The sequence below is a fragment of the Chenopodium quinoa genome, unplaced genomic scaffold, assembly GCF_001683475.1.
Source record: "Chenopodium quinoa cultivar QQ74 unplaced genomic scaffold, ASM168347v1, whole genome shotgun sequence".
NCBI classification, from domain to species: Eukaryota; Viridiplantae; Streptophyta; class Magnoliopsida; order Caryophyllales; family Amaranthaceae; genus Chenopodium; species Chenopodium quinoa.
Genome location: NW_018745684.1, coordinates 2,956,711 through 3,010,696, shown reverse-complemented (window position 1 = coordinate 3,010,696; position 53,986 = coordinate 2,956,711). Strand labels below are relative to the sequence as shown.

Below are 53,986 nucleotides of genomic sequence, written 5' to 3'. Positions count from 1 at the left end.
CAGCCTTAGATGCGTTGAGGGTAGGACGGCCAAATATCATGTTGTAGGCGGACAACTCCTCCACAACCAAAAACCTGACTACCATGTGGCGTCCTTGCCCCTTTTCACCCAGCCGGATCGGAAGATCTATGCTTCCGACCGGATGCACTACTCCACCCCCAAAACCAACTAGTGGGTGAGGAGCCTGGTGCATGGTACCGGATGTGTACTTGAGCTTGGTCAAGCACTGATAACTGATCAAGTCAGACAAGCTCCCGGTGTCTATTAGGATCCGGCCAACCTTCTGGTTAGCAACCTTGCATTCGACGACGATGGGGTCATCATGAGGCCGCCTGACCTTGCCCCGGTCCTTTTCAGAAATAAGGACCTCAGGAAAGATGTCTTTCGACGCCTGGCCCTCATCCACTGAGTTGACCAGCTTCCTGATGTTGTCTTTGGTGCCCCGGATGGTAGGACCCCCTCCGACAAAACCGCCTGCTATTGTGAAGATGGTCTCTTCATCCGTCTCGGAGTTTACTGGGCCGGTTTTTGCCGCCTGCCCTTTCTTGGCCTGGGTATTACCCTTAGCCTTGGGTAGGTAGGATTTTAGGGCCCCCTCATCTGCCAGACGGTCCAATAGCCGCCTGAGGCTATAGCAGCCATTGGTGTCGTGGCCGACATCCTCGTGGTATTGGCAATACTTGCTCTTGTCCCGTTTATTCACGGGGCTTTTCATTTCAGCCGGTTTGTCGAGAGACATCCGGTCTTTGATTTCCAGGAGGATGGTGGACCAATCTTTTGCGAACTCGTATTTGGGGACATACGGTTCTGACTTCCGCCTGATCTTCTGGGCCGGCTGTCCTGATCGGTCAGCTGCCCAGACCCCTTTTCTCTTCTCTTCCTTTCTTGCCGGCTGATGCTGTTGCCGGCTCTCTTTTTTGTCAGACTTTTTAGAATCTGACGGCTGCTTGACAGCACAAAGCTCCGTCGCCTGTATATAGGCTTCACTTTCAATTAACGCCTCTTGGAGGGTAGCAACCCTCTTCCGGACGAGGTCAAACTTAAAGGTCGACCCATCCTTCAGACCTCGAAAGAAGTCTGTATAGGCCACTTCGTCTGATAATCCTGGAATTTGAATTCTCATCAGATTGAACCGTCTGACGTATGACCGGAGGCCCTCCCGGTCGCCCTGCTGTATTGCCCCTAGGTCGAGGCTAGTCTTTTTGGCAGGAATATTCATTGAGAAATTTGACGTAAACAAGTACGCCAAAGTTCGAAAGCTGTTGATGCAACCGGCTGGTAGGTTACCAAACCACCGCTGGGCTATGCCCTTGAGGGTAGCCGGGAAGCATCGACACCAGACGACATCATCTAACCCCTGAAGGTACATGAGGTTAGAGTAGGCCATTAGATGGTCTTCTGGGTTGGTGGTGCCGTCATAGGCCCCCACCAAAACATTCTTGATCTTAGGCGGCTGTGCCGCCTGGGTTATCTCGGGTGAGAACGCCGTTGGCTGTTCCCCCAAATTTAGCAGGCGCAGCTGCCAGTCCGTGGGTTGGTACGGCTGCTGCGCTTGCCCACCGAAAAGACCCGGTGACATAAAAGGGGATCCACCCAACCCATTCGGTGTGCCGAATAGGCCAGGCTGGATCACTTTGGGTCCAGACCGGGCAGAAGCTTCGCCCGTCTGGCTCCCAGGATTCGTTCCCGTACGCCTGTGTGAGACGTCATGGAAACTGTCCGGGAAGGTCGACGTTGAGGCCGACGCAGACGCCTGACCTCGCTTCTCTTGGAGAAACGTGCGGGCGTCTGAGAATGTTTTCTTGGAGCCATCCGGCTGTACGTGCCGGATGGCCTTTCGCAGCTCCCCTTGAGGAAAACGGAGTCTGCTTGGGTCAAACCTTAAGCCCTCCCCCTCCTTTGGCTTTGGATGAGGGGTAGGAACTCGTTCTTTGACCGCCTTCTTCCCAGAAGGCTTCTTGGCCGTCTGACCCTTCTTTGGAGTAGCTGACCGGATGAGGCTCTTGATCTCACCCTTGAAACTATTCATGAAAGACATGAGTTCGTTTCTTGTAACGGGAGCTGAGCCCTCCACCGTCTGGGCAATTCCAGCCGGTTGCCCGGCTGGGTTGCTGGGAGCAGCTTGGCTGATTTCCCGTTCTCTTCTATCTTTAGCACGAGTGTGCTTCGTTCTGAAAGACCCATCCGGGGCCACATATGTTTCAATTTCATCTCCACTTTCATGGTCCGTCTGGACCTCAGGCTCGACCACAGGCCGTTTGCCCTGATTCGGTGACACAGTATCAGAAGTCATCTTAGAAGTACTCTCCCCACAGACGGCGCCAAATGTTTCGGGGTTTTTTGATGTGTTCTGCGGGAGAGTTACAATTCCAAGAATGCCCTTCGACGCCTGTGCCTGCAAAATCACGAAGACTCCTGGGGGTAGGAGCTCCGCCTCCGACGATCAAGTTAGTAAAGATACGGGAGGTAGGATGCACGTAATGTAGAAGTTACTTCTCGCGTAATGGGAGAATTCTGCAATTAATATTGCTCGGGGTAAGTGTTTGTCTTTTTGAGGAGTATTCAATGTGTGTAATAAATGTTCCAGATGCCCATTAATGAGGGTCCTTCCACTATTTATAGTGGGGAAGGGATGGTTCCCCTTTTAGGGTTTAGAGGACACGTGTCAGCAGAGGATTGGAGCCCTGCTGACCAACGGCTGGGTGCCACGTGTCACTAGGCCATTGGGCCACGTGTTTAGGGTATTTTTACCCCAAACACAACTTATTTGAAAAAATAAGTTCAAATCAAATCAGATCAGAAAAAATAAGTTCAGAACAGATCATCGCTTTATGTGCATTTTTTTTATCGCTAAATATCTTTACTTTTGTAATGAAAATAATTATAAAATTACATATTAATAAAATACACATTATTACGAATCTAACAAGATTCCACTTGATATATTTTTTCCTCACAAATTATCGTACACTTGAGATTAAAGTTTGGTCAAATCAGACAATCAGATCAGATTAGATAAGTTCAAATAAGTAATAATAAGACAAATTAAACAGGGCCTAAATACAGTACAAGAGTTAGGATGAATTAAGATGATTTTAGAGAAAAAATAATTAAATAAATCAAACTTCTATCGTCCACCCATCCAAGAAGAATAAAACTCTACAGAGTAGTATTCTATTCATGGATTACTTATTTCTTTATTCGAATCATCACAGGACGGAGTACTATGCTACAGTGTCATCCAAAACAAAATTGAATAAATAAAAATAAAGAAATTAAAAATCAATACCCACACATTTCACATTTTAGTGATTTTACAGAACCAGAAACAATGGCTTCCCTCCTCCCCTCTCCTGTTCATCATCAACCCCGTCTTTCCCTCTCATCTTCATCTATTTCTTCAAGAAAATTTCAAACTTTTGGTGTAAAAATCCAATCTTTAAATCTGGGTTTTACCCAAAATGGAAGAATTCTCTCTCCTAAACTTCAAGTCTCTGCAACTGACTATCCTCCTCCTCCTCCTCCTCCATTGCCATCTCCAGAGTTTAAGGAACTTGTTGCTTCTTTAAAGCTCAAATTGTTGGTAATTTCCTTAATTTTGCACTAGTTTTATGCTTTTCACTCGATTTAATTGGCTTTCCAACTTTATAATCTAGAAGTTCTGAGTCTGAATTTTTGGTGAATGATTATTGCTTGTGAAATAAGAATTGATTTTCTACATGATTAATAAATTCAATTAGCTTAGTTTGTTAAAGTATTAGGGAAACGGGTGGCACCCAAGACCCCAGATTGAATTTCGTCCACATAGTTGGTTTGTGCCCTTTATACATTTATGAAACAAATTCAATTGTTTAATTTTTGTATTGTTTGATCATGTTTTTGGGATCCTACCAATTGCCACACCTGGGTTAATTCAGGTTTATGTGTATATTGAATTCAAACATAGAAAAAGAAAATTCTGATGCCTTATGTTTCTTGTATGCTTGGTGAGGGTTTTGTAGATGCAATTGATTGTTGTTTGATTCTGAGATCATTTTACAGTATCCATTGCTTTGTGCAACTTATCAAAAACCCAATTATGTATACCTGATGTTTGCTATTGTTTTGCTGGTTTTACTTATATGAGACATCAATCAAAGACAAAGGTTTTTATGTCAATTTTCTCTGTATCCTTCACATCTTATGCCAACACGATTTGTCGAAGACAAATTGATTTGAAAGAACAGTGATTAAGCATGATGCGGGATAGACACTTCCAGAACTCTAGAAGCATATGTCAAAGATAGTAATTACACCTGTTACAGAGGCAGATAAACTCGCAGGAGTTCTATCTTCATGGTACAATGCTCGTCTGTGGAACAAACTCAAATAATATATCCAAGTTTCTCTTACTAGAACTTAGACCCAAATGTTTGAGTAACTTTTCCTTGATTCCTGATTTATGCTCCTAGAGTATGAACTAATCTATGCAATTTCGATAGATTATGAATTCATGATTAAAGAGTTAGGCAAGCCTCTGGGTTAAGCAAGCCTCTAGACAATGGTGTATGCTAAGACGTTGCTATTAAATCTAGTCATAATACCGTACAATAAGTTTGGGTACTAACTAATATAAGTAATAGTTAAGTAGTTGAATTTCCGACAGATCAAATGGTAGTCTATCCTTGAGCAATATTTTGTCACCTGACAAAATAGTACAGCCATGGGAGTTATGGCCTTATGGGATTATTACTGATATATACTTTGTATTATGGTATTTGTTAATAGTACAGCCATGGTTGTATTACTGATATATACTTCGTATCATGGTATTTGTTGAAACTTACTTGTTTAATATGATCTCAATTAAGTAAAAAAGCTATAATACAGTAATTTAGTTTCCAATTTCTTTTCGAGTTAGGTGGTCGTGACTCTTGATTTACGTTCACCGCCTTTTAGATCTCTGAAAGTGGCCTTTTGACCCATTATTCATAAGGTTCTTAACCTAGTGGCTTATTCTTTTGGAGCATCAAGTTTATTCTGTACAAGCTTGCATGATGACAGCATGACTGCTTCTTTCCTCTGGATTTACTGTCATCCTTTCCACCTCAGCAGTTGAGCTGCTAAATTCCGCAACGTCCAATGTATTGAGATTATTGACCATTAGCTAAGTACCTGTTTCAGCTGTAGATGTGACTAATATAGTGGTTTGAACTGCACCAATAATTGAGTCATTTTTATCAAAAAACTCTGAATACATTGCTGATAGAATGTCTAAGTAAATCTACAGAAGAGACAGAGACATTGGTCGATATGGCCTTATCCTATTGGACCTAGCGGAAGCCATGGTCTTTGGTTAGTAGACTATGTTAAAGAACCCATATGAAGATTGTGAACAGCCTCATATAATTGGAAAGAGGATCTTTGTAATTGACCATGAGTGATTAAATTTTTGTTGATGCAGCTGACCCTGTCCTTTTTTTGTTGTGAACCCTTCACACATCCTTTCTTATATTAATACATTATGTTTTATTGCATTATTTTCGTCTTTTCGTTTCCTTTCTTCCTAATTGTGTATGTGTGCATACTTGAATTTCGAAAGATAGACCCTATGTTTTGTTGGAGTCTTGTATGCTAGGTGGTTGTCAATAAGTATGTATTCAATTTCAGGGAAAAAAAAAAAAAAAAAAAAAAAAAAAAAAAGGTCTTAAGTGCATCATTGTTACTGTGCTTACTTTCCTATTCAATATGGATGATTTACCACAGAGTGCTGTCTCTGGACTAAACAGAGGTCTTGCGGCTAATGAAGATGATCTAAGGAGGGCAGATGATGCAGCACGGGAGCTTGAATCTGCCGGTGGACCTGTAGACCTCTCAAATGATCTTGATAAACTCCAAGGAAGATGGAAATTATTGTATAGCAGTGCCTTTTCATCACGCACTTTGGGAGGGAGTCGTCCTGGACCTCCCATAGGAAGGCTTCTGCCGATTACTCTTGGTCAGGTCTGCCAATCATTCTTTCAATTTATTATAAAATGTTTCTTCCAGTTGAATGGAAGAGCTCATCAATGATGATTAAGTTCTGCACTTTGCTAAAGATCTTCTGAATATTATTTTTGAATATCTGGTAGTTCTGTTCTAAGCTTTTATCTGTTGACTAGTGTTCGTTCCATCCATAACTGATAAGCCACCTTTCTAGTCGATCATCTAAAATAAGTCTGTGCTGTAGAGTTGTGCTTGGAGTCAAAAGTTTGCTTGTGCTGTGCATTTACTATTTGTTGTTTGGCTGTTCCAAGCAGGTGTATCAACGAATTGATGTTTTCAGCAAAGATTTTGACAACATCGTGGAGATTGAATTAGGTGCTCCATGGCCCTTACCACCTGTTGAAGTAACTGCAACGCTAGCGCACAAATTTGAGATTACAGGTTTGTCTCGTCAATAAGTAATTTTCTGTAGGTTTGATTTTCATATTCATGTCTAGAAGCTATCTCCTAAAATCACATTCTGTTTTCCATGTGAGCAGGATCTGCTACACTTAAGATCATATTCGAAAAAACAACAGTGAAGACGACTGGAAACTTGTCGCAGCTACCTCCTCTGGAAGTTCCTCGGATTCCAGATTCACTCAGGCCTTCATCAAATCCTGGAAGCGGTGATTTTGAGGTCACATATGTTGATGCTGACACCCGTATCACTAGAGGAGACAGAGGCGAGCTTAGAGTTTTTGTCATCTCTTAATCAGCTGTATGACAGATTTTTCAACACGGCTTGTATAAGTGAAATTATGAAGTGTGCTTCTTCTGACAGGGCATTTTGGACAATAGATCAACCTCTCCAAAGAGAAACTCTCATTTTCTGTCGATTCATTTGTATGATATAACACGAAGATACATGATATATGAACTACAATTGTACAGAGATTTTTATGATATGAGATCCAAACAAAATATTTTACAATGTTCTTAAATATGTTGTCCATCTTGGCAACCGATTTTACCCAACTTCGGGTGATTTTGCTTGTTTCCATCTCGTTCTATTCCTTCTTTTGACCGAAGCCACCTTAAGAAAGACAATATTTCAATCTTTATATTAAGTAGACCATGAGAGCTCTTGTGATTTTAAGGCTTAACAGTTACCATGATGGTTAAGCCATGTATACTGTGGAGGCGTGGAATCAGAAGAAATGGGTTTATGTGAAGCCATCCGGTGGCTCGGGTATCCTCCTGGCGGTTCGTTTTTTCAACTGCCTTAACGTTGAGTGATACTGTTAAGGACTTTCTGATATTAACTTTGGTCTCTACCTGACTACCTCGTTAGAATTGGTGGTTCCAAGTCTTCCGCTTGGAGCGTTGACTAGTTTAAATAAATTTCTTTAAGCATTTGTATCACAATACGCTGCAGTAGCACATTGGCATATCTTTATGTTTAGATACCAGGTTCAAATCCTGGCTGCAGCAATTTTTATTTTGTTTTTTTAAAAATTGATTTTCCACTCAATAGTTGTTAAACAACGCTCCTATTTACTAGGCATCGCTTGCTTTTTTAATATGAATTTCCATATTTATCCCTCGTAAATAAATACCCACGACACTAACAACACTCATTTCTAAAATGACATTTTACTCTCATACTTCACTCTCATTTTATCTAAAAATAAAAAAAAAGTAAACATCCACAACCCACCACCGACAGCCACCAATCCAAGGAGGCGAGCAGAAATCCGGCGATGGCGGACCAGCGGCGAATCCCGGTGACGTACGGTGGTCGAGGCGGCGGCACCGAAGGCGCCCAAGGTATGACTTTAAATCGGAAAAAAAAATCGCAATAGGTAGGATCCGCCTGAAAATTCCGGAAGAACCAAGGTAGATCCAAAATTTGTAGGCGGATCTACACATCCGCCTGAAATTTCCGGATGTCCGAGGAGAATCCGCCTGAAATTTTCGGATCCTCCTTGATTCATCCGGATATTTTAGGCGGATCTACCCATCCGCCTAAAAATTCCGGATGTCCGAGGTGGATCCGTCTGAAATTTCGGATCCTCCTTGGTTCATCCAAAAATCTTAGGCGGAAGTCCTTTTTTTTTTGTGATTAATTTTTATTTAAAAAACTGATTAATATTATTATTATTAGTAATGTTATTATTATTATTATTTTTTGTATTATTGTTATTAGTATGTTGCGAAATATGTGGTTTATAATTATTATTATTATTGTTATTATTATTATTATTATTATTATTATTATTATTATTATTATTATTGTTGTTATTATTATTATTATTATTATTATTATTATTATTATTATTATTATTATTATTATTAATAATGTTGTTGGTGATGGTGTTGTTCTGAAATTATTATTTTTGAATATTAATATTTGTTGTTCAACTTTAATCAAATAGTTATATTTGTAATTATTACTGATATTTGATGTACTTAGTTAATCTAGATTGAGGGTTCGGGTGCTCGTCATGCAATATCACGACGTTTGAATGCGTCTATTAGGAGGGAGTCATGTCGTTCAGTAATTACGGGGGTACCGCTTCGTCATGAGCAACAATATGGGTCTCCTAGTAGTTGGTCGGGAGAGCATTAGTCACAAGGGAGCCGCCCCATGTACTCGTCGGGTGGACTGTCTACATCTGACGATGAGGACGAAGAGCGGGCAAGTCATGATGATTGAGACGAATAGCCGGACCTTCAAGATTATCATACGGTATATAGGGGTCAGCATGGGAGATTTGTTAGTAGTCAAATGAGTCAACCTACTACCATGTCAGCAGAGACATGGTTAGTGCAGCAGCCGATGCCAGGTGGTTCTGAGGATGGGACTGTTATCCCTAGTTTTGGTGGTCACGTGGCGTCATATATATGGGGTGGGAAGGAGCGAAATGTTTTGCGCTGTTTGAGTAGGACACAGTTGTGTTCTGAATTGGTTAATTGGCGAGGTCGTCTTGCACAGGAGCACCTTGAATTGATTGATGGCAGTGGTCTGTCTCACTTACCCAGGATTATGTAAGCGTCTCGACTGGCCTTTGATTTCTGCTTTTGTTGAGAGATGGCAGCCAGATACGAACACATTTCATATGCCATTTGGGGAGATCACGATCATGCTGCACGATGTGTATCATATCTTGGGCTTCGTGTTGATGGTTCCATGGTTTCCACTGCTCCTAGCACGGACGCCATACGGGACACGTGCTCGGTTACCATGGATATGACTGCGGATGAGTTGAATGAGAAGTGCGATACTAAAACCATTTGGCAGGGTAGTGGGGTGCTGACTGAGAGGATTTTTGGTATGACTTTGGAGGCGCAGAGACCCTTTAGTGTCCATTATAATGCATACATGTGGTTAATACTAGGAGGATCACTGTTTTTAGACAAGAGTGGTAACCGCACTCATCCTTCCTTCATCCACAAGCTTGTTGTTGAAGGTGTTCCGATTAATGAGTACTCTTGGGGTTCAGCTACTCTAGCTTACCTGTATCGACAGTTGGGTACGACATCACGAAAAGATGTTGATTCGATCGCTGGTTGTCTCACGCTTTTGCAAGCGTGGATTTACTAGTACTTCCGTGCTTTCGGCCTCATCAGGGTACCTTGACGAGGGAGCTTAATATCCCTCGTGCGTCTGCTTGGGATGTTGGATTGGGATGCCCTAACAATAACATGGAGCGCCTCTTAGCTTTTCGTACTAGACCGAATGAGCTGACTAACCGTGAGGTTAACTGGCTCCCGTACAGAGTTGATCCTGCACGACACGTGCCACCCACTTTATTAATTGGCTGCATCCGATATCGTAGCATCATTGAGCCGTACATGCCTGATCGAGTGGTTCGACAACTTGGATTCGTGCAGGACATTCCAAGGAGCATTATCAGGCCTGAGAAGGCCAAGAGACCGACCAAGTTGAAGATGTATTAGGTAGAATTTTTGACCGAGATGACATCTGTGATGTGGACTAGGTTTGTCCCTGGTTTGTCTTTCAGTGTAGTTTTAGGTACCCACACCAGACTTGGTCGTCGAGCTCCTACGGTTGCTCCTGGTTATATGCAGTGGCTGTATAGATTTTCTCACCCTCGTGTATCTCCTAGGGGTTCATCAGTTGGGAGTAGCAGTTTACCTGAGAGGACTAACACAGATTACGTAAGTAGTTGTGTTTTATTATACTATTAATCCGACTTCCAGTAATTGTAATTTCTATAATATGTTGTTTTCTTATTTGCATTGGATGAATCGGTCCATGGAGATTCACCAAAGAGCACTGAATGAGTATCCCAAGATGTCGCGTGAATTAAGGGCAATGATTGAGCAACTAATAGTTGACTGGAAGGCGATGATGGGGTTGTAGATTACTCTTTATTCGTATTAGTAGTTGCATTTTTATTACTTGTCTTTATTATTTTATATTACTTTTTATTCGGTATGTAACGTAAGAACCGGACACTTTTATATTTGGCTTTGTTGGAACTTAGTTTAATTACTTTTATTAATCTATATTACATAGCTACAACTGTTCAACCTTAGTGAAAGTACATAGATAAGTTCACTACCTAATTAATGCATCCCACATGTTCCTTCTAACTTCATATTGCTGATCCCATCCATCAACACTTGGCTCGTGGTGCTCGATCCACCAACCTGCAATTGGGGGAAGAGGTGAATCTTGTGCAAGATCAAGACGGATGAAATATGACCCACCAACTGTAGCGATCACGAACTCTCGAGTGGGGGCCCTGACCGTGCTTCGTACCCGCAACGGTAACACCGTGATGCATGGGTAGTAGCAGGTTGGTACGCTGCCTATACCGAGATAAATCACCCTTGCGTTGAACTAAGTAGCAATAGGAAATAAATCTTGAATTGCTACCATCCAATGCCGCATATCTACTGCCCCACCATCCCATCGAATACGTTCTACATTCATCTAAACCCTTCCAATCCCGTAAATCCTTTCGTACAACATTGGATGAGCGGCGACCTCGTTTGCTATTGTTTCCTGAGCAGTAAACCATTGCGCTTGATCACCAAAGAAGAAGTCAGCCACTCAACGAAAGCCACAGTTTCCATCACCAATGGCATCCTTCCATGCCGTGATGTAAGGCAACATCGGTCCTGGAAGCAAGTGCAAATACCTGCATTGACTGATGTCACATTGATCTTCTGCACAGAATTAATGGTCATTTATTAGTACGCTACAAGATGAAATATGTGTAACTCACAATAGGCGTGTAATTCACAAGTGCAAATACGTGTAATTTCATGACTTACCTGAGGTCGTACCTGTTTGTTGTGTACTACGTTGAGTGTTTCGACGGTTTACATGTTCGAAATAACAAGGATCACGCCTGGTATCATTGTTCCTTCATCGACCTCGAACATTGTGGTTTACATGTGGTTCTTCAAGGTTTGTATGATCCGGATGCAGCTCATCTTTAATGATGCGAGATACATTTCGAAGTATAGTAGGATCACTACCAATGACCTCATCAACCAGGGAACGAAAAATGTGCAGCTTTCTCAGTTGAATCTGATTAGGGGATTTTTATCCTCCAATCACCGTCTGACAAGTGGACCAACCAGGTTCCGCCACGTGTCCTTCACGTAGGCCAATAGGAGCCTGCCACGTGTCAATTACAGACTCGTCCTCTGCGGACCAATCGAGACACGCCACGTGTCCACCCATGCCAAATGGGAAAACCGGCCACCAAGGCCCAATCCTGTTTAGAGGCCCGGTCAGCCCTAGGTTTACCCTAAACCTAGAGAGTGGCACGCTTCTCAAGACTATAAATACTCCTCTTAATCCTCATTAAGAGGAGGGAGAAAAAGAGAGAGAACTCTAATAGCACACGGATTATACTTTAAACACTCTCACCTAGAGAGACTAAACCATTTTAATTTCCGTATTAATTACTCCTTAATCAGGTACTAACTTGACCGTTGGAGGCGGAGCTCTCAGGAGTCTCCGTTATTTTGCAGGTACAGGCGGCCGGTTCCAGTCTCGGTGTTGTAACTCTCCCGCAGGACATCAGAAAACCCCGAAACATTTTGGCGCCGTCTGTGGGGAGAGTACTTCTGAGATGGCATCCAAGTCTGTACCGACTCCTGAAGAGAGGCGTCCCCTAAACGACCCTCAAGTTCAGTCGGACCATGACACTGAAAGTGAATTTGAAGTGGAAACTCATACAGCTCCAGACGGGACCCTAAGGGCCCGACGTACCCGTCATACCGAAAGGAGGGAACGGGAGCATCTTCAAACAGGAAGCGAGCCAGCAGGCGCACCGCCTGCTCGGCAACAGCCGACTGATGGGTCTGCTCCCATCACAAGGAACGAACTCATGACCTTCATGAGGGACTTCAAGGGAGAGATTCAAGAATTGATCAACAAAAAGCCGCCTGCTTCAGTCAGAGAGCAGTCGGCCAAAAAACCTTCCACTTCACTGAAGAGGAAGCCAGTTCAAGGGCGAGAGGCGACTCCTCATCCTAAATCCAAGAAGCGGGAGCCACTTGCTCTTGATTTCACAAAATTCCGTTATCCTACGGGAAATAGGAAACCTGTTCGTCACATTCAGGCGGACGGGTCGAAGAAAACATACACAGACGCTCGTCTGCTGTTAGAACAGAAGAAGAGTGACCGACTGTCAGAGTCGGCCTCTACTTCAAATTTTCAAGAAAGTTTACAAAATACCTCGATGAGGCATACTCAGTCGTACCATGAGAGTCAGTCAGGCGGTACCTCCCGTCAGTCCGGCTTTCATAGTGCCCAGGCGGTACCAAACTTACCATTTGTGCCGCAACAACAGTATTTTATGCAGCCACCTCCATTTGGTGGACCTGCAGCAAAAAACGTCCAACCTATGGACTGGCAGCTACGGTTGCTTAGACTTGGTGAACAGCCGTCGGCCTTCTCCAAGGAAATTACTGAAGCCGCTCAGCCGGCCAAAGTAAAAAATGTACTAGTAGGCGCCTATGACGGCACTACTAACCCAGAAGACCATCTGATGGCATTCACCAACCTGATGTACCTTCAAGGGTTGGATGATCCCACTTGGTGCAAGTGTTTCCCAGCGACTCTCAAGGGAATTGCACAGCAATGGTTCGGCAACCTGCCGACTGGTTGTGTAAACAGCTTCAGGACGCTTGCTTACTTATTTGCCTCCAACTTCGCCATGAACATCCCTGCGAAGAAAACGACCCTTGATTTGGGAACAATTCAGCAGGGCGAGAAGGAGGGGCTTCGTTCTTACATCAGGCGGTTCAACCTGATGAGAATACAGATTCAAGGGTTACCGGATGAGGTAGCTTATACTGACTTTTTTAGAGGTCTCAAAGACGGGTCTACCTTCAAATTTGACTTAGTTCGAAAAAGGGTGGCGACTCTTCAAGAGGCCTTGATTGAAGCAGAAGCCTATATACAGGCGACTGATCTGTGCACGATAAAACAGTCGGACGGGAAAAGGTTCGACAAAAGAGAAGGACGACAAGAACAGTCGTCTAACAAAGATAAGAAAAGAAAAGAGGTCTGGGCGGCCGATTCCTCTAAACAGCCGGCCCAGAAGAAGAAAAAAGAATTCAAACCATACTCCCCAAAGTATGTGTTTAACAAGGATAACCAGTTTATCCTAAAAGAAATAAAGGGACGGTTCTCAATTGAGAAGCCGGTCCCCATGAAGGGTTCTGCAAACAACCGGAACCAAGACAAAATCTGTGCTTATCATGATGACGTTGGTCAACACACCAATGACTGCATCAGTCTCATGCGGTACCTAGACCGCTTGGCTGAGCAAGGTGATCTTGACACTTATGTCAAGAAATCTACGGGGAACACTTCCTCCAAAAAGCAGTCGGCCAAAAAGAATCAACAGGCCGACAGCTCCGATACAGATGATGCAGTCGTCTACACCATTGCAGGCGGCTTCTCAGGAGGCGGCCCCTCTATTAGGGGCAACAAAGATAATATAAGGCGGTTAGATGTAAATTCCGTTCACCAAGAACGGCCGTCCAAATATACATTTCCTGAGATTGTCATCACTGAAGAGGATTTAGGAGGGGTAAGGGGGCCGCATGACGACCCTCTCGTTATTGAATGTAAAGTGGCCAACCAGAGAGTTGGCCGAATCCTCATAGATACCGGGAGCTCCTCAGATCTCATCAGCAGCAAATGTCTGTCAAAACTGAAATATCAGACGGACTGCATACATCCGGCCTCTCACCCTTTAATAGGGTTTGGAGGAGGAGTCGTCCACCCACTGGGACGAGTAGATTTACCCATTCGCCTGGGCGAAAAATGGGAAGGACGACACATGGTAGTCCGGTTCCTAGTAGTAGAGGAACTCTCGGCCTACAACATGATTCTGGGTCGACCAACCCTGAATAATTCCAAGGCTGTTATAATCCCGTCTCTTATGCTGCTTAAGTTTGAGAGGGATAATGGAACAGTCGGCTCCCTAAGGGGGGATCAGAGGATGGCCCGAGAGTGCTATCTCTCGGATGTCAAGCCCACTGTTATGGCCACTGGGTCAAGTGGAGAAAAAACAGACCTTGACAATGTCAAGGAGAGTGCGCCTGTTCAAGAAACAGGCGACAAAAAGAGAAAGGCGTCCCAGACAGAGTCCGCAAGAAAAGCAAGAAAATAGCAATCATTGGCAGAGGAGCGGCCGGATGAGTTCCGCCCTCAGCCGGCTGGTGAGCATGCGGACCTGATCTTAGACGACTCACGTCCTGACCGAACAGTCAAAGTTGGGACGACTGCTCTGAGCAACCTTGGTGACGACTTTCACAACCTATTGAAAGAATACAAGGACATCTTTGCATTTGAAGTCCATGAAATGCCAGGCATTAGTCCTGATCTGGCAGTACATAAACTCGCTGTGGATCCGAAAAAGAAGCCGGTACGGCAAAAGAAGCGGAACCATGGCGAAGAAAGAAGTCAGGCGGCAGCCGCCGAAGTTAAAAAATTACTTGATGCAGGGTTCATTCGGCAATGTTACTTCCCAGACTGGGTTTCAAATGTGGTTCTTGTTAAAAAGCCGAATGGTACCTGGCGAATGTGTGTAGACTACACAGACTTGAATAAGGCGTGCCCCAAAGACAGTTACCCTCTGCCTAAAATTGATAGCCTTGTCGACTCAACAGCCGGCCATGCTTTGATGAGCTTTATGGACGCCTACTCTGGTTTCCATCAAATTCCTTTGTGGAAGAAAGATCAGGAGAAGACGGCCTTCGTCACTGATCAGGGGTTATACTGTTACACGGTCATGCCGTTTGGTCTTAAGAATGCCCCGGCCACCTTCCAACGTATGATAAACACTGTGTTCTTTGATCAACTTGGGAGAAATGTCGAGGCATATATTGATGATATGATTGTCAAGTCTAAACTTCAGACAGATCATCTGTCGGACCTCCGAGAAACTTTCGCCACACTCAGGCGGCACCATGTCATGCTCAATCCCAAGAAATGTGTCTTTGGAGTTGAGTCTGGGAAATTTCTCGGATTTCTCATTAATCAGAGAGGAATAGAGGCGAACCCTGAGAAGGTGCAGGCGGTCATCGACATGCAGTCGCCACGTACCGTCCGAGAGGTTCAGAAGTTAACAGGTTGTCTGGCGGCCTTGGGAAGATTTCTAAGCCGATCAGGCGACAAATGCCTATACTTTTTCCAGGCAATTAAGAAAAAGGCAAGGTTTGAATGGGGGCCGGATGCTGAGGCCGCCTTCCAGAAATTAAAAGTTCACTTGCATTCCTTGCCGAGGCTGGTCAGCCCTTTGCCCAAAGAGGATCTCTACATGTACCTGGCCGTCTCTGATCATGCGTTAAGCGCTGTGCTCCTTGCTGAAAGGGACGGCTGTCAGCTCCCGGTCTACTTTGTCAGTCACGTACTGAAAAATGCCGAGTTGAGGTATCCCCTAGTGGAGAAATTTGGTCTTGCACTCTTCATGGCTGTTAAAAAATTGAAGCCCTACTTTTTGGCACATGCAGTCGTCGTGTATACCGACCAACCAATCAAGCGGCCCCTTACCATCATGGAGTCGTCAGGACGAATGATCAAATGGGCCATAGAAATTCAGAGCCTCGAAGTTACTTTCGAGCCTAGAAAAGCAGTGAAGGGGCAAGCCTTTGCTGACTTTATTGTAGAGATGACTCGTCCTCCTGACTCTCTAGTTCCAGACCAAGTCTGGAAGGTATATGTGGACGGAAGCTCTACTTCAAATGGTTGTGGAGCAGGCGTCGTATGTCAATCTCCAGAGGGCGACAGGTTCGAGTATGCTCTACGCTTCAGTTTTCAGGCTTCAAACAATGAGGCAGAATATGAAGCTTTACTAGCCGGGATCCGCATGTGCAAGGCGGCAGGGGCAAGAAAAATAGACGCCTGTTCTGATTCACAATTGATAGTGAGTCAGTACAATGGCGAATACGAAGCAACTCATCCGGCCATGATCAAGTATTTACAGGCGGTCCGACAAGCAGTCGGCTCCCATGAGGATTTCCATCTGATCCAAGTGCCGAGATCAGAAAACAACCAGGCAGATGCACTGTCAAAATTAGCATCATCCGCCTCCTCCGATACTCCCCGAACTGTTTTTTGGGAAGTAATGGAGAAGAGAAGCATCGAGGAAAACCCTATTGGAATCCTAGACAGAAGCTCAACCTGGATGGATTCAATCAGGGCATATCTGACAAACGGTACACTGCCGGATGATCATCAACAGGCGGCAGCACTGAAAAGACGAGCCACCAATTTTGAAATGATAAAGGGAGAACTTCACAAAAGGGGGTACTTACAACCCTTCTTAAAGTGCGTTACTCCAGAAAAGGGACGAGAGATACTAGACGATCTCCACTCTGGTTACTGTGCTTCACATATAGGTGGAAGGACGCTTGCTCAAAGGGCAAGGCGCCAGGGCTACTTCTGGCCTACCTTAGAAGCTGATGCTATGGAGATGGTGAAAAAATGTGACAAGTGCCAAAGGTTTGGCAAATTAATTCACCGTCCGGCTACTGACCTCACTACCATTCATAGCCCACTACCGTTTGCTAAGTGGGGCATGGACATTCTGGGTCCATATACGCCTGCTACAGGCGGCAGAAGGTATATACTTGTTGCCGTTGACTACTTCACTAAATGGGTAGAGGCGGAGGCTGTAAAGGGAATAAAGACGAAAGATGTAATTTCATTCATTTGGAAAAACGTCATCACTCGGTTTGGGGGTTCCCATGTCTATGGTTTTTGATAATGGTCCCCAATTTGAGATGCCTGTTCTCAAAAGCTGGTTGGGTGACCAAGGAATTGCAAACTACTTTGCATCTGTCGGCCGTCCACAAGCAAACGGCCAGGTAGAAGCCTTTAATAAAATCATCTCAGACGGTCTCAAGAAAAAGATTGAACGAGCAGGCGGCCTATGGGCGGATGAACTACCACATGTTCTCTGGGCCATTAGGACGACTGAAAAAGGGGCGACTGGAGAAACTCCATTCCTCCTAACTTATGGTGCGGAAGATGTCCTTCCAATAGAACACTACGAGCCGACTCTTCGAGTAATGCTATATGACGAAGAGGCAAACTGGGAAGCCATGCGCCTGGCATTAGACTCACTTCCTGAAAAGAGGGGCAATGCTGTTTTGCGCCATGAGATCTATCGCCTGAGAATGACTAGATCATACAACAAAAAAGTACACAGGCGTCCACTCAAAGTAGGGGACTTTGTACTTAGAAAAATGGAAGCAGTTGGTAGGGCTAATGAGTCTGGCAAACTAACTCCCAACTGGGAAGGACCCTACCGAATCTATGAGGAAGTCAGGGACGGTACCTACCGTCTGGAAACACCAGACGGACAACCGTTGCCTCGAACTTGGAATGTAGATAACCTTAAAAAATATTTCTTCTGAATGATGTAAAGTAAAGAGCTACTTAATAAAGTTTGCACTTACTATTCAATTTTGTATTACGAGGGGCATGCCGTCTGTACCTTTACAATCGGCTACTCTCCATTGAGTTTTTTCACTCTTTCAGAGGGGCATGCCGTCTGTACCTTTACAGTCGGCTACTCTCCATTGAGTTTTTCACTCTATCTTCCGAGGGGCATGCCGTCTGTTCCTTTACAGTCGGCTACTCTCCATTGAGTATTTTACTCACAATACTTAGCTAAAAAGATTAGGGCCTGGCCGACCCTGTGCCTACAGGCGGCTACCCATTCTTTTACTTAGCACCTACGTTCACCAAGAACTTACCAAGGCAACCGCCGAATGATCAAACCAGGCGCCAAGCCACCTGATCAATTTACAAAACTAATACGACCTGTCCCAACATCATAGCAGGCGTCCGACGGCATCCCTCCGGATGAAATTCGTCGCAGAGAGCAGCTCCCATTTGGGTGGAACATTGTTCTATAAACTAATTACACGGCACTTATACGACTGTCCCTAAGGGCAACCACGTAGCCGTTTTTGAGACAAGGATAACTCTATCACTAACCAAACCAGTGGTAGCAGTTGACATCTGAGTCAGATGACCGCCTGTATTACTTGGGATAAATGCAGGGGGTACCTATTGAGTTAATAGCCAACAAACATTGGCGAATCAAGGGGACTAGCCGGCCTACGTCGCCTGGTACCTCTACTACTCAATCTAGATTGTGACGAAGACTAAGTAACTCTTATGTTAACTTAATAGTCACTCAAACTTAGTATGGAGCTTAAAAGGTATGAGTCGTCCGCCTGCTTTTAACAAACAGGGGCTCTCAACCACTACTCTTGCTAGGTTAACAAATTACGAGTTGAAAGCCAACATTGGCAATAAAGGGAAACAACCGGTACCCGCCGCTTGTTATCCTACTTAATTCCTTGGCAACTAGGTAATACTATTTACTTGGTCAGATCGATTGAATACATGGCCGACTGATCGCCCAGCTTGGAAACGGACAACCAGTCGTCCAGGGGCATAGGCGGACCATCCGTACCTGTCTACAATCGGCCATGCAAAACAGTCGATATAGTGTACAATGCAATATCAAAAAATGATTTCATTAATGAAGATAAAAATATTCAGAACCCCGGCCCCCTGGCCGGGTAAATACAATCAAACGGCACGCAGGCCGTGGAAAGAATACATTAAGCTTAAGAAGGGGGCAGTTCAGTATTAGCAGTTGCCGCCTGGTCAGCACTCTTCTTGCTAGACTCGGCTTCAGCTGCATCCTCTTTTGATGCCTTACCCCCAAGTGGCACAAGCGCCACAACCGGCTCATCCTCAACCAAGGCTTCCTCCAACGCCTCGTCCTCAGCAGCCGCCAGGATCTCTTGATTATATATTTCAGAACACTGGCGGTACGTTTTTTCCCACGAGGCAAAGTCGGCACTGGGGAAGAGGCGGCTCCAGGTCATGCGCTGGATCTGGGAAGAGTCTTCAATCATCTCTCGGACGAGCTCTCTCTTCTCTTGCTCAGCCTTCTCCGTGAGCTCTCTCTTCTCTTGATCAGCCTTCTCCGAGAGCTCTTTGGTTAGACTCTTCTCCTGGGTCACCAGGCGTTCTTTTACGTTAGCCAAGGATTTTTCCATGGTATCGTAGGAGAGTATCTTTTGGCGGAGAGGTTTAAGCTCGGCCTTGAGGTTGGAGACGGTCGCCTCTAGCTCGCTGTTCCTCTTCTGGGCCGTCTCTAACTGGGCCCGGATAGCGGCGGTAGCCTGCGCCTGATAATAAAGAATATCAATTGTCAGAACTTCATTTTGGGCAATTTGAAACATTGCCTTGTCACAGTTAGAGGCGGCCATAGCTTTTGCAGCCTTTACCTCTTTGTTTTTCCGATCAAGCGGCTTGCGAAGGCCGTTCACTCGGAGCAGGGCCTAAGTAAAAAGGGAACATACGTCAGTTTCCAAACAAGATAACAGGCGTCCTGGAACTCAAATACAAAAAATGCTAAGTATACCTCAGCAAGGACCCCTGCAATCCCATCAAGGTCAAGGGTGCCGACACCCCTGACCGCCTCCCTTTCAGATGGAGGAACTGCTTTGATCATGGACTTGGCTACCTCTACCAAGTCAGGTTCCTGAGGGCCGGCTGCATCAAGCGTAAAAAAGCAAGTTAGACCTAGTCAAGAAGAAAGCAAGTGAAGGTTTTTACAAGTAATTGTCCATACTTCTAGGCGGCCCCGCCGGAGTTTTAGAAGAAGTGGCCGGCTGCTTTTCAGCCGCCACTGTTTTCCTGGAAGACCCAGGAGAGCTTGCAACAGTCGTCCTCCGGGCCTTGGGGTCCGGCTGTTGCGAGGAAGAAGCTCTTGGAGTGCCCGACTGAAAAAAAAAAAAAAAAAAAAAAGAAAAAAAGTTAGTATATGCATAAGACAACAACTCCTAAAAGAGGAAGAGTTTCGAGGCCTACCAAGGGTGCCCCCTTGTTGGGGGAGTCGGTACAGGAATGTTTCATGAGAGAGGCCCGCAACATGGCCGCTGCAGTCTTGGATGCTGTTATTTTGCTCATGGCGTCAGCTGCAAAAAATAAACAGCAGAGTTAGTAAAAATCTCAAGTAAACAAGGCGTGAAAAAACAGAGTATTTGTCAGGCCGGCTACCTCTAGAGCACCGACTGCTGAGGCCACAGGCGGCCAAAAAGTACTCGTCATAGAGCCACTTAAAGCTCGGGACGCAGTTCAGGGGTACTTGCTCTCGTACCCCTGAAGTAGAGTTCACCCTAGTCTCTACTTTGAAGAGTCCTTTGTCTAGGATCTCTTTTTTAGCCTTTGGGGGAACAGGCGGCATGCTGCGGCCGCCTGCGAGAAGAGGCGGATCCCTATTCCACTTGTTAAAGCGTTTGTTCAGCTCCGTGTCTGAACCCTCGATGATAAGGAAGGTGTTCCGCCAATCCTTCCATTTGTTCGCCTTACCTCTCGTCATGAGGTAGCCCCTGTGGCTTGTTAATTGATACCAGCCGGTACCGCCCGACTTAGGGGTCCGGCTGAGATAGTTCATGTGGGCGAAAGCCTCGAAGCTTGGCTCCACCCCGTACATTTCGCACCCGGCCACATAGCCGAGTACGTTTACCCAAGAGTTGGGGGCTAACTGCCATAACCCCAAATCATACCCATCTAAAATCCGTTGAACAACCGGATGTAATGGGAAGCGCAGTCCAGCTTTGATGGCCGCCACATAGCAGCCAAAGCAGCCGTCATCATAGCTGGTACCAGCCGGCCAGACGACAGTGTCTTCTGGATCCGGCACGAACAGTAAAAACTCCGGGCCCATTCTGTGGTTAGCAATAAAGCTCTCCACTTTGTCTTGCATGGTTGCGATCCGGCCCCGGGGTACCGTGCAGTAGTAGGGGGTGTTTTCCTCTCTGTGAGAGGCGGACGGCTCCGCCCAATTGTCCCCTTTCTCAACTGCATGAGAAAGCCTCGCCTCTTGTAGGCGACTGTTTCTTTCTTCTGAGCCTGGAGAACTGTGGCCAGAAGAGCTGGACTCGGACTCGTCCTCTGACGAGTCCGAAGAGGACGACTCCTCCCCTCTCCCAGAGGGGCCCGCCTCCTCTCCCTTAGAAGGAGCAGGAGGAAAATTAGACTTATCAACGGTAAGATGGGAAGGGACCACCTTGCCCCCTCTCTCAGAACTGTCGGCTTGGCAGCCGCCTCGTTTCAATTCTACATCTGGCGCCTGGTCAGATGTTTCACTAAGGAGCACCCTTTGGGAGGAGCCGTCTGAGTTTGACATCATGGCAGTCTTTTTTGTTCTGGCCATCACGTTCTGCATAGACACAGATACAGTCGGACTTTGTATAAAGGGCAAAGATGGGTCCAGAAAAGGGCAGGCGGCACTCCTAGTCCTAGATTCAGCCGTCCCCGGTGACCGGCTGATCACTAACTTAGGTCGTGTCGTGTGCTTCCGTGGTGCCATTTCAAAAAATAAAAAGAAAATTAAGAGTAAGAGAACTGAGTTACCTGAACGAGTGACGGTTGATGAAGTTCTGGAAATCCGGGTCAGTCGGCTTGTCAGAACAGGCGGTAGGCAGAAAAGGTCCGAAATGTCAGAGCAAGTTCAGGGGTCCGAATGTTCTCGCAAAGTTCTCAAATGTGAAAATGACCGAAGTCAGCACTTCCTTATATAGGCAAAGTGAGAAGGCGAAGGGTCGCTTCCAAATTCAAAATTTGGGCGGGAAAATCTCTCGGCCGTTTGCAAGGTGACACCTGTAGCAGGCCGTCGCCTATCACCGTGCGACACCTGTCACAGGCGACACGTGACCAGTCACGTGCCACCTGTGAGGGGCAAATGATTAGGGGATTTTTATCCTCCAATCACCGTCTGACAAGTGGACCAACCAGGTTCCGCCACGTGTCCTTCACGTAGGCCAATAGGAGCCTGCCACGTGTCAATTACAGACTCGTCCTCTGCGGACCAATCGAGACACGCCACGTGTCCACCCATGCCAAATGGGAAAACCGGCCACCAAGGCCCAATCCTGTTTAGAGGCCCGGTCAGCCCTAGGTTTACCCTAAACCTAGAGAGTGGCACGCTTCTCAAGACTATAAATACTCCTCTTAATCCTCATTAAGAGGAGGGAGAAAAAGAGAGAGAACTCTAATAGCACACGGATTATACTTTAAACACTCTCACCTAGAGAGACTAAACCACTTTAATTTCCGTATTAATTACTCCTTAATCAGGTACTAACTTGACCGTTGGAGGCGGAGCTCTCAGGAGTCTCCGTTATTTTGCAGGTACAGGCGGCCGGTTCCAGTCTCGGTGTTGTAACTCTCCCGCAGGACATCAGAAAACCCCGAAACAGAATCGTTAACGAACACAGGTATATCAACACCATCACCAATAACCAAGGTCTTCCAGAATGGATGAATTTGCCTGATATACAAGCCTGATTGCAACTAGCGAATCATGTATTTGGAAAGCACATGGTAAACCATGGGTCACAAGTATTGCACATCCACAACGCTCATACACCTGGTAACTCAACTCCCTCATCCTTCTCGCCTCATCATCGAGAATTTTCAAACGATGTTGAGATATTTTGCCATTTATACGTGATAGTGGCAATTGTCTGTACTTCTCACCAATTTTCGATCTTAATGCCTCCAAACCATTACGAATTACAATGATCTGATTACCAATATGACAATGTACTTGGGCCCATACGGTATCCAAAGAACCTGCCGTTGATTCAGATTATGAAAAAATATTATGATATTTAATTAAAATTACTAAAATGAAGTAAAGACAACAACTACAACATTATAACAACGAACCCGTCGATGATTCAAACCACGTCTTCACTGCCGAATGTTGGCTCTCAACTCTACAATTACTCGTGTTACCAAAGTGAAGAACTTGGTTCGTCCAAAATGTCACAAATTTGATTTTATGACAAAGCCGTATTCTCTCAACGTAAGTAATCACTGTCGGATAACTTGCCCACCTAGCTTTCATTGTATCTACAGCAACATTATAATCCGCCTCGGTTGTAGCATCCATGATACGTTTCCATTTGCCATTTTTAAAACTCGCACCGATCTTCTTATTTTTGAACATATCAGTCACCCTAGCCTCCACATCTTTGTTAATCTACCATCGACAAAGTAAATGCGACGTTTCTAGAAACACTTCTCTCAATGCTACACAGAGGCCAAGTTCACGGTCTGACAAAAATACCGATGGTTCTTTATCATACTCAATCAACTCCTTTAATATCTACAACACCCACAAATAGCTTGCCGTGCACTCGTTGCGCATGAACACATAACCAACGAGGAAATTCTGATTTGTTGGTGTTACACCTACTATCTCAAAGAACGACATCCCGTATCGGTTGGTCTTGTATGTTGAATCCATACCGATTACATGTGGGTATGTGCGTAGTATGTTTACCGTGATTGAGTGCACCATAATGCATGTTGTAGAATGCCGAGGTCATTGGCCATGACCCAGTAAATATACTGACTATGTCTCGCCAAATGAAGAAATTGCTGAACAACTCCTCTTCCTTTAGACATCTCCGTTCTCAAGTCATTCCGGAATTGTAAATGTGTCTGATGTTTGGATGATCATCTAGAAATTGCTCTGCAATAGTTGCCATGATGTTACGTGGTGCAACCTTGGACTTTGTCATGTTACGCACAACCTTTTTTTGCATCCGGGCTCAAGCCACTAATTTTACGATGACCCTTCTGATACACAATCATTGGATGGTTATGGGTCTTAGTTTCATCATTTTTTGCACGGATCTTCCAATTGTCTGTGATGAATTCATAATATATCTTGATGTAGAAAGGACAAGCATTAGCTTTGATTTTTGTGTCCTTTCGTATTGCATTCTCAAAATCTCTCGGCTTGCTCTTCCGTCCCCGATCACATTTCAAATATCGATACGGCCGACAATCTCTGATTTTGTTGTAAGACGATTTAACCAAAATAAATCCCAGATTTATGGAAACAACATCCGCCCATTTAACTGCATCATCAAACGTTGGAAATAACGTGTGTGTGACAAAATTCACAATATAATTCACACCATCACCGCCATCTTCAGACTCCAAATCCTATAAAAATAAAAGAAAACACACAAAATTCTCCAATTTTTTTTTTTATTATAATATTAATAACAATATTTATAAAACAATAATAATACTATAACATCACTAATTACAAGTTAAATAATAAGATTGATCACAATAACATATTTAAAACACTAATAATAAGCAAATAATAAATAAACCAACATTAGCTAATATCACAACATTAACTAATATTAACTAATAATACTAATACTAATTACTCAAATTATCACAAAAATAATAATAATCACAATAAAAATTATAATAATAATACAAAAATTACATTAATAAATTTGATTAATTGGTTTCAAAAAAAAAAAATGATTAATTAATCAATACAATACAAAAAAAAAAACAAAAAAATGACATCTGCCTAGAATTTCCGAATCCACCTAGGTGGATCCGCTTAAAATTTCCGGATCCACCTAGGAAGATCCGTAAATTCTGTGCGGATGTGTGCATCTACCTTAAATTTTCGGATCTACATTGGTGGATCCGGACCACCAAGGTGGTTCCGGATATTTTAGGCGGATGTTTTTATTTCAAAAAAAAAAAAAAGTACGAGGACTTACAGAATCTTCCGACGATGCCTCCGGTGTACGATCGTTGTTGCCGTCCATCGTCCTAAACCCGACGCTAAAGCTTATTAAATTTTTTTCTTAAAAAAAATCGGATTTTTGGTGGTGGATCGAATGTGGTGGGGTTGGATGCCGTGGGGTCGGATGTGGTGGGCTCGGGAATTTTTTTAACCACGTGGTCCTAAGTGGAGGGGTCGGAATAATATTATAATGCCCATATGTTTCATAATGGACCATTATATTGTCCAACTTACACAAAGGGCAATATCGTCCTCCCACGTCAAAAAGGGAGCGATGCCTTGTAAAATGGGAGCGTTGTTTAACAATTCACAAAAAAAAATGGAGAATTTAGAGATATATATAGCATTGGTATCAAGGATAATTGTGGTATTTTACTAATTTTTACTAAAATTCCTTTTAAAAACCTACAATAAGTGCAAATGTTTTTAAAATTCTTCCTTCCTAAGACCTAAATAATGTTATGCTCCCTCTTAGTCGTCCCAATATTTTAGTTTAACAAATATTACCTCCGTTTTATATTATGTACAACAAAAATTTTGATACAGACTCCTATTTGTGGGTGTTAAAGAAATGAAAACATTTTAGTAAATGTTGTACATAATATAAAACGAAATTGTATTTAAGGATCGAATTATATGATAAACAACATACTCCTTTGACTTAAGTAATCTTTATCACTTAAAAAATTAACACTTTCATTTATTTAAATATAATTAATATTTCCTTAAAAAATTGATCATACTTTTAAAATCAAAGCATTTACGTATCACAAATACAATGTTAAATATTTTCTCAAAAAAAAATATAATGTTAAATATGATCAGGTACAATAGTCGAGCCTAGTTGAGAAAGACAGAGAGTAGCCGGTCTAGCCACTCTTTTAATACGTGAACCACGGGATGGTGGCCTTGATTTTAATTTACTCGCCAGGGTGTCGTCTCATCACAACCAAAAAAAAAAAAAAAAAAAAAAATAGACGTTAGGGTTCCCTCTCTACAACGGCTAGTTCCAATTTCAAAATTCGCAAGAAAATCATTTTCCCCAAAACCCTCATTTCTTTCCACTATTGCAAAATTTCTTTCCGTTACAAGCACTTCTCAGCTTTCTCTCTCTTCACTCAGTAATCAATTCTCAATCTTTTATTCAAAGAAACAATCTTTTTCATTGAATTTTCAAGAAATCTCAATCAAATTAAGCAACATTTCAATAAAAAAATCTTGAATTTTCAAATCAAAAAAAGATATATCCCAACTTTAATTACTCTGTTTTTTTTGGATTGATTTTTGATCTGGGTTTCTGTAATTTGAACTTCAAAATCCATCAATGGCTCCAACCCCATCTTCATCTTCAAAATCAAATCATTCCCATTTCAATATAATCCGAACTCCACAATCTAAACAACGTCTTCACTTCAATTCTTCAAGAATTCCTCATCCTTCACCAAACCCTAACCAAAACCCTAATTCCCAACCTGCAGAACACCCAGTTGAAGTCATTGGAAGAATCAGGAATCTTCCAGAACCAACAAAAGATGATAAACCCATTACTAATCTCTTCCAAATCATCCCAGATCAGCAAACAATTAGGGTCAAGACTGAAATCGGATACCGCGATTTTACCCTTGATGGGGTATCTTCTTCTGAGGATGATGACCTTGATGGTTTTTACAAGAAGTTTATTGAAAGTAGGATACTTGGGGTTAAAATGGGGGCTAAATGTACTATCATGATGTACGGTCCGACGGGTTCGGGTAAGAGTCATACTATGTTTGGGTGTTTGAAGCAACCTGGGATTGTATACAAGAGTTTGAAGGATATTTTGGGAGATAAAGAAAATGGGGAAGAACAAGTTGGGATGTTTGTGCAAGTTTCTGTGCTGGAGATTTATAATGAAGAGATTTATGATCTATTGTCTTGTGATAAAAATGGTGGATCATTCAATCTTTGGTCCAAGGGCAGTGCTTCTAAGGTATAATCAATTAAATATTTTTGGTTAATTACCTTTGTTTTCTGTTGAATTATTGATTTGTGCTTTGTTTAGGTTGATAATAATATGTAAATTTAGCTTATACTTGAATGTTGTGTGAATTGTGATTGTGATCTATGTTACTCGGACTATTCATTTCACTAAATTTTGAGTTAAGTTTATGGAAAAGTTTTTATAAATTAGCCGAGTTGGACGCTTAGACATGGACTCGAGTCCGAGTAATAAAGGTTGTAATTTATGTTGTTTGTCTAATTTGTGTATTGTTCCACTTGATTCTATGCAGTTGGTGATTTAGCATTTACGTTTGATTAGTCAAGCTGTTGGGTTGTTCATCTTCCTAGTTTCTGTTTCAATTAGGTGTTAGTCTGTTACTGTGTTAGCTTCTCAGAATTGCCATTTTATAGATCAAACCCTAAATGAAGGTTCATCATATAGAAAATGCAGGTTCTTATTGATTTGAACTTAATTATGGTATAGTTATTATAAAATAAAGTTCATATCACTCATTCCAGGTAAAACTAGAAGTGATGGGGAAAAAGGCTAAAAATGCAACATTTATATCTGGAAATGAGGCTGGAAAAATTCTGAAGGAGATACAGAAAGTGGAGAAGAGAAGGATTGTTCGAAGCACGAATTGCAATGACAGAAGTTCCCGGAGCCATTGCATGGTATGGATGTTTTATATCTTACTATGATAAGGATTGACAACATCTATTATGTGATGTCTAGGCTTATGAAGTTTATGGCCTTTTACCTGTCTTATGGATTATGTTAGATAATTTTGGATGCTCCAACCGTTGGTGGAAGGCTGATGCTCGTCGACATGGCAGGATCAGAGAACATAGAACAAGCTGGTCAAGTTGGCTTTGAAGCCAAAATGCAGGTAATATAAAGCAAGGATTATAAAAGTCCTTCAATCACTCAGTTTAGGCCACATTTTATTTTGGAGTCATGTTTTATGAGTTAATATGTACTTAGAAAGTGACCAATTGTTTTGGGACGATAAAAATAAAAGCGGTTTATTATACTAGGATGAAAAATGTGGTAATGTGGTATGACAGTAGCAAGTAAATACCTGGCTTTGATCTAATTTACTGATTACTGTCCTCGTTACTCAGGAAGGTAATGCTTTGTATATACCTAGAAAGCTATTACTGTGTATTCACTTAGAAAATGCCAATTATTTTGGGACGATAAAGATAGATATTGGCTTTGATCTAAATTACTGATTACTGTCCTTGTTACTCAGGAAGGTAATGCTTCATTGCTTTGTATATACTTAGAAAGCTATTGCTGTGTATTCACTTAGAGAATGCCAATTATTTTGGGACGATTAAGATAGAAATGTACGACAATAACGAATAAATACCGGTTCTGACCTAATTTGACTGTCCTTGGTACTTTGCAGACTGCAAAGATTAATCAAGGTAATACAGCTTTGAAGAGAGTTGTTGAGTCTATTGCTAATGGTGATTCACATGTACCATTCAGAGACAGCAAGTTAACTATGCTTCTGCAGGTATACAAGAATTTCATGTTTTCTTGTATTCAATAGTATCAGGATCAAATTTTCTAAAAGAGCAGTTTCTACTGCTTTGTTGACTGTTTAAGAACATTGGTGCTTTTTCTTCCTGCTATGTCATCATAGGATTCTTTCGAGGATGACAAGTCCAAGATACTGATGATCTTGTGTGCAAGTCCAGACCCAAAAGAGACGCACAAAACAATCTCTACACTAGAGTATGGAGCAAAAGCGAAGTGCATTGTTCGTGGTCCACATACCCCTGTCAAAGAAAAGGTCGGTGAGGATTCAGCTTCTACTGTGATTCTAGGATCAAGGATCACAGCAATGGACCAGTTCATTCTGAAGTTACAAACAGAGAACAAGCAGAGAGAGAAAGAGTGCAGTGAGGCAAAGAAGTTGCTTCAGAAAAAGGAGGAAGAGGTTTCACAGTTGAGGGCAAAGCTTGGGCAAGTTGGAGGAGAACATGTGTCAGGTGCTAGTGAAGAGGAGATCAATGAGAAGGTCAATGAACGTATGCAGACGTTGAGGAAGGAACTCGACAAGCAGCTGGAAGAGTGCCAAAGAATGGCTAATGAGTATGTTGAGTTGGAGAAAAGGAGAATGGAAGAGAAGGTACAAAGACAACAACAAGAAGTTGAAATGCTGAGGCGAAAGTTAGAGGAAATGGAGATTGAACTATCTCGTTCAAGGGATGGAAGCAGTAGTGATGGAAGTGGAGTTGAATTAGATGGCATCGGTCTTGTGAAAAGGCTGAAGGAAGTGTATGCTGATGAAGATCCTGGAATGGAGAAGTCTATGGACTTAGACATGGGCGATCAAGACTCTTATGCTCGTGAAGTAATTGTAGGCCAGTATCCCACAAATCTGTTCAGTGGGATGCAGGGTTCTTTCACTCCGATACTTTCTGAAAAAACTTATTTGAGCACAGTTTTTGAGGAGGAAGAAGCAGAAGCCGAGGATGAGGATGAAAAGGCTAAGCTGGAGGATGATGAGGTTGAAAAGAAAGTTATAGAGGAGAAAAAAGTCTCTACATCGCCACTGTATGATGTTCAACTCACTCCGTCCTCCAGGAAAACAAGGATTCAGAACATATTCACCTTGTGTGGAAACCAAAGGGAGCTTTCGCAACGAACTCCACAATGTCCTGAAACTCCATGTGATCAATCAACAATTGAGCAAAGTCCTATGACACCACCTAATTGTTCTCAACCTTCTTTTGCTGCTACACCAGAATCCCTGAGGAAAAACTTCAATCCATCTCCAAATGTCACACCAGAGCCTATGAAGGAAAACTTCAATCCATCAGCAAACAATGAAGAAAAAGGTGTTCTGATTGAAGTATATGTTAAATGGGAGGCGACAAAGGAAAATCCAGGCAAGTTTATCAACAAACTTAAGGTTGTCAAAGATGCAACCTTGGCTGATTTGAGGAAACTCATCGAAATTCATCTTGGTGTCGATAAGCAGGATTTTACTTTCCTGTCACTAGGGGTATGTAAATAAAGTTATTGTTGATTTCTTTCACTACATAAGAACCAATCTCATGTTTATATATGTCTATGTATGACAGGATCCTACTGGAGCACCAATCTCGAAAGAAAAGGAAGATAGTTTGCTCGCGAGTAAACTACCAACATGCAACAACCAACTGGGAGGACACTTAGCATGCTTGAGGCCAGCCAAGGGAGCTCAAAGTCCTAATGTTGTTCCATTTACTCCACTGGAAAACAAGCTTTATACAACTCCAGTTTCTTGTGCAAAGAAGCTAGTTCATGACTCTTTATCACCTAGCCTAGACTCTAGTCTGGGTTCCACTCCCTATATTACTCTTCGTCGATTTTAAAAGGTACATAAGCCTATGTACTCGTGTGTTGTATGGACAGCTTTTGTATCACTGACTAATGTGAAGTGGAAGTGTAATGGTATATATATTCCTTTTGGCTAACCTTTAGATTACACGTTGTCTTCATTCATTTCATTTCATTTCTCTACTCTCTATACGGTTGCTGCATCAGCCTCTCATTCGCTACTCTCTAGTTAGTCTGCTGGGAAAATGTCAACATCTGTTATGTCTTGCACCATGTTTGGCTTAAAATATTGTCAACAAGGAAATAAAGCTAACTCAAAAAATGATAAGCATTTTCCCTTCTATGTGCTTTCGGAATTATAAGTTCATATAGAGAAACAAAGAGAAGGCATTTGATAGAGTATAATATCATAACAAAGGGCTGTTATTCCGAAATGAGAGGAAAAATCATGCCTAAGCTGTAAGTTGATGCTGCTAGAAAGTCATGATTATTGCCTCGAATAATGAAATATTGGTGGAAGAGAAGAACAATCCAATAATGTTGAAGTATACCTGCAAGAAAATTGTGATCTAAAGCAATACAGAAAGTCCATTCTTGTGAAAGATAATTAATCAGCTAGAACAGTTATATGTGAGTCACTGAAAATCACATTTTCCAGTAGTAAAATTGTTTATTATCCTTAAAACACTCCATAAATGAATATAATTTGTTCAATGTTAGACTGGTTGAAAGACAATTCAAGCCAAGGTGACATTTAGAGAGATCAAGAACCAATTTTGTTACATGACAAGTTTCAAATAGTTGATTACTTGTACTTCATTTGTTTGACTGCAAGCAAAGAGGGCAATGATAATTTAATAATATTCGATGTATGTAACGAACTCTACCCGTAAATTTTTATTTAATTTTATATAGAGTTACCAAATGCAAATACTCGTAATACATATAAAATTTTATCTCAAATCTTAAATTGTATTTCCAACCGTCGTCCAACACTTTAATCAATTAACTAGTTGAGTAAGTTGACAACCTTGACATCCATAGACTATAAGATCACAACGAGTGTATTTGAAGGTGGGTTATAAAGTATTCCCTCCGTCACTATTTGTTTGCCCATTGTCTGTTTTTGAATCAAACTTTAAAAAGTTTACCAATAATCCAACGCTCTAATCAAACTTTAAAGGATATTGTTAGAATTGTTATACTGTGTGCTTTAAGAGATTAATACTCCGTACTTTGTATTTTACAATTTTTGTGTGTATATAATTGGCGAAATTAATTGTTTAATTTACTCATATGACATATGTTAAAGACTATGCATAGTCAAATGAAATAAACAAATAGAGACAAAAAAAGTAACGACAATGTGGGCCATGAGGGTCTAGGGTAATTCGGAGTTTTAGGACCACACTAGATGCAGTGTTTTGAGTAACTTGATTTAATTTTGAGCATTATTTATCTATTACTCTGTAACCAACATTTTAATAAATTAGTTCATTATTCATCTTTTAACTTTGACTACATGACTACACTTTTTACATATATATAAAAAATAAATTTTTGTGTAAAATATTGTTGAATTAATATCTATGTATATTTTCAAAATATAATTTTTAATTTTTTTTTTGAAACAAATTTTTAATTTTTTTTATTAATTAATGTATATGAAAATTATTGTTAAATTACTAAAAAAAAAAAAAAATCTAATATATATATATATATAAAGTAGGCATTTTTGGAGAGCATTCGGAGCGCCACGTAAGAAATATACTTATTTCGACCAATAAGAAGAAAGATTTGTATTTTATTTTTGAATTAAAAAATTATGTCGCCACCTAGATAAATGTAACGAATTAGATTTGATATATCTAAAATTTTAATGCCACGTAGATTATAATCCACGAATTAAATTATTTTAATGAAAAAAAATAAAGTAAAAATATAGGAAAAGATGAATTTATTAATTCAATACTACGAGTATAAGAAATCCGAAAAAAAATATACTAAAAAATATTTAAATGATAAACGCTTATAATAAAGTTTGATACCTATCATTATAAGATAAATTTTGATAGTAATTATGATAATAAATACAAATTATTCGTTAATTATAATTAAATTAAAATTTGTGATACCTACCATTATAAATTGACACATCATACGACACAAACAAAATTTCTTATCAATAAAGAAAACCCCATCAAGCGAATTTTATGTTAGTAATTTTGTGTAAATTTTTGGTCATCAATGGCCGGGTAATTTTTAGCTTAATTTTTAAAATCCTATGTTTAAATTAGTATTTCTAATTATTACTTACATTGTATTAATTTGGGATAGTCAACGATTATATGTTTATGTTTTACTTACTAAATGTTTTTTTTACATGCAGATCTATCTAACACATCATACAACACAAATAAAATTTCTTATCAATACAAAACCTCATCAAGTGAATTTTGTGTTAGTAATTTTGTGTTAGTTTTAGGTCATCAATGTCCGGGTAATTTTCAAAATCTTATGTTTAAATTCATATTTGTACTTATTAGTTACATTGTATTGATTTAGGATACTTAACGATTATTTGTTTATGTAATGGCATACAATTAGATGTTGTATACTTAATATATGGATGGCTTTGGTTATTTTTGGAGATGATGAAAAAATTCCAATGCATAGATTTGATTTTATATCGCAATAATTTTTCATTTATTGGTAAATATATTGATTTATTTTATATAAATGTAAAGATTTAATTTATATCAATTTCAGTTTGGTTAACATTTCACGGTTCAATTTATCCATTGATGTAGTAGCTTGGTTGTGGACGAGCTTAGTGATTCTATCGAAATAAAAGATATGGTAAAACAATGAATACTGATTTAGGATTTTAATTATTAAAATTTTATCATTTCACATTAAAGATTTTATATAACGGAAAAAATATCATATTTACAATTTATTTATATTTAATAAATTCATTATAAATTATAGTAAAAAAAAATATTAAACTTTTGTAATTTTGTTTGAAATTATTAAATACAATAAATCAAATAATTAAAATCTTAGATGAAAAAACCTTAATATACTTATTTCGACCAATAAGAAGAAAGATTTGCATTTTATTTTTGAATTAAAAAATTATGTCGCCACCTAGATAAAAGTAACGAATTGGATTTGATATATCTAAAATTTTAATGCTAAGTAGATTATAATCCACGAATTAAATTATTTTAATGAAAAAAGTAAAGTAAAAATATAGGAAAAGATAAATTTATTAATTCAATACTACGAGTATAAGAAATCAAAAAAAAAATATACTAAGAAATATTTAAATGATAAACGCTTATAATAAAGTTTGATACCTATCATTATAAGAAAAATTTGGATAGTATTTATGATAAAAAATACAAATTTTTCGTTAATTATAATTAAATTAAAATTTGTGATACCTACCATTATAAATTGACACATCATACGACACAAACAAAATTTCTTATCAATAAAAAACCCCATCAAACGAAAGCGAATTTTGTGTTAGTAATTTTGTGTTAATTTTTTGTCATCAATGGCCGGGTTTTTTAGCTTAATTTCTAAAATTCTAAGTTTAAATTAGTATTTCTATGTTTAACAATATTTTTAAAACAATGAATAGTATTTCTATTTAAACATAAGATTTTAATTTATATCAAACGAGGTTGGTGATTCTATCAAAATAAAATATATGGTAAAACAATGAATAGTGATTTAGGATTTAAATTATTAAAAATTTATCATTTCACATTAAAGATTTTATATAACGGAAAAAAAATATCATATTTACAATTTATTTATATTTAATAAATTCATTATAAATTAATTATAGTAAAAAAAATATTAAACTTTTGTAATTTTGTCTGAAATTATTAAATACAATAAAATCAAATAATTAAAAATCTAAGATGAAAAAACCGTGCATTGCACGGGCTTCCATCTAGTAATTATTAAAGTAATGTGTTTAAAAAAAAAAAATCAAAACGTTGCGTCTATTGTAAAGCAAAGGTATTAAATAATTGTGTATATAAATCTAATTTACCTAAATGTTTGTGTGTTTTTGAGGACCCAAATCATCTAGCTAGTAAGATTGATTTTAATTTGATTGTGAAGCATTTCAAGCATTTAATTTCACATTCTATTCACCCTTTTCCTTTCATTGGGATTGTTAGAGAATTATTCATTTGAAGGGGAATGAAGTAGATCTAAATATTTGGAGAGATTTAGAACCCTACCTTCTATCAATTATCCCATAAAATTAATTGAAAAGATCAATTTATAAACTACATGCTTGATTGTGTGTCAATTGTTAGCTTCAATCCCTAAAATTGTCAATTGTTAACGATGCATAAAATTACATGATAGATCTATGTAATTCACGAGATTTCTAGATAATTGAATGTTTGATGTAGCTTAGGTTATCTATGTGCACAACTTTGCGTATTTATTAATTCCCTTTAATAAATAGCGAGATTATATTATGTTATTAACCGTCGTATTTCAGCTATTAAGATAGGTTGATCTTTTCTCTCACCGGAAATTTTTGGTAGATTATTAATTACATTATATTGTTTAGTTTCGTTAACTTTTCCTTATATATATTGCATGATTTATGATTTGTGGCCGTGTGTTATACATGTTTACCTCATTCTAGAATAGATATTTTTGGTTAGAGTAATAGTAACTCAAACAATAAAATTTTAACATTTTAAGCTTGAACTTGATGAGTTATACCATGTATCTTTCACTTTAATAGACTTCTCCATGTAAAATTTAATAAACTCTAGTAATTTTTTAGAGCTGCATCCAAATTCGCGGTATGTTTGCTAGTTCTATGATCATTGTTGTAGTACTACACACACTCTCAACTACGTCCACCATGTCCTCTTTCAATCTGCTGTCACTAATATCATATGTACACGAGAATATCAATGGTGATATATATATTTATATAGACTGATTTAATTCTGTTAATATGTTTAGATCATACTTACTTATTTTTATTTTAATTTCGCCTTTATTTTCCTTACAGATAAACATTAACTTGAAGATCAAAAACATAACACCATTCAAAGTGAAGAAATCTGACAAAATCAAGAAGCTGAAACAGATTTGCAGCAAGGAAGGTGTTGCTGAGAACCTCCTTGATTCCTGCAATCGAGATGAATCTCTGAATGAGGAACAGACAGTCGACGACTACAACATTAGGAAATTGCTCATCAAAATCCCTTCCAACCCTCAGCTGAACATGATGGTTGTTGCGACTGTCAATGACACCGTGTATTCTGTCAAAATCATGATAGCGAATAAGCTGGGGTGCAACCCAAACAACTACGATCTCATGTACAAGGGCAGGCTCCTTCCTCCTCGTGTAACCCTTGCTAGTCTCAACATGGTTACTCATTCGATCCTGTACTTGATCAAGATACCTCAAGATCTCGTGTGGATATCAATTTACACCCCTAATTGTGGGATGGTTAGCTTTCAGATCAAGAAGCTTCAGACTGTTGGGTATGCCAGGGCTGTGGTTGGGAGTATGATAAACTCGAGGGTTGATGAAGCTGGACTTTTGTTGGCTGGAAAGGCTCTCGAGGATTCGAGGACATTGGCTTCATACTGCATTGATGATCATACTGTTCTGCAGCTGATCTATCCTTTTCAGGTGTCTCTGAAGCTGTACAAGGCTAGGACTATCTGAATGTCCTGGCTTCAGATGACGTGCGTGTTATCCATAGAAGGATGTTTGATGAGCACGGAATTGTTCCTCCTTGCTACCACCCCATCAACTTCCAAGGGAGAAGGCTCGTTGTTGGTTACAGCCTTGCAAGCTATGGTGTCAAGAAGGACTCCTTGCTCAAAATGGGGCGTCCTCTCAAGCGCATAGTAGTACAAGAACTTGCTTAGCTTGATGAGGGTTTTATCGTCGTCTTTGTTTAAGTTTTCTGGTGTCATTGTTGCATGTCGTCGTTGTTGTCTTTGTTGTTGTTGTTGTTAGCAGTTCTTATTGCTGCTGTTCGTTGTTGTTTTTTTTTTCTTCTTGTTGTGTCGTCGCCGTCTGTTTTAGAGAAACACTCGGCAGATTTTACATGTAATATGCCAGAATCTCTCTGTTATTCTGGTAACTGCAGTAAGCTGTCTACTGCTGTCTGTTTGTTGTGTCAGTCCATGTTATAAGTTTTTATGTTGAATCAAACTCATCAAGCTTTTTATGATTTAAGAAATTTTGTGTTAAGGTATGATGGATATTGTTGTCTCATGTTGGTAATTTAAATGTTTGATTATATCATCTAGTTTTGTATTGATAGTTAAGTAATTATGGTAAATGATATGGGTTGTCTGGATCAGGTCATTCTGCTTTGGGAACGAGTTAGATCAGGTTTATTTAGATCAATTTTAACTGCACAATTTTTCAGAAAATATTTGGTCTAGTAGTTCATATTTGACTACCTACTACCCTGAATTGGATAAGTCTTGGCGGATTTACCTAATTTATTAATTTCACAAACTACGAACTAGGTATGGTATTACAAATACATACCAGTTTAACATATTTGGTAATGATTTGCGTTACCATATCCAATAGGGTATTATTAAAAGCGCACTGCGAATTAGGTAACACTATTGCTAACAGAAAAGTCAGGTTTTACATGTTATAAGCGAAGAATAGGACTTGGCTAAGAAGATTTTTGTTCTATTTACTTCCAATCAAAGAATACAACTATCAATCTGTTGCAACTTGCAAGGAATAGAAGAGATTCTAAACCAAAGTTTGCCAAAAAAGGGGAGGTAAAAAGATAAAATGTGTACAGAAAAATATACATTACACACGATGATGAGACTATTTTTATATTGCATGAATTCCTCTAGAAATATCATCCAATGCTTTCTGATCTTCTTGCTCTGATGCTTTTATAAGTGAACCTTGGCATGTATCTTTGCCTTTCGATCGACGTGGTGGTGTATGATCTGCACTGACTCCTGCAGTATTTCTGCTGCTGTTTCCTCCTCCTACACCAGGATCCGAGAAGTGTGAAAACTCGACGACTGGTGGGGCTGTGGACTTGGACTTGGTTGATGATCGAGATGAGCTGGTCTTGGTCTTTTTCCGGCGTGAGGAGGTTTTTTGGCTCACTGAGGTTGACTCACCTTCTGCTGTTCGGAGGCTCTGCTGCTGTTGTTGCTGCGGCTGCTGCTTTGTTAATGACCTTCTAGGGGATTCGACAGCAGAGGGAGTCGAGTTAGCACGCCTCGATCCCCTAGGCTTGTCGGACTTCTTTCGAGAGGGAGACTCAATGGGTGAGTCCGAACTTGTAGAGAACCGTTTTTCTTGGACCAGACCCCGTGTTCTAGGTCCATTTTGTTGATCAACTAGACAAAAACGAAACATAACATGTATCACATCCAATGTAATTATTATTTCCAGACGAAGAGGGTATTATACTTAAAATTGTGTATTGGTCATTTAATTTCTTACCATTCAAAGCTCCTCCTCCACCTCCTCCTCCTTCTCCGTCTTTGAATTGATTAATCTATGGAATACACAAAATATTCAAATTCGATCATAACTAATCTGATCATACTTTAACTGATACATATGAAATAAATTGTTACAATACCCAGCTCGGCGAATTCGCAGTTGGACCATCCCAACCAATATGAGCAACATGCTTTACATCAGTAGGAAACCCAATTTGCATTTCTGTCTCTTGTTCCTCATCTACATTATTACCAATAAATTTGCAAATATTAAGAATTATATTCCACATTAAACCAAAAAAAAAGTTTTATTTTTCTTTCAATAAAAAAAACTTACCAAATATTGTTGAAATGTATCTAAGACCTTTGAGAAGTCCCTTCATCTTCATTGACATCGTCGTTGGATGACACACGATAGAAAATTTCGACACAACGAACGTTCGTTAGCAAATTTCGATACAAGCTAACTGTTCATGTAATAATCTAATCTGCAAAAGGGTAGGAGAAATTCATGTTCATGTTTTTACATGTACATTTTTTGTTTCCCTTGATAAATAAATTAACATCTTATTCCTTCCAACTAACAAGATCTTGTAATAAAAGATAGTTTATCAAATACCGTTCTCAAAAATCTCCAATAATATGTATTGTCAAATATAATTTATTAATTGATTGATTCCTTTTTCTTGGAGTGGAAACCACGAAGACCTTCAACATATTAGTTTAAGCATAATTAAAAATTAGTCTTTTTTCATTAAAACATGGAATGATTTGAACTTTTCCATTAGCGTTTTTTCCTCCTTGTTTTTGTGAGTTGACCTTTTAATTTTTTCAACATTTATGAATTTATTACAAACATGTTTCCATGTTTAATTTCTTGAGCACTTAAAACAAACAAGCATATATCAATGTTTTCATACACTATTGATGCAAAAACAACATGCATTTTTATTTTTCAGATGTTTGTGATTTTTTTACGTCGTATTAATGTATGATAGCCTTGTCGGAACTTGATATTGATATTATAGCGTAACATTTATTCAAATTAAGCATGTAAAATTAAGCAAAATATATATTTCATCAAAAAATTAAGAAGTGCGAATGGAAAAATGGCATTCTCACCTTATAATAGAAACAAATTTGCGGTATAATTCATCAAATTAGTCGTATAAAGAATTATCCTGAATCCATTAATACATTATAGATTGAAGAAATAGAAGATCTTCACAAATATTTGGCTAGGAATAAACACTAGGAAGAAATTGGCTCACAATGTAACGAATTTTGCTGAGGTTTTTTCATATAGTTATTTTTTTTGTATAAATTAAAGGAGGAAGAAAAAAAAAAAAAATCAGAAAGGAATAATTTTGTTTAATCTATTTATGTAAGATGAATGAGAGATTTTTGCCATATGATTTAGGAGCCAAACGTGTTTAGTTGGTTTGGTCCAATTTGGCAATTGCCAGCTAAATTTCAATAATACAACCTGTTATATTTACCCCCCCCCCCCCCCCTTTTTTTTTCTCCTTATTACTTTTTCTAAATAAAGTGATAAAAATTGTGTTTTAATTTTTTTTTTTTAAAAAAAACTCATAAATTCTTATATTTCATCAAACTAATAATAATCTAGAAAAGATACAATCATAGTGTATGAAAATAATTATACACACCTTGCATCCGGGTGTATATAACAATCTTTCAACAGAGTAATACAGTAAACAATAATTATGCGAATGTATACTTGAAAATTAAATACTTGTAAAATTTCTATAATTGACATGAGAATTATTTAATGATAGACATAAGATAACTAGGTTAAAACTCGTAATATAATTACACAACATTTTCATAGCTTTTCCTCAAAATAGATAAATAAATAAAATCATAGCTTTTATATCTTTATGTACCCTTAAAAAAATTCCCGTATATTGTAGGTGGACAGATTTATATATATACTTCGTATATTGTAGAATGTAAGAGTGGAATATTTAGATATTTGAAGCAATATTTTTCCACTTTAATTGGAAATTTATTACAAAAAAACTACGAGTAATATATTAAATAAATTAAAAATAAAATGGAAAACTAAGGGTCTTGTTTGGCATCGTATTTTGTTTTCGGTTTTTTTTTATTTTTTATTTTTTTATTTTTTTATTTAAAAAAAAAAAGAAAAACTAAACATCAAAAATAGAAAACACGAAAAAAGATGTTTTCACTTTTCTGTTGTCAGTTTTCAAAATTATATTTTAATAAGTTTGACTATTATTTGATTCATTATATATCATATATTATATGATTTTGAAAAACAAAAAAACCAAAAAATGAAAACCACAACGATACCAAACAAATCCTAAGCTTTGGTAAGAAATTATAAATTATTAATTAATGTAATATTGACTTAGGTTTAGTAAATTTTTTTATTTTTATTTTGGGTTTAGTGATTTGTGTTTGAATATGTAATCCAATAACTTATACAAAATGAGCATGTTTATACTAAGTTAAAATCACCTCAAATTGTATAGCCCTATAAATCAAAAATCATTGTAGTAGCATACGACTAACAGTGAGTTGACAATATTCGACACAGAGACAGGTAGGGTGGTCTAATTGAGTAGGAAATTAGGAATAATAAGCATATTTAATCCTATAATCAAATAGAATCCAACATGACATCATAACATATACTTTACTATATACTATAATTCAGCATAATTAGTAACTTCAATTATTAAGAACCATCATGATGGATTTCCTAATTACTATACTACAATAAATGATGGATCTCCTGAGTACATACATTTGTTTTTTAATAAATGATAAAAAAAAATACAAGTCATTTACAGCTTTAACGGTATAGTTTTATATTTTCCTGATATGAAGTCAGAAATATAGATAAAGGATCAATCTTCAAAATTGTATAGGGTTCACTATCCCATGAGGCCAACCCTTTAGTCCGGCAGGGGTATATCTTGCCGTCCAAAGCCCTTCTCTTCCGATCCCATGATCTTCAAATTTTCGGGATGATGTCATTACCAGTTTTCCAATAAGCCATCTCCTACAGCTCAGCCTGCAGAAATTAGTAGTCATTGTTACGTCATCAGTTTTCTACAGTCAACTTCAACCTGCAAAGTGCAGCCTTGGCAGTATTGTCAGTTTGCCCAAGAAATGAAGCCCGTCTACTATACTTCTTCAGTTTGCCCAATGCAGATTCTGAAACTAATCATCACCACCTGCATCACCAAAACCTTCATCGACATCCATTGCTTGTACAGAGTTGTCCACATCACCATATATAGGTGCATACATTTCTTCATCGAAATCATCAGGCTCAACCTCCACTTTCATGGATTTCATGTGTTCGTCACTAAAGAATGATGCATAAGGCTTGGTTACCTGCCATGATAATATTGATAAGAATGAGAAATGATAGCTGGACCCTCATTATATATTGCGAAAACGTATGATCTTGCACACAACAGAAACAAGGATCTTCACACATGAAAGACAAATTTTATCCTACCAAGAAACCCAGCTCTTAATCTTCAATTTTCTATATTTTCACCTTTCAATGACAAGATGTGCAGGATATTAGCATAATGAGTTCTACTACATTCTCTTATTAATTATAGTCAATTGAAGAAGTAGAATGGAGATGCTGTTTCCTTCACGTCTTCCAGCAATATCTATCTTAGTCTTTGTTTAGCATCAAAACTTGATGTACAATTTTGGATTTTTAAGTATTTGGTTGTAGGTAGATTAGGTTAAGAAACAGTAGGCAACATTCACCCTCGCTAGTCGTACAAGGGAAAGTAAGGGAATGAGTTTGACTTGTTTGTCAATATTAAAAGTGATCTCAACATTCAGCTTGATTAGCTTGTTTAGATACCACATAAATCAATACTTAAGTAGCTCATTGAATTTAAAAAGACACCCATATCCCAGAACTTGTTTAACCCTACTCAGCATGTCAACCTCCAACACATACATTTTCAATAATTTACAGAAACCCTGAAGCTATTGAAGACAAAAAACATATACTCCATATTTAAGTCTCACATGTATTTCCTACACCCTGTTTAGTCCATTACACGGACAATTGAAGGATGCTAGACTAAAATACTACAATGTCCCACATAAATTAGTCGAAACAGCTTCATCATCAATAAGTATTAGTATTACTTCAAATTATCAGAAACATGCCCCACATCAAGCAGATTGTAAGCTCAACACCAATGACCAGACAAGTGGCATTTATTCTTACAGGTGCATGATATTCGTGGAATGCAGAATAAACCATGATTACCTCAAAAAGAGAATTATTCTTCACAGCAGCTTCTACGAGGTTGCTCCAGTGCTTGTCCCTCTTCAATGTTGATGCAGAGCCCACAACCTAGAGAGTACGAAGTTCAGGTGAAAGAATCATCACGAAAATTATGTAAAAAATGATTTGTTGATCAGCCTTACCAGGATGGATGAACGAGCTCTGGTGATGCCGACATTCATACGCCTAAAATCAGAAACAAATCCAATACCCCCCTCTTTGCTTGCCCTAACACATGAGAATATTGCAACATCCTTTTCCCGTCCCTGCAATGAGTTCCAGCAATTTACATAGTTTGATTCTCAATACTATTTTCAGTCAGATAGTATGACTATACATCGCATAGTTGATTATTTGGTCACTCTTGCTTTTCATTTCAGGCATCCACGACATCAAAGTTGGCAAAGACATTAAACAATAAAAATTGCACATTTTAAAACCAAGAACAAAACTACTAAGATCACATACCTGAAAACCATCAACAGTATTTATGTCTACTATTTTTTCTGAATCAATCCCAAATATTTCCCAGAAACGCTGACGGAAGAGCTTAACCTGAAGTCTATAAGGAGAAATAATAGCAAGTTTGGAGCTTGACTTGAGCTCTGGATATTTGGAAACCAATTTCTGATATAAGAGGAGTGCAAACTCAACCTCATCTACATTTACCCAAGATCCACTTCCTTCAGGTTGCGAATCTGCCCCATCCTTTACGTCAAAGAAGCAAAAGGGGCGAAAACAGCGATAATCATGCCACACACGCTTTGTTTGTTCTTCAATATCAGCACCATCTTCCAGTGCATTATCATAAAATTCTTGAGAAGGAAAATTTCGTATCTATTAAAACAACACGCTTGTATCATTGACATGAAGATGATGATAGTAAACACATACATAAATAAAAGATCAAGGAAGAGTTCCCTTAACTTTCAATTCTAAAGCAGAATGGTAAAGGGAATATGGGATCAAAGTTTAGAATTATAATAGTTTGCGTAATACTGGAGAACCAGATATCTTCTCAAGCTTATGAAATCTGTAAGAGTCTAAACCCAATTCAAATCTAGCTCAAGTACCACATATGACTACTTTAAAGACCTGTATGTGCAGAGAATCGAAATAAGAGTGATAACACCACAAAGTTCAAACAGTGTACCTCAGGATGCATACGATATTGCGTCTTGAGCATCAATACTGGATATCCAGCTTTCTGGAATCTTTTGAACAAGCTCATGCCGTATCTATAGGGATACATGAGTTAGTAAGAAGCAATTAAAGAAGTAATTTATGATGTAGGTTCTAACATGACAAAAGACAGATGTATAAGATTAAGATTCTTACCCCAGATTTTGAGCCACAGTAGAAATCACAGTAGCTGGCAATTGAACAGGATCACCAACCTGATAAGACAATGAAATGATAGCTTGTAAACCTGCAGCCGCAGAAGCCCAATTCCAGGACATTTGCACATATGTTTAACTCCTATAACATCAGGTTTTATAGCTCTCACTCCTTATCATACAATATACATGTTATATAGGCATTACCACATGGATTACTGAGAAAAAGCATTTCTGATTTTTTAATTGTAGATGCCATTTTAAGTTTTAGATACTCACAAATGCTCACTTGCAGTACTTATTATACGACTTTTACATGTCAAACCTTCATATTTCTGTCAAGTCAACAAAAGCTTCATTTGGGACAAAGAGGTACAATTTCATAGACTTTGATTGAGAATGTGACACAGAACTATAGCTTAAATGTGAAGCAGAGGAAAAAAATCCTCATTATAAAACATAAATTTTTATCTTCCAACCCATGTAAGCATGTAATGTACACGTTTGATCACTATTAGAAAAAAGGGGGAGTAGATGTTACCAGAAACACTTGCTTGCATCCAGTTGACAAAGGCACGAGAGTTGCTGGTTCCACCTATTATCCAAAAAAAAAAACAAATTTGAAGGCCAAGATCAGACAAATAAAACAATCTGATGATGGAAATCTCAGTTAAAGAAGCCAGCACATACAAACACTGGGGGAGTCCACAAGTGCAAACAAATTCTTTTTTTTTTTTTTTTTTTTTTTTTTGGGGGGGGGGGGGGGGGGTGGTGTTGCGGATCATGAGTCCCTTGACATAAATGGTTGACAAACTAACTAGAAGAACAGAAGAAGCAATTCAAAAAGCCAATATTAATATTCAGCCACACAGCATTATCATTCAGGTTTTTTCAGCTATAGAAAATTTGCATGCTTGTAATTTGAAAGCATCCACAGTGAAAAGTAAGGATATAACTTTGTTTAGATTGAAAGAAATGGAGGGAAAGGAAGGGAAGGGAAATGGAGGGATGGAGTATCTTTCATTTGGATAACAAATAAGGAAGGAAGGGAATTGCAGGGGAGAGAATGATGGGATAAAATTCTAAGAAATTAATCTCTCCAATAATGGAGACATTAGGAAGGAAAACTCATCATTCTTCCCTCCCTTCCCTTTCCAGATTTCCTCCCCTTCCCCTCACTCCCCTTCTTTTCCTTCCTCTTATGAGAAATTTGCCTTGATTAAAATATAAACTACAGCTTACTTACTAGCATGAGAAATACAAACAGTTATCCTTAAACAAACAGATGGCAGAATACTTTACCGCTTGAGCAGCTTCGTCTATAATAACAATGTCAAAACCACGGTTCAGTTTAGAAAAAATTGTCGAACCACTGAAGCTGAGAGTAGAGAATACCTACATCCAGAAAGGTATTAGTGAAAAGAGCACCATAAAACTTTCCAGTTTAGGGGAAGAGTTGCATACAATCACAGCTTCATCCAGAATTGATGCACGGATGCTATCCCTATCACTCCCTGGAGCTCCTTGCTTCTGCCTATCCAGATGGCCCTCCAGACCAGCTAGCTTTTGCTCTACCTTGAAAAACAAATCAGTTGTATAAGTACTAGAGAAGCCGAAATAGTACAACTACAGGCAAATTAGCAGGTTAACAACAATAACACCATTGATAATGCTCAACAACCTCACTGCCATTATTATCTACATTGAAAGATGCTATAGATCCTCCATATGCCGTTATAATCATATAACCCCCCCCCCCCTCCTTCTACATGTCCACACAAGGCATTACTACTGAGATTTAACAACCCAAGCTACAAAGATTCTATTACAGTTAGCACAAGAAAGATTTAACAACCCAAGACACAAAAATTGTACTTTAGTTAACACATTCAAAATTTGATTTAATTCCGCCACTGGGTTTCCCGCTGCCAGTCCCAAGCCTGGATAAAGGAGGAGGGTTTCGGTAGGCCAGTGACAGCCAGTGTAAAACTTTGTCACATCCCATGACATGAGCCAAACTGATATGTTTTATGAGTCATGGGATAAGAGTTCTTTCACAAAAATAGAATGGCTTCACATCAGATGCCAAATAATCAATTCCATACATTACAGGCCATCTCACACTCTAAAGATCATAGCCAATGGATCACTTAATTTGGCCATTGCACTTGCAAGCTACCATGGGTTTTTAAAATGGTCCTCCAATAAGCCACAACCTTGAAAAGAAGTTTTAGTGATGAGAATGTGGAAGGAGCCAAGGATCAAATGAGGATGGATGTGTACCAAAACATACAAAGTCAGAGTATCATTCCCACCCTAAGGCCACAAGAAAAGGCTAAATAGTTTTTATTTGGGAAAAAAAAAAAAAGACAGTGCAAGGTACATCAGATATTCATACCAAATAATCCATTGAAACTGCCTGTACTGAATGATGAGCCTTAAGACCTATGCGCACAATCTTAGGATTATAAGCACGGTCATTTTCATCACGAACACCTGCAGATAACCGGAATAATATATCATCATATAAGTTAGTTCATCACAAGATACATTCTGAGGCTGCCATATCTGACTGTCAGATTACATCAACCAATGACTTAAAAAGTACAGCGGAAACATAAGAAAGAAACAAAGGAGTAGAGGTTGGAGCACATCCAATAAATTCAATTGCTGAAAACCAGTTACTATTTACAGAAGCATGTAGAAACAGCTATATACTCAATGAAGCACGTACTTGAGAGCGTCACTTTATTAATAAAAAATTTCTCATTGTTTTGAAACTCCTCATCTAGAGGAACCAAAATAGATCTTCTCAATGTCTTACATTGTTTGTCTCTTCTTATAATGTACTCCCCACATCTCATATTAGTTGTCAAATCTTTATTTTCTAGACGTCTCAAATTAGCTGTCTAGTTTCCAAATAATAAACTAAAACATTTACTACGCGATAAATGGCTATTGAAAATAAAAGAGTATTACTGATAGTTGGAAACATCACAACAAATAAAGACTTGTCAGAAATCAATGGTAGGGAATGATGCTCCCTTTATTATTTTTTTCTATTACATAATTATGACACCTTATATGGGACAAGGTAGAAAAGATAAGACAAAAATGTATACCTGTATTTAGAACTCTCAACACAATCTCATCAAGTGCAGAATTTGATGGGGCACAAACCAGCACACGAACACGATATTTGCGACTAGAATTTACAACTTCTGGTTTCTGCACCACATAGACTGTTCAGAAGACAATATACAGAATACTCATCATAGTAGGAAAATAAGTAAATACCAATTCGTTTCCAGTGGTTGGAAAAAACCCATCGTCACCATCAACTGGCATGACCTCATCTCTTGGATTGACCTTGGATATCCAGGGAGATGCTAGTCTCCAGTGATTGCACCTGTATCACATAAACATGTTGAGGTTAGTATCATTACAGATTTGTGTAACAATATTCAAATCTATATGCAACAACAGTCAACAGATTCTGCTACTTCCCTACAACAATAACTTGATACCTATGTCTGAAAAGAGTCTCTCTTCCTGGGCAAGCGAGAGGAGGGTCAGATGTACATAGCCTGACCCTTGAAATGACAAGGCAGTTGTTTTTTTTAACTGACCCTTATTCTAATACATAATGAGCACTAATTACTTCACAAATACTAAAAATCATAGGCAATCTGATGAGCTATTATACTTTATTATTCTGTTAAAAAAACCTCAGAACTACAACTATTAAACTCCATTAACACTAGATAGAGATTCTGCATCTTTCCTAGCTGGAATTTAATTTGAATTTTGAAGTGTGATGTTGCCTTAAATAATAATCAGCTTGCTTGGATGCATATATACTTAACCAGTACTAAGACAAATGATCCACCAATGACACATGAACAAGAATGCCTTGACCTCGATAGATGAAGCTATGGTACATGTGAAACAAGAAACAATACTTCCAACCAAAAAAATGCACCAGCAGAAACTCCTTGAAAGGAAGAAGACCAGGACAAAATTTTGAAAGAATGAGTACCAAGAAGATAAAGCACAAGCAAACTGCAAAAAAAAATTAGGAAAATAGAGCATACACCACAGTTTATTTGTTAAATTATATTTTAATAAGTATGTTCCAAAATCCAAAAAGCACAGCAAGATATTATAAAATCAAAGGCCAAAAAGAAGAAGTATCTAAGACGCCAATTGAGCAACAGGCAAAACATACTTCTCCTCCATAGGCAATTCCGGCCCTCGCTTCATGTCACGCAGTTTATCCCTGGAAGAGTAAAGAAATTAAAACCCAGATCAGTGAAATTAAGCCTCCACAATGAAACAGCATAGGCAGTCTGCTACATGATCGCCCATGAGAAAAAAGTGAGGATAGTTGTAACTCACTTAGCATTCATTCTTGCTGGAACAGAATGCAGAATAGCATTAAGAAGCCCAAGAATAGTTTGTGTCTTTCCAGTCCCTGGAGGACCCTAAAATGAACAAAAAATCAGGTTCCAAGAACCTCATAGATCATAATCAGCATATACAGAAATATTATAAAAAAGTATAGCAAATAAGGATGATCCTGCTTAAAAAGTTATTGACTCGCCCACCTTCCCTCCCCCATCCCAAAATAAGGAAGTAAATCAGAAAAGTTCAAAGTAAACATGAAACAAGAACCAGAATCATCAAACCAAAGAAGACCCTACTTTGGCAGAACAAAATAGAGGAATCAAATAAGTGGTCGTTCCAGATCATACAGCAATCTGAGATTTGATTAATCAGTGCCAGTATTGTGGAAGCTCTCATTCGATTATTTACAAACATCATCAAACCATGTAAACATAACAATAAACAAGAAGCTAGAAAAGAGAGACTTGACTACTTGGTAAAGAAGCATATTGGCTAATGTCTTCTATAGTAAGAATTTGGATCTAAGAAAAATTCCACTGCAGCAAAAACATCATATTAGCAACTTCAAAATTCATATTGACTGCTAGGAAATTCTCCTGAGCCATGGATTTGAAAAGAAAAAAAAAATTGTTCCCCGAGAATAACTTTTGAACAAGAGGCAATCTCCCTCTTTTTCCAAGAACTTCATAAATACGCAAGTTTTCAAGCTTAAAAGGTTAAAATAATTAACTCTACAATGAAATAGTCTATCAGGTATTAATACAGCATTATAGTACAGGTCATGTTGATATCTTGTAAAATTTTCAGTGCCCAGCAACACAGAAGCCATCACCCGGGTAATCGTCCACTATCAAGACTCAAGAGTGCCTCATGCTGGAAATAAACACATTAAAACATAACACCAATTAAAAAATTAAAGCCAGGCAAAACCATTCATCTCTTTATACACCAGACAGTCAAATCAAAGCAAGCCTATACACACTAGCCCAATCCATTCTTATGCCATACAGTTAGTTTCAGAATCAATTAACACATAAATGTGGCCCTAAACACGTTGACATAAGTGACTAAATTGCTGCTGCTTGAGTTTCAAAGTCAGAAAATACCTGTATCAAGACAAAAGGTTTCCGTGATAGCCCTGCCTGAATAAATCAGTCACGTCAGGTTACTGTAAAAATAGGATATTGACTTTCTAACTAAGAGTAACTGGATTAGAGAGATATGTAGACTAATTAGAAAGCAAAAAAGAACTAGAAGAAAATGAGAAATCCAAGAGTTTCAAAAATACTCACACGTATAGCTTCCAGTTGAGACACATTGTGATTACTTTCAATAGATTCCATCAATTTCCCAGGGATCTCCCAAGCAAGACCAGTTGAATTGGCGCTGCTGTCAGCAGCCTTCAAAATTACATCCCTAAAGGGAAGAGAGCTAATAGACCGCATGGCAACAAATTCGCGAAAAATGGTAGATAAACTGCAGACCTGTCGTAAGAATTAGTTACTCGAATAAAAGGGAACCTGACTATATTGAAAATTTGACAAATGAAAATCATATGATAAGATCACCAAGTAAAATATAGTACAGAATTTTTAGCATTTTTTAGACTTAATACATTACGAGTAGAAACAACACCAGCCATATTCTCTCTCTCTCTCTCTCTCTCTCAATACTTGTGCCTCCACCACCACCAACCCCCCCCTCTTAAAAAAAAAATGTTGCAAGTATAAAGAATGGAAGAAGCATTTCTATGGGGAATGTAGACCCTATAAATGAGCTGCCACCTGACATAACCACACCTTTTAGGCCATTGAATGACAAATCAGAAAACTGCTCTCTCAAATGAGCTTCAATATGCAAATATAGTAAATTGTGTAGGAACCTACATAAAGATGTACTCTCCGTCCCTAAATAAACGTGCCATCTCTCTTGGACAGACACGTTTAAGAGAGGAATAGTAATGGGGTATTGTTGTTTAGAGTTGAAATGAATAAATAAAGAAAAAAAGGTAATGGAAATAGTTTATTATTTTTAAGGGAAGTGAAAGAAAATGTAGTGTGGGGGTTAAAGGGGTTTTGTTAATAAGAGTGAATAAAAACCTGAAATTGTTAAACGTTTTTCTTTAGGGGCTCCACCTAAATGAGAAATGGAGTTTTTATCCACGGAGAAATTTTAGGAGGGATGGGGCTTTTATTTAGGGACAAATTTTGGGAGAGATAAACACCAAGCATGAAACTTCCGAATACTATAAACTGAAATTGTTAAATGCTTTTCATCTTCTTAAAGCGCCAACTTCCATCCTTCAAAGTGTTCATTTAACTTGAAAATTTGTCAAAATACTCCACATACAAATGTTATAGAATAGCTTATACCATCCTCCCCATTTCACCACCTCAGCAACATAACCCATACACAGCAAAAAATTAAAGGAAATCAGTCAACCCATGGAGAACTTGAGATAGTTTAAACCAAATAAAGCAAGTTAAAGGGATGCAAACTTGACAGCTAAAAAAACCAAAAATATAGAATGTCTCCTCAGCTGATAAATGTGTGGTCGCATTGCAAGTTATTTAACTCATTTATCAGCACTTGATTTATAGGCATATTCCCATAAATATTTAAACAATGTCATTTTCTAAACATACATATTACATGTCCCCCCACACCCACCTCCAAACTTAAGTCAAGCATTAATAATCCTTCTTCAGTTTATAATGCTAAATTGAAAATCAGGAGGCAGGAGCTATTCAGATGTAAGAAAGTAGTCTCCATGGATTGAAGAATCACTCATAAGCATCCAGGTTCAATTTACAGACACTGTACATAGCAAAGAGACTAAGTGACTCAATTTTTTTCTTTTTCCTCTTTGATCTACATACAATGTCCTTGATAGGAGAATTTCTCGTAAGCTAGCTCTGCTAATTTTTCACTTAAAGTAAGTTTCTGAACCAAATATAGGTACCTCAGTTACAATAGACCATTCAAAAGCCAAGAAAGATGGAGAACATGATGAACTATGCTGCCATCTCCCAAATATATGTTTCTTTTGCTTCTATGGGACCATTTGGTACCCATAACTTGCATTCATTTCTTTTCCATGAACAGATGAACACATTTTATATGAGACACTGATTAAATAGCAAAAATGCAGAAAATGTAAAAATAGAACAGATTTCAGGAAGTAATTACTCCCTCCGTTTCATAATGTTAGTCCCATATAGAATCAATTACATAAAATAAGAAAAGAAGAATATTTGGAATCTAACATTAAAGTACAAGATAATTCATAATTAGTTTACCTTATTTAATTTTTTGATTTTATTTTTTGGAAAGCATAAGTCATAATTGCATAATTTAAGGTAGATATTTCCTTACTTAGAGTCATGTCATCAATCCACAACCAATTAATTCCAAAAAAATTAAGTTAAAAATGGAATATATTCAATATGGGTAGATCTTTTTGAAACGCCCAAAATAGTATATGGGACTAGCATTATGAAACGGAGGGAGTATGTATTACCTTCGACATGTGCAGAATAATTTGTTCAACTTTTATACATGAACGCATATTGGCAAGTCTCATGCTAGACACAGTACGGTTGGTATCAGTTCCCTTAACCTCTCCTTGTACAAACATTCTGAGTCTAAGAGAATCTATCTGACGATGCTCCACCAACGCAAATGCATATGTCTCAGGAAGCCTTTTACCAACAATCTGTAATGTTTAACCATGTTAAAATAGCAAGATGGGAGCGGGAGCAAACACACCATCTATTGATAAATAAGAGATCTTCCATGAAAGAACTAACTCATAATGCTACTCTTAAATCTTAATTCTTAGCTCCCAAACTAGTCTAAAACTAGAAAAAGCAGTTTAATCACCTTCTCTTTCGAAAGTAACAAAAGATCATTTTGGAAAAAGGAATCTTCCTCCTCCGTTGTGTAAAATACAACCGGGAAATAAAACCCGTCTAAATCACTGCATTCTTTAACCATACAAATCTTCTGCTCGAAAGTTGATGCCCCTGATTGTTAGACGAAACTTTAATATTTATACAAATAATAATCCGCATATTCAGAACAAAGGTCTCAAGATGAAGTGAAAGGAAACAAACTATACCTTCTTCATCTTTGGCTTTGACAATTTGGGCTTTGACTTCTTCAAAAAGAAGAGGCTCAAAAGTTGCAAGATAATCATCAACATCTTTAAATGTATCCTTCACCTCCTTTAAACCCTTTTTACTTTGTATGCTAGAGTTCTGCTTTTCAAATACCCAAATATAAAAAATCACAAAGATCATCAAAATGCAATAACAAGAACAAAATTTTTACAATAAATAAAAATAAAAAATTGAAACATTAAAAATTCTAAAAATAATGCATTATATATCCCAAACTGTTCATCTCAAATAACCCAAATGGGGAAAACAATTCACTTATTGGCTAAGAATTTGTATCTAATTACAAAGCTCATCACAATAACAATAACAATAAAAACAATAAACTGCAATCATTATCACAAACTGTTCATCTCAACTATACCCAAATAGGAAAATAATTCACTAACTGGCTAAGAATTTGTTTTTAATTGTTCGTACCAATTACCCAAAAAGCAAAACCAACCAAAAATTGCATATAAATTGTTGAATAATTGATTAACAGGAAATTAAATTTAAGCATAAGAAATTAAAGAGATAATAGCATTAAAAAAAACAAAGTAAAAAATAAAATTGCCTGAGAATGTTGAGGAAGACGAAAGTAATCCCAGCTAAGAACAATCTTGTAGAAGCGAATCATGCAAGCTTCCTCCTCCACTTTGATCTTCTCTATTGCCATTTTTTCAGTGGAGAAAGAGAGCAGAGAGTTCTCTCGCTGTAAAAAATTGGGGCCAAGGGTTTAAGGGGTTTCTAATGTTAATTGGGAAAAAAGAAAATAGTACCTTTTTTTTTTAAGGTTTTTTATTTTTTTTTTATGGTAAAGAAAACACTGACCAAAAATAAAAATATGGAGTACATAGTAATGGGTTTTGCGTTTTAGGGCAAATAATTACCATGTATATTTTCGAACTTGTTTGAACATGGAATACGGGATTTCTTCAAAAAAAAAAAAAAAAAAAAAATACAAGCACTATATTATACGAAAGGAGGATACTAGGATAGGGAGAGTAGTATACTAGTATAGAGCATATTTTAATCGGAAAATAGTTTTCCATTCTTGGAAAACTAACTTTTACTCCCTATGCCCGTTAATGTTTGCCCTAATTTTTTTTTTTAATCCGTTTTTTTTTAAATTTGCTTTATACTACTGTATGTCTGTATGTTTGTTGGTAGGGGACTATACCTACACTACCATAACCATTTTTTATTTTTCAAAAATGTGAATCTTGTGATCATTTAATTTATTACAATAAATATTAATTAAGCCACTTTGTTAAAGAGTAAAATTATGAGTTTTTTTTAATTATTTAATCAAAGGCTAGCCCTAGTTAACAACCTTTGTTACTCAAATGGCACAAATTGTAAATAATTGTAAATTTGACAATATTTTATTATTTTTGTTGTTGACTCATCCTTTTCCTTCTCATCATCACAACCACCACAACCGCCACCATCTCTTCGCCGAACACATCACAACTGCACCATCTTCTTCGTCCTTTCGATCTCACAGCCGATCTCCACCATCTTTGTCCTTTCTCAAGCCGATCTCCACCATCGTCCTTTCTCACAGCCACCATCCTCTTCGTCCTTTCTCACAACCAATCTCCACCATCTTCGTCCTTTCTCAAGCCGATCTCCACCATCGTCCTTTCTCATAGCCACCATCTTCTTCGTCCTTTCTCCACCTTCCCCGATCTCCACCCACATCGGAACAAAACGAAAAACCCTGTGAATGAAGGGTGAAATTAAGGGTATGGTCAACCCCAAAGGTGATAATCAATATTTAGGTGGTCTACAATGGCCTCCCACAATGCGGTTTC

At 38.6% G+C, this 53,986-nt stretch overlaps 5 protein-coding genes across 5 annotated transcripts; 3 read left to right on the top strand and 2 right to left on the bottom strand.

The window, feature by feature from the left end:
* Nucleotides 1–3,171: 3,171 nt before the first annotated feature.
* On the top strand, nucleotides 3,172–6,798 carry LOC110717833 (plastid-lipid-associated protein 6, chloroplastic-like). The gene is made up of 4 exons (XM_021896619.1): nucleotides 3,172–3,583; nucleotides 5,746–5,982; nucleotides 6,279–6,405; nucleotides 6,504–6,798. The coding sequence occupies exons 1-4, from the start codon at nucleotides 3,332–3,334 to the stop codon at nucleotides 6,716–6,718; spliced, it is 831 nt and encodes a 276-aa protein (XP_021752311.1). The 5' UTR covers nucleotides 3,172–3,331; the 3' UTR covers nucleotides 6,719–6,798.
* Nucleotides 6,799–26,442: 19,644 nt separating this feature from the next.
* Nucleotides 26,443–30,575, top strand: LOC110717858 (kinesin-like protein KIN-10A). The gene is made up of 6 exons (XM_021896640.1): nucleotides 26,443–27,087; nucleotides 27,618–27,773; nucleotides 27,881–27,988; nucleotides 28,514–28,624; nucleotides 28,754–30,121; nucleotides 30,201–30,575. The coding sequence occupies exons 1-6, from the start codon at nucleotides 26,443–26,445 to the stop codon at nucleotides 30,471–30,473; spliced, it is 2,661 nt and encodes an 886-aa protein (XP_021752332.1). The 3' UTR covers nucleotides 30,474–30,575.
* A 5,189-nt stretch (nucleotides 30,576–35,764) lies between these two features.
* On the top strand, nucleotides 35,765–36,166 carry LOC110717572 (polyubiquitin 11-like). The gene has a single exon (XM_021896308.1). It carries the CDS (start codon nucleotides 35,765–35,767, stop codon nucleotides 36,164–36,166), a length of 402 nt encoding a protein of 133 aa, XP_021752000.1.
* Nucleotides 36,167–37,148: 982 nt separating this feature from the next.
* LOC110718208 (CRIB domain-containing protein RIC5-like) lies at nucleotides 37,149–38,463 on the bottom strand. Its single transcript, XM_021897018.1, has 4 exons — nucleotides 38,282–38,463; nucleotides 38,085–38,185; nucleotides 37,943–37,997; nucleotides 37,149–37,836 (listed from the first exon to the last, which is right to left on the bottom strand). The coding sequence occupies exons 1-4, from the start codon at nucleotides 38,337–38,339 to the stop codon at nucleotides 37,313–37,315; spliced, it is 738 nt and encodes a 245-aa protein (XP_021752710.1). The 5' UTR covers nucleotides 38,340–38,463; the 3' UTR covers nucleotides 37,149–37,312.
* A 2,107-nt stretch (nucleotides 38,464–40,570) lies between these two features.
* Nucleotides 40,571–53,079, bottom strand: LOC110717361 (probable helicase MAGATAMA 3). The gene is made up of 20 exons (XM_021896034.1): nucleotides 52,744–53,079; nucleotides 52,130–52,268; nucleotides 51,892–52,034; nucleotides 51,530–51,724; nucleotides 49,302–49,493; nucleotides 49,116–49,151; nucleotides 48,001–48,086; nucleotides 47,831–47,881; nucleotides 46,900–47,011; nucleotides 46,725–46,830; nucleotides 46,001–46,098; nucleotides 45,067–45,177; nucleotides 44,905–44,997; nucleotides 44,144–44,197; nucleotides 43,604–43,662; nucleotides 43,419–43,503; nucleotides 42,734–43,102; nucleotides 42,409–42,531; nucleotides 42,248–42,334; nucleotides 40,571–41,337 (listed from the first exon to the last, which is right to left on the bottom strand). Exons 1-20 carry the CDS (start codon nucleotides 52,843–52,845, stop codon nucleotides 41,161–41,163), a joined length of 2,418 nt encoding a protein of 805 aa, XP_021751726.1. The 5' UTR covers nucleotides 52,846–53,079; the 3' UTR covers nucleotides 40,571–41,160.
* Between the last annotated feature and the right edge of the window lie 907 nt (nucleotides 53,080–53,986).

What these genes read in the sequence shown, in the direction of transcription:
- LOC110717833 (XM_021896619.1), top strand. Translation starts at nt 3,332, where the DNA reads ATGGCTTCCCTCCTCCCCTCTCCTGTTCATCATCAACCCCGTCTTTCC. An exon ending in TGCCGATTACTCTTGGTCAG is followed by an intron (nt 5,983 to 6,278) that starts GTCTGCCAATCA and finishes TGTTCCAAGCAG; the next exon opens with GTGTATCAACGAATTGATGT. An exon ending in GCACAAATTTGAGATTACAG is followed by an intron (nt 6,406 to 6,503) that starts GTTTGTCTCGTC and finishes CCATGTGAGCAG; the next exon opens with GATCTGCTACACTTAAGATC.
- LOC110717858 (XM_021896640.1), top strand. Translation starts at nt 26,443, where the DNA reads ATGGCTCCAACCCCATCTTCATCTTCAAAATCAAATCATTCCCATTTC. An exon ending in CCAAGGGCAGTGCTTCTAAG is followed by an intron (nt 27,088 to 27,617) that starts GTATAATCAATT and finishes CACTCATTCCAG; the next exon opens with GTAAAACTAGAAGTGATGGG. An exon ending in TTACTTTCCTGTCACTAGGG is followed by an intron (nt 30,122 to 30,200) that starts GTATGTAAATAA and finishes TATGTATGACAG; the next exon opens with GATCCTACTGGAGCACCAAT.
- LOC110717572 (XM_021896308.1), top strand. Translation starts at nt 35,765, where the DNA reads ATGATAGCGAATAAGCTGGGGTGCAACCCAAACAACTACGATCTCATG.
- LOC110717361 (XM_021896034.1), bottom strand. Translation starts at nt 52,845, where the DNA reads ATGGCAATAGAGAAGATCAAAGTGGAGGAGGAAGCTTGCATGATTCGC. An exon ending in GTCTTCCTCAACATTCTCAG is followed by an intron (nt 52,269 to 52,743) that starts GCAATTTTATTT and finishes TTTGAAAAGCAG; the next exon opens with AACTCTAGCATACAAAGTAA. An exon ending in ACTGTGGCTCAAAATCTGGG is followed by an intron (nt 43,504 to 43,603) that starts GTAAGAATCTTA and finishes GTATCCCTATAG; the next exon opens with ATACGGCATGAGCTTGTTCA.
- LOC110718208 (XM_021897018.1), bottom strand. Translation starts at nt 38,339, where the DNA reads ATGTCAATGAAGATGAAGGGACTTCTCAAAGGTCTTAGATACATTTCA. An exon ending in CTGCGAATTCGCCGAGCTGG is followed by an intron (nt 37,998 to 38,084) that starts GTATTGTAACAA and finishes TGTATTCCATAG; the next exon opens with ATTAATCAATTCAAAGACGG. An exon ending in TGGAGGAGGAGCTTTGAATG is followed by an intron (nt 37,837 to 37,942) that starts GTAAGAAATTAA and finishes GTTTTTGTCTAG; the next exon opens with TTGATCAACAAAATGGACCT.